This window comes from Cavia porcellus, unplaced genomic scaffold (genome assembly GCF_034190915.1).
Source record: "Cavia porcellus strain 051 isolate PalLab524CR breed Dunkin Hartley unplaced genomic scaffold, mCavPor4.1 scaffold_15, whole genome shotgun sequence".
Classification (NCBI taxonomy): Eukaryota; Metazoa; Chordata; class Mammalia; order Rodentia; family Caviidae; genus Cavia; species Cavia porcellus.
Genome location: NW_026947498.1, coordinates 73,237,905 through 73,309,993, shown reverse-complemented (window position 1 = coordinate 73,309,993; position 72,089 = coordinate 73,237,905). Strand labels below are relative to the sequence as shown.

General features: G+C 40.3%; 1 protein-coding gene across 2 annotated transcripts; it reads right to left on the bottom strand.

The window, feature by feature from the left end:
• Nucleotides 1-13,195: 13,195 nt before the first annotated feature.
• LOC100732806 (solute carrier family 22 member 13) lies at nt 13,196-24,710 on the bottom strand. 2 transcript variants are annotated; one of them, XM_063225185.1, is made up of 10 exons: nt 24,138-24,710; nt 17,773-17,876; nt 17,392-17,546; nt 17,011-17,179; nt 16,676-16,796; nt 16,493-16,587; nt 16,071-16,285; nt 15,781-15,889; nt 15,060-15,283; nt 13,196-14,976 (listed from the first exon to the last, which is right to left on the bottom strand). In XM_063225185.1, exons 1-10 carry the CDS (start codon nt 24,513-24,515, stop codon nt 14,930-14,932), a joined length of 1,617 nt encoding a protein of 538 aa, XP_063081255.1. In that variant the 5' UTR covers nt 24,516-24,710; the 3' UTR covers nt 13,196-14,929. The 2 variants fall into 2 exon arrangements, with proteins under 2 accessions (XP_063081255.1, XP_063081256.1); XM_063225186.1 differs by lacking the exon at nt 13,196-14,976 and having other exon boundaries at nt 15,145-15,283; nt 15,768-15,889.
• Between the last annotated feature and the right edge of the window lie 47,379 nt (nt 24,711-72,089).

The following is a 72,089-nucleotide window of genomic DNA, read 5'->3' as shown; positions in this document are numbered from 1 at the left end:
CAGCACGAAACAGGTCTCAGTGAGCGTATCATGTTTCAGTTCTCCACCTGCACTTTTCCTTCACTATCTAACTGTCTATAGTTTCTTACAAATAGTTGTCCCCATCCTCACCCACTTTATATACTTATTGCATATTATAGAACTAATCAAATCATTACAGGATGATGAAGTCTCTTTAGGTCCTCAAGTTCCAAATTAGGGAATACAATAGTAACTACCATCGCATCTCTCACTCTCTTTGTGATAGCCGTCCCCATCTCTACATATGCTGAAGTCGAACTCAAGAAACCAGTCCAATGTCACTCTAATCAGTGAACAATAGATTGCTAGAATTTATATTATAATGCTACAAAATAAGCCTCGGGTTTCTCAGCGTCTCTTCCTCAGAGTATCTGTTCCTTCCATCTTGCATTATATAATCTGTTCCCATAAATAATTTTTAAAAAAACCCATGTGTGAATTTCTACATATATATCTATCCTCTCTGTATTATAGGGAAAACCAAGTCATAGCAAGACAGCAAAACAATTTCCTAGAAAAACATGCAATGGATAAGATATATAAGACTACAATATAAATGATCTTCTGTAGCTACTATGTTTTCTCTTGTTATTTTCAATAGATTTGTCCACAACACTGGCTTATTATAGTTAAACATAGTATCACCTATTTTTATAAAAACTTAACTTTGACAGCATTGTATGATTTGAGAGCTGTTACTAATTAATACCAGTATGGATATCCTTTACAACTTGTCATGCTCAGAGTAGTTGCCTCTACTTTTAGGGTTGATGCTAACAAGCATACCAATTTCAAATAAAATCAGCCAAGGCCAACCAATAGTTTTATGATTCAGATTCAATTAAGATCAGTCATAGTAAGACAATGTAAGTAATACAGGATTTCAGTTTAAGTTAATAGGAAAGTAAGGATAGTTACCATGGTATAACCTGCTATTTTTGGTTCAAGAGGTCCGTGCCCTCAAATCTGACATGAGTGGAGAGACCAGAACAAATTAAATTCAAACTAAATATGGCACTAGGACTACTGTGTCTTTTAAATCATTATACACCATTAACAATGACCTCTGCTTTTTTTAAAATATAGTTTCAGAGCTGTCTATACTAAAGACTATAGCTTACCGTCTCTGCCTCATGTCTGCTACTCAACTTTTCTGCTATAATTTGTCCACCTTATTTCCTCATTCCATTGTCTGCCCCATTCACTGAGGCCTCTCTGCCACTGTTGCTGGAATCCTGGTATCTCTTCTTCTCTTTCTCTGTAATGTCCTTCAGCACTCTCTGTAGGGTTGGATTGGTGGCCACAAACTCCCACAGTTCCTCCTTGTCTTGAAAGTGTCTTATTTCTTCATTAATTTTGAGAGAGAGTTTTGATGGGTATATGAACTTTGGTTGCATATTTTTTTTTCTTTCAGGACTTGGAATATTTCTCCCCACTCCCTTCTTTACTTAAGAGTTTGTGTTGATAAGTCTGCTGTTATTTTGATAGTTTTCCTGGTGTAGGTAATCTGCATCTTTTCTCTGGCTGCTTTTAATATTCTATTCTTTTGGTGGATTTCTGGGATCTTGATTACTATATGTCTAGGCATAGATCTGTTTTGGTTGTAGGTAGCTGGTGTTCTGTATGCCTCTTTTATCTGGATATCATTTCTTTTTGCTATACATGGGAAATTTTGCTTTAATATATCTGTGAATATATTTTGTATTTCATTTTTGGTTGCTCCTGCTTCCTCACTCACATTCTTTATTCTTAAGTTATGTATCTTTTTGTCATCCTCCGGTTTTTGAATTGCTTCTTTCTGGTTCCTTGTTATTTTTAAGAGGCTTTTTCTTTCACGATCATATGCCATAAATCTCTCTTCAAGTTTCAAAAGGCTGTCTTTAGTTTCTGTCAAGGCATTTTGCCAGTGTTCAATGGAATTTTTAGTTTCCTGGTATTCTCTTTGGATCTGTTTCATGTATTCTAAGTTATGTTTAAATTCTTCTTCAGAAGTTTTTCTTTCTTTTCTGATTTCCTCAGTTCTTCCATCTGTGTTCTCTTGGGCGGGGCTTGTCATTTCTTTAGTTAATCTCTTTATATCTTGCCTCAATTGGATCAGGAGTACAGCTTTAAATTCCTCTATGAGATCATGTAGGTACTTTTTAATTTCGGCTGATGCTGTGTCAAGCAATGGATGGTTACTGTGCTTGTTCTCTTCAGTGTTTACTTCTCCTGGGCTTATTTTCTCATGTTGGGCAGCTGGAGATTTTTATTTATTTTTATCTCTTGTCATGTTTCTGGTTTCTTTCAGACTGTCCTGGGGTTCTCTGGCCCTCTCCAATTGCTTAGGGCCTTTTAGAAGCGTGCTGACTTGAGTTTTTGCTGTCCTCCCCAATTTGCTGTTATCTGGGGTAGGCTGGGATGCAGGGGCGGTACAGGCTAGTCTCTAGCCTCTTTCCAGTTAATCCATAAATTAGGCTGTACTTTCTGGATGTCACTGAGTTGTGACTATTTTATATCCGCTTATTGGGCCCCAAGCAGAGGCTTGGTTTAGCCCCAGTAGCTCCTGCCAGTTCTCTTTGTACCAGAAGCACCTGACTAATGTCACTATGCCACAGGGTTCTGCCCAAATCCCAGCTGTTCTCTTCCAGATCTCTCTGTGACAGGAGCACCAGAACAGCAGATCTGCCCAAATCCAAGATGTCTCCCACTAGATCTCTGTATGGAGCTGAAGCCAGCACATACTCAGGCTCTGCCAAATTTCAAGATGTCTTCCACCAGCCCTCCCTACAGGGGGACCTGGTGATGTCACCGAGCTGTAGTTTCTGCCCAACACTAAAATGTCTGCCACCAGACTCTGTGTTATTGATTTCCCCGTGGTGGCGGGCACTATCCAATTCCAAGATGTTCTCTGGCCAACCCCAGCAGCCGCGGGGTTCCCAGTACTCACCAGAGTCCGGCGCAGGTCCTCATTCCGGGTCCACTGCACACCAAGCTGCCCAGCTTTCCCGCACTCCCGGCACAGTGCAGAACAGTGCACAGCGTGCGCTCCAGGCACAGCATGGAAAGGTCAGATATCTGTGCACCATTTAGATTTGGAACTCCAAAGCCTTGTATGATCTCCTGTGGTGCAGCGGTGCAGTCCTGGCTGCTACTCGGAGTTCCGGGTCTCAGTTTCCCGCAGTCACCAAAAGCAACACAGCTTTTCCTGCTGGGTCCACAGGTCAGTTTGTTGATTTAAAGGCGCGGGATTTGCAGCCTCCCGTTATCAGCGTTCATGGTCTCAGCACGACTTTAAATCCTCCAGCTGCACTGTCTTGGTTAATAAGAATTGCTATCGATTTGTCTGGCCCTCTCCATGTTGTCATATTCTTGCTTCTAGTATGATTTCTCCGGAGAGACTCTTCGCTTGATCCCCTAGCAAGCCGCCATTTTGATCCACCTAGCAGGTTTGAATTTCTTTAAAGCTTCCTGGAGTTGCTTGTTAATTTCAGTAGCTATTGTGTCCGATATTTGAGGTGAATGGTATATATTTTCTTCTATATACATTGCTCCTAGGGTTTCTTGAGATGGGCTGGAGGCTTGAGGTTGTAATTTGGTCTTTCGTTTTGTCATTTTCCTATATTTCTGTGTTTCGAGTGTTATTTGAAAGCTTCCTCAGGATCTGTTGGAAATCCCCTTCTATGTTTGCAGCTACTGAGACTTGGGCACCATGCTGCCCCAAGCCACTGGGCCTGCAGAACCAATGGCCCTCATCTGCCTGCTCAGAACTCCACAGTTCCAGACAAGCTGGGCCTCAGGGACACTGTGCACCCACCTGCCCCTTGGAAGCTCCACAGCTCTCCAATCACAGCCGGGATGTGGAGGCAGATGTAGATGCCTCAAACCCACCTCTCCATTTCAGTGCACCTGGAAGCCTGGAGGGACCCAAACAGTCTGGGCTCTGGGCAGAGTGCGCTGAGCACTCACCACAGGCTGCAGGGCCTCCGGAACCCGCGATGCTCCACTGCCCGTGGAGATATCCACAGTCCTCCAGACACACGGGGAGGCCGATGCAGGCGCCCCAGTTCCGCCCAGCCCCTCCTCTGCACACCAATGGCTATGTGCGGGAGGCCCAAACAGGCTGGGCTCTGGGCATAGTGTGGGCCCGCCCACCCATTGGAAGCTCAGCAGTTCTCCAAGTGTAGCCGGGATGGGGAGGTGGATGTAGAGGCCTCAAACCCACTTCTCCACTTCACTGCACCCAGAAGCCTGGAGGGTCCGGAACAGTCTGGGATTTGGGCAGAGTGCACTGAGCACTCACCGCAGGCCACGGTGCCTCTGGAATCTGCGATCCCTCCCTGCTGGCTGAGATGTCCACAGTCCTCCAGACACACGGGGAGGCTTATGCAGGCGCCCCAGATCCACCCAGCCCCTCCTCTGCACACCTATGGCTAGGTGTGGGAGGCCCAAACAGGCTGGGCTCCAGGGATAGCATGGGCCTGCCCCTAAGTGGTTTTTCTTAAGAGTATCTAGACTGTCTTTTAGTATTCTTTGCAGTGTTGGCTTGGTGATCATGAATTTCTTCAGCTGTTCTTTGTTGTGGAAGTATCTTATTTCTCCATTGATTTTGAAGGACAATTTTGCAGGGTACATCAGTCTATGTTCGAAATCATTTTCCTTTAGGGTCCGAAATACTTCACTCCATGCTCTTCTTGCCTTTATTGCTTATGTTGAGAAGTCTGCTGTGATTCTGATAGGTTTTTCTTTATAGGTGATCTGTCTTTTCTCTTTGACAGTTATTAATATTCTATTCTTTTGTTCAATTTCTGGAATGGTGATTATTATATGTCTGGGTGTAGTTTTATTTTGGTTATGGATATTTGGAGTTCTATATGTCTCACTAATGCTGATATCAGTTTCCAATTTCATGTTTGGGAAGTTTTCAGCAATTACTTCTCTAAATATCCTCTTGACATCCTTTGTATTGTCTCCTTCTTTTTCATTTATTCCTATCAACCTCATGTTGTTTTTCTTTGCGTCATCTTGCAGGTGTTGAATTGTTATTTCTTGATTTCTTGTCATTTTTAAAAGATCTTTCCTTTCCTGTTCACTAGCTGCAATCTTGTCTTCGAGGTCTGAAATTCTATCTTCGCATTCATTCAGGCAGTTTTTACAACTTTCAATGGAGTTTTTGATTTCCTGTATATTTCTTTGCATTTGTTTTATGTATTCTGTTTGTTTCTTATATTGTTCATGCAGAGATTCTATCTTTATGTTTAGTTCCTCCAATTTTTTTAGCTGTGTCTTCTTTAGGTATGTTCAGCATCTCCTTCATTTCTTTTATTATTTCTTCTTTTACCTGATAGATTATTTCTAGCTTGAATTCCTTTGAAGCTTCCTGGAGCTGTTTCTTTATTTCAGTTACTATTGCTTCAGGTATTTCAGGTATATGGCATGTATTTTCTTCTATGTACATGGCTCCTAGGCTTTCTTGGGATGGGTTGGATGTTTGAGATTGCATTTTGGTCTTTCATTTTGTTATTTTCCTATATTACTGTGTTTCAAGTGTTGTTCCAGAGTTTCCCTTGGTCATGTTGTAAATTGACTCTTATGTCCTGGGCTCTTGGGACTCCTCTGGCAGTAGCTCCCTCCTTGGGCAGCAGAGCCCCTGGATTAAAAGAAGCTTGCCAGGCTTCTCTCAGGTAGACCTAAAGCCTCCTCAATTTGCACAGTTTCCCCTTCTGGTAGCAAAGCTCCCCTGAGGGATAGAAGGCCACCTGGTGTGGTCCAGGCAATCTCAAATCCTGTTAAGCCCAGTATAGTGTGGCTGCAAGCCCAGTGGGCCCCCAACCCACTAGAGCAAGGATCTCATAATCTCCCAGGGATTGGATGTTTTATAACAATCCAGCTCCTTTTATGGCAAAACTCCCCAGGCTTATAAAAGGTTCCCTTATGGCCTAAGTAGGCCTCAAACCTCCTCAGCAGGACTGCTCCTTCCTCCAGGCAGTGGCAGTAGTGCTGGTGCTCTCCAGATCCAAAGAAGGTCACAGGCAAGGTCAGAGCAGGTTTCTGCAGCTTGGCCCAGCTCCCTCCTTCCAGCCAGCAGCTGTGATGTGCTCCTTGGCCAGACAAGGCAGTGAGTGGACCTGAGTCCCCTCCGCTGGGCTGGGCCCTCTCCTTCTAGCTGGCAGCGGTGGTGGTGTGGTCCCTGGGCATGAGAGGTGGCAGGCAGGGCCAGACTGGAGTCCAAATGATAGTCTCTTAAATAAATGGTGCTGGAAAAACTAGTTTTCCACATGCTGAAAGAAAAAAACTAGACCCATGGTTTTCTGCATCTGCTAAACTAAAATTGAAATGGATTAAAGATCTAAATATTGAGCTCAGCAGGGCTTGGACCAGCCTGCACAAATTTCTGGTTTCCTGCTGTGCTCGGCCAGCTCCAGGGAACTGGGCCTGCCTGCCTGAGCCCTGAACTCTGGACTGGGTGGTCTGGGGTGAGTGTCATCTATACCATCCCGAACCCCTGGGAGGGAGTTTAAGATCTTAGCTCACACCAGCAAGAGAACTTTATGGCTTCCTGCCACACTAAACCAGCTCAGCAGGGCTTGGACCAGCCTGCACCAACTTTCGAATTTCCTGCCATGCTCGGCCACTCTGGGGAATTGGGCCTGCCTGCCTGGCCCTGAACTCTGGACTGGGCAACATGGCATGAGTGTACCCGCACCATCCCGAACCCCTGGGAGGGAGTTTAAGATCGTTGATCCTGTTGTCCAGGAAACTTTGCAGCTTCCTGCCATACTGGACCAGCACAGAAGGGCTTGGCCTTGCCAGCCCCACTCCCAGTGACCATTTCTCAATCTGGGGAACTGGGTGACCAGAGTCCCAGAAGCTGAGAGCATAGATGGGCATTTCCAACAGGCCCAGGAGAATCCTTGGAATAACATTTGAAACACAGAAATACAGGAAAATGACAAAACAAAGGACTAAAATACAATCTCAAGCCTCCAGTCCATCCCAAGAAACATTAGAAGCTATGTACATAGAAGAAAACATATGCCATATACCTGAAGTACCTGAAATAATAGTAACTGAAGTAAAGAAGCAACTCCAGGAAGCTTTAAAGGAATTCAAACTAGAAATAATCTATCGGGTAAAAGAAAAAATAATAAAAGAAATGAAAGAGATACTAAACATATCTAAAGAAGACACAATTAAAAAATTGGAGGAACTAAACAACAAGAGAAAATCCCTAAATGAATAATATAAGAAACAAACAGAATACATGAAGCAGATTCAAAGAGATACACAGGAAGTCAAAAATTCCATTGAAAGTTATAAAACCCATTGAAAGTTGTAAGTGAAGATAGAATGTCAGACCTCAAAGACAAGACTGCAGCTAGTGAACAGGAAAGGAAAGATCTTTCAAAAATAACAAGGAATCAGGAAATAACAATTCAACAGCTGCAAGATGATAAAAGAAAAACAACATAAGATTGATAGGGATAAATGAAAAGTAAGGGGACAACATAAAGAATGTCAAGGGGATTTTTAGAGAAGTAATAGCTGGAAATTTCCCAAACATGAGATCGGAAACCGACATCAGGATCAGTGAAGCATATAAAACTCCAAATATTCATAACCAAAATTAAAATACACCCAAACATATAATAATCACCATCCCAGAAATCCAACAGAAGCATAGAATATTGAAAAGTGTCAGAGAGAAAAGACAGTTCACCTATAAAGGAAAACCAATCAGAATCACAGCAGACTTCTCAGCACAAACAATAAAGTCAAAAGAGCATGGAGTGGAGTATTCCAGATCCTAAAGGAAAATGATTTCCAACCTGGTTTGATGTACCCTGCAAAATTGTCCTTCAAAACTGATGGAGAAATAAGATACTTCCATGACAAAGAACATGAAGTTTAAGCTGAATATCTTCATGATTACCATGCCAGCCCTGCAAAGAATACTGAAAGACAGTTTAGATACACTTAGGAAAAAACCACTAAGCAAAGCACACAATTAAACAGAACAGAAAGATAAAGATACAACAGCACAAAGATAACATATCAACAGTAGACCAATATATAACAGTTATAACCAGTAGTATAAATGATCTCAATGCACCAATTAAAAGAAACAGACTGGCCGAATGGATCAAGAAACAACATCCAACCATATGCTGCTTAGAAGAAACCAATCTAACCCAAAAGGATATTCAGAGCCTGAATGTCAAAGGATGGAAAACATTACTTCATGCAACATGAACCCATAAAAATCAGGGGTAGCTATTATGTTGGCAGACAATGTGAACTTCAAACCAAGAATGTTCAGAAGAGATAAAGATGGTCATTACATACTGGTTAGGGGAAAACTTCAAGAGGAAGAGATAACAATTTTAAATATATATGCACCAAATTCAAGCACACCCAGCTATACAGAGTAACAGAAATGAAAAACCAAATTAGCAATAACACAATTATAACAGGAGACCTTAACACACCATTGACACCAAGGAACAGATCAAACAGACAGAAAAATCAGCAAAGAAATAACTGAATCACACCTGTGAACAAATGGGCTTGATGGACATATACAGAGTGTTCCATCCAACAACATCAGAATACATGTTCTTCTCAGCAGCACATGAGACATTCTCTAAAATAGACCATATACTAGCCCACAGAACATATTTAAATAAATGCAAAAGAATTGAAATTATCCGATGCATGTTATCAGACCATAGGGCCATAAAACTAGAAATTAATGATACAAGATACTGCAAAATTCCCACAAACACGTGGAAACTGAATAACACACTCTAGAATAATTAGTGGGTCACAGGGAAAATTAAAGAAGAAATTAAAAAATACCTACAAGCAAACAAAAATACAAATACAACTTACCAGAATCTGTGGGAGGCAGTGAAAGCTGCCCTTGGAGGAAAATTTATTGCACTGAGTTCCCACATCAGGAAAACAGAATGAATACAAATTAGTAACCTGATGCTACAGCTCAAACATCTAGAAAAAGAAGAGCAAGTTGAGCCCAAAGCCAAAAGAAGAGAGGAAATTATAAAAATCAGAGCAGAAATTAATGCAACAGAGACTAAGAAAACAATCCAAAGGACCAATGAATCAAAGAGTTGGTTCTTTGAAAGAATAAATAAAATTGATAAGCCCCTACCCAACCTTATTTTTAAAAAAGGAAGAAAAAGCTTAAATTCATGCAATAAGGAATGAAAAAGGTAAAATCACTACAGACTCTGTAGAAATACATAAGATCATCAACTCCTATTTCGAAAACCTCTACTCTCCTAGGTTTGATAACACAGAAGAAATAGACAGATTCCTAGAAACATATGAAGTACCAAAGCTAGATCAAGAAGGTGTAAAACTGCTGAATAACCCAATTTCTATTAATGAAATTGAAAATGTAACTAAGTCCTTACCTACAAAGATGAGCCCAGGTCTGGTTGAATTCATTGCAGAATTCTACCAGAAATACAAATGCTGACACTCCTCAAACTGTTCAATGAAATTGAAAGGGAAGCAAGTAGTGAAAGATCTACATAGGGAAAATTATGATACACGGAAAAAAGAAATTGAAGTGGATCTCAGAAATTGGAAAGACATCCCTTGCTCATGGATAGGAAGAACAAATATTGTGAAAATGGCCATTCTCCCAAAATTGTTATACAGATTCAATACAATCCCAATCAAAATACCATCAACATACTTCATAGACCTAGAGAAATCACTCCAAAATTCATCTGGAACCAAAAGAGACCTAGAATAGCAAAGAGACCTAGAATAGCAGTTTTAAGCAGCAAAGACAAGGCAGGAGGCATCAAAATCCCTGACTTGATGTTATACTATAAAGCAACTGTAGTAAAATCAACATGGAATAAAAATAAAGCCGAAGATCAATGGAATAGATTAGAAGATACAGCCACAATTACAAACACACTCAACCACCTTATCTTTGATAAAGGTGCCAAACATGTTCACTGGAAGAACAACAGTCTCTTTAATAAATGGTGTTGGAAAAACTGGCTCTCCATATGTCAAAACTAAGACTATACCCATGCCTATCACCATGTACTAAATTAAAATCTAAATGGATCAAATATCTGAATATTGAAACAGAAACACTAAATCTATTGGAACACAAGTTGGATATAACCCTTGGTGACATAGGCATAGGTGGAGAGTTCATGAACAGGAATCAAACTGCACAGGAAATACTTCCCAGAATCAACAACTGGGATCATGTCTAATTAAAAGTTTCTGCATGTCAAAAGAAATCTCTAGCACAGTGAAAAGAAAACCCACAAACTGGGAAACAACCTTAGTGAACTGTCGCTCAGACAAAGGACTTCTGTCTAAAACATATAAAGTAAAAAAAATCAGACCCCCAAAATTTAAGGATCCAATCCAAAAATGGGCATCTGAAATGAACACGTAATTCTCAGATGAAGAAATACAAATGGCAAATAAATACATGAAAAAATGTTCATCATCATTGGTCATTAGAGAAATGCAAATTAAAACCACACTGAGATACCATCTCACTCCTGAAAGAATGGCCAGGATTAAGAAAACAACAACAACAACAAATGCTGGAGAGGCTGTGGGGAAAAAGGGACTCTCCTGCACTGTTGGTGGGAGTGTACACTGGAGCAGCCTTTGTGGAGGTCAGTCTGGAGATTTCTCAGAAAGCTGGGATTGGAAGTCCCACTTGTTCCAGCTATTCCACTTCCAGGTATATTGCTAGAAGAGCTGAAAACATCATACCACAGTGATATATGTGCACCCATGTTTATAGCAAGCGGCATAATTTGTAATAGCCAGATCTTGGAAACAACCTAAGTGTCCATCAACTGAGGAATGGATAAAAAAAAACTATGGTATTTTTATACAGTGGAGTACTACTCAGCTATAAAGAAAGATCACATTGAGATATTTATAAATAAGTGGATGCAGCTTGGGACCATACTCATAAGTGAAATAAATCAAACTCGCATATATAAATACCGAATAGTTTTCCTAGTGTAAGAAATGGTAAGAATACATAAAAGTGTGTGGTAACCATGATTCCCCATTATATTGCTTTGAAGCCTTATAATGTTTTCATTCATTAATTGAAATGTTTTTATTTGAGGTTGTTTAATTTTATTGTCTGTGATGGTATGAACAGCTATTTTGAAGAAAACAAGACATTGTAATAGCTAGTGATGATTTAATATCATCTTGTTTTGAAGTCCCACCAAGCTTTTGTTCTTCTGTCTCCATTGGTTTTATCATGTTGTATCTTATTGGCTTTTATTATATGTGATAGTATAAACAATATATTTTGTAGACAAGGAGATAATATAGTAACCTTTGTTCATTTTCTGTTAGTTGATTCTGACTACCCTGTAATACTTTCATTCTGTTGAATGGTTTTACATTGTCTTTTCATGTTTGATGCTATAGTACATGAAGGTATACTCAATTATTTCAATGAAAGAGACACTGTGGTAGCTACTGTTATGTTGGATTGTCTTGTGGTGAAACACTATGTTGCTTAAACTGTTCTGTTCTGAACTGTTTTGTTATGTCCTCTTTTATCTTAATCTTTTTTAAAATAAAATAATAAAAAATATCTAAATATTAAAACAGAAACACTAAATCTGATCGAAGATGAAATAAGTAGGACTCTTAAAGACACTGGCATAGACAAAGATTTTATGAATAACATCTCAATTGCACAAGAACTATCATAAAGAATCAATCACTGGGATCTCATATTACTTAAAAGCTTTTCTACAGCAAGAGAAATCGTCAACAGACTTAAGATACACCCCACGGTGTGAAAAAAAATGTTTGCCTGATATTCCTGACACAAAAGACTACATCTAGAATATATAAAGAACTAAAAAAATCATACATCCAAAATTTAAACACCCAGTCTAAAAATGGGCATCTGAAACAGACACTTTTCAGATGAAGAAGTACAAATGACAAATAAATATATGAAAAGTGTTCATCATCCCTGGTCCTTCAAGATATGCACATTAAAACAATGCTGAGGTTCCATCTCACTCCAGAAAAAATGACTATTGTCAAGAACTCAACCAATAATTGATGCCAGAGGGGATGAGGGAAAAAAGGAACCTTTTTCACTGTTAGTAGAAGTGTAGACCGGTGCAACCACTGTGGAAAGCAGTGGTGGAGATTCTTCAAAAATCTAGGATTGGAGGTCCGGTGGGATCCTGCTACCCTTTTCTTTGTACCTTCCCTAAAGAATTGACAGCATCATACCACAATGATACGTGCACACCTGTGTGTTATAGCGGCACAATTCATAATAACTAAGTCTTGGAAACAGCCTAAATGCTCATAAACCAATGAATGGATAATGAAGATGTGATTCTTTTATACAATAAAGTACTACTCAGCCGTAAAGAATATAATATTGAAACATTTCTAGGTAAATGAATGGACCTTGAGAACATGCTCTTAAGTGAAATAAATCAAAAACATATGTATAAATACCACATAGTTTCTCTGGTGTGAGAAACTAAACACATAAATAAGAGAAAAAATATATAATAGACCCTCTTGGTAAATGCCCCTGGCACCAGCCAGGAGGAGAATCAGTCAGCTGTTTGGGTGAGCCTATGGGGCCTGTGGGCTAAGAATCAAACATACATCCTCCCACCCCCCTAAGCAACTGGGGACAGAGTTCTGAGCATCTCTTGGGAGGATGACCATATGCAATATAGCACATAAGTGGGATTTCCTTCTATATTCTGTTTGAAGGCAAAGGTGATTTTCACTCTTGTTTTGTAATGATTGTTTTGCTCTATTCAATATTCTCCTTCAATTTGTTTTACACTGGTCTGTTATTGGTTTGATTTCACTATACCTAACTGACTGGACAACTATTGTGAAGATAATGAGATATACTCTAGTACCCATTATTCTACTTTGAAGTTCTGTTCCCATGTGACCACATTGTCTTGATTGGCTTTGTTTTATCTTGTTCTGTTGTATTTTTACTACATTCAAAATAAAATTTTAAAGAATTATATATGTATATAAAAATAGGAACGAAACGTCAAATAGGAAGCAGAACCAAGAAGGGGGGAGGGTAAAATGAAGAAAGAGTAAAACAAGAAAAGAGGAAAAAATGGAAACAAAGCTTTTATAAATAAAAGGACAAGAAGAGTTAAAAGAAGGGTGGGGACATGGAGAAAAAAGAATCAAGCTATGTCATTTACTGGTACAAATTCAACATGATGCATGTAGTCATTATGTGTACCTAAAAGGTACAAATAAATATAATTATAAAAAATAAATTTTAAATTGATAAAGTCTTGCAATATGAATGGCATGTGACACCAAACATCTGTGATCACAACTGAGCCAATGGTTTCTTGCTCTCTCATGCTGTGAGACTGTGGGTGATCGTCTGCCAACAGCTAGAGGTTATGCATGACACCTCGTCTGCTGAGGAGATCAGGTAGACGTGTAAAATGTAGGAAACTGCAAACTTCTGTAGTGAAGAACTACGCAAAGAATGCTAAGCACTGCATGTGATGAATCTGTTCAACGATGATATGATGTTGCTTTTCTGCAAAATCATCCACAGGAGACGAAAGTAAGGAGCATTGGATGGATTCCTTGTTAAAGGTGCAGGAGAGAAGCTGAGTTAACAGGCAGCAATGATTCTGTGATTTGAAAGTCCTCCTACAGTTTAACTCCTCACTCTGTCACAACAGCAATGAGGACTTCAAAGATGAGTGCAGCTTACTTTATTTTGCTTCATATTTGTATTTTATTTATTATTTTGTGTTACGTTAAAGGAATCGCAGCCATGGCCATCTGAATATTTTTGGGTTGTGGAACCAATCATCTGATTGTCCCTTATTTCTTATGGGAAAATTTGCTTCCATAGGGCACTAAATTGCAAGCCTATTTCTGGAATGAATTATACTCACAAACCTAGGATTTACATTTATTCTTGAGTAAGCTTTCATTATTTCTCTTCCAAGGAATTTATCCATTTCATCTAAGTTGTCGAATTCTTTGGTATAGAGTTGAATAGAGAAACAGAACTGATCTCCCTTTCCCCATGTTGGCCACTGAGCCACACCCAAGTTAGGTATAAGCAAAGTGTCAGGCAGCAGGTGAGTGATCTTCATGGAGAATGCAGGACTGTAGCTGTGAGGTTGACCAGTCTCTCAGATGAAATGTCTTCTGGGCCTAAACACCACACAGAGAAGGTTTGAGCCAATGCCTAGAATAAGCCATCACTTTCTCTTCTCTTGCCCAGCAATTTCTCCACCTGTCCGGGTACAACTCACAGCTCCAAACTTTGATTCCTCTCTGCTTGCTCCCACAACATTGGAAAGCCCTACGTGGAACTCTGCTCTGGGCTTCAGGCTGCTCACAGTGGAGCTACCCAGGTTGGGAGAATCAGGAAAAACAAATGATAAGAAAATGAGCAAAGCCAAGGGAATGCTAAAGACTCTGATGGAGGTTATTGGGGTTAAGTTCTGGGGACATCACAGGTGAGGGGTCGGGGCAGGGGAGGAACTGTTCCTGACACATCTGAATGGTACTCAGCAGTGGGTGGCTGAGGCTGGGGCTGTGGCCAGGTCATGGCATGCTGCCTGCATGACACATGCTGATTTTGGTGTCTGGCAACATCCAGAGAAGGAGTAGAGTGTTCCCTGCTGGTGATGATCTGCATCTTAGTGAACATGGTCAGAAGTATGACAAGGGCACAAAGGCCATCCTTAGGTTTGAAGAATTGTCTATGATCTCCTTTGTTTTGCTGAAGTCTCTGAATCCAAGGACCAGGACAGAGCAAAAATCTGTAACTGACGTTCAGAAATTGGTCCCATGGCCATATTCCTCACCACGCCACACCTTAAAGTAGGAGGGTTCTGTTTCAAAGCTTCACAGATGTCTGCGGATCCATGGAATCCATATTGGTTTCTAAGAAACAAGACACAAATAGTGAAGTGGAGGCCAGGGCCTCTGGATGGAGAGTAACCCATGTGAGTATCAGAACAAGCAACCTTTTTGTCCTGGGGGTTGCTGCTGATCCAGGTCCTGGATGGTGTCCTTCAGACTCTGGCCACGTGTCTCTGGCAGCAGGATACCAAGCACCCCTACCACAATGGGGATGATGCCAAAGAGGAGCATAGGGAGGGCCGCATAGTAGTCGCTCAGCAGGAGGATAAGTGGTGTGAGGATGCCCCCGATCCTTGAGAAGATGCTCACCAGCCCCATGCCCGTTTGCCTGGGGGAGATCAGCACAAGCTGAGCAGAGCTGGTCTTGCTCCAGGCCACAGATACCCTGCAACACCTCTATTGAGATCCAACAAGTCTTGCAAGCTTGCCATGCCCCGATGGTCCACCCAGCAATGAGTTTCTCTGCTCCTTTGTGCTTCTCTCACTCCAGGGCTCCCTGCCTGCTTCACTCCTGCACAACTGCCACATCTCAGACAAAGACTGCTCCTCACACTTTCCCTCTTCCCCAGTGAATGTCCCTTATTCTGGCCCTTCACTTTTACACGTACCCCACATTTGTGCCTGACAAGGTCATGGCATAGTGAACTTCTGTATCAGTCTTATACTCAACGGGAAAACTTAGGGACTGTGCTTGATTTCTGGTTGTTCCAGCCCCTACAGCCAGTTTCATTAGCTATTTGTAGACTGGTGCTAAGGACAGCATAGTGGCTGTCAAAATTCAGATACCAAGGTTAGAGGAGGAGTCGTCTTACCAGAAGCTCTTACCGGATGACTGTGGGGAAGAGCTCAGCAGTGTACACGTAGGAGACGGTATAGCTGGCAGCTAAGGCATTCTTTCCCACCACAGCCAGCACGGTGATCACCACAGGCTGATCTGGTGGAAGAGGCTGGTCAGTCATGCAGAGAGCTCATGGCTCACATCACTGGGCACCCAAGACCCTCAACTCTGCTGTACCCAAACCTTGGGAACCCTTAGTTGCACATGAGAGCAATGACCATTGGACTGGCCCCTGGCTGAGGTGGGTGGGGATGCATGGTAAACAGCCAGCCTGTACCTGAAGGGATGAAGGCAATGACCAAGCACATGACACCACCCAAAATCATCGTCCCAGACTGGCTCCACTTGCGGCCCAACCTCTCCATCAAGAAGATGCTGAAAAGGCGGGCAGGCACTTCAAATGCTCCAAATATCAGCTGTGTCAGGTAGATGTCCAGGCCAAATTCCCCCACTTGGAAGCTAAGGCCATAGTACACGAGGCTGTCCACAAACCTACAAGGGGCCCAAGGATCCACGTCAGTGCTGGGTGGTCAGCATCATTACACTCAGGTAAAGAGGCGACCTCAGTCAGAGTCACAACAGCACTGCTGTGATGACAATACTGGCCTGAAATCCACCATATCACCATGGCACTGACACCGGGAAGTGAGAGTCCTCTGACTTCATCCATGCCTAAGATCATGGGCCTTGGCCACTCACCAGACAAAGATGAGAATCAGAGTCACCTTCCGGAGATAGGGATGTTTAAAAAGATCTAAGACACTCCCTGAGGGGCCTTTCTCCTCTGGGGCCAGCTGGAAGGAGAGGCAGAGTAAAGGGTCCAGGGCCGATCTAGGAAGGACAGCTCTGGGGCAGGGCTGGGGCTGGGGCTGCTGCCAGTACCTGGTTCAAGAGCTCTGCAGAGAGCTCCCGCCTGTTGACCACAGCAGCCTTCTGGACCAGTTTTTTGGCCTTCTCCATCTTCCTGTAGATGAGGAGCCACCGTGGAGATTCTGGCAGAAGCCTGCAGACCAGGAAGAGCTGGAACTTTGGGGTCCAGAGTCCTAAGCATCCTTTCCAGCTATTCCAGGGAACACTGAGGCCCACACCCAGCCCTCCCAGGTTGCCTGTCCCACTGCAGCCTTTGACCACCTGGGAGATGTGCTGAAGGTGAGGGCTGGACTCCATCATCAGCAAGCTCACCAAGCACCACTTCCTCCCAGCAAGTGTCTCCTCACCAGAAGTAGAAGAAGAGCAGGAAGGTGGGAGCAGAGATAGCAATTTGCAAGTATCTCCAGTTTCGGATACCATAGGCAAGTCCAGCTAGAACCATCTGTCCGACGGCAGAGACGGCCTGCATCACTGCGATGGTGCGAGTCCTCCAGGAGGACCCAACCCACTCTGAAACTATGGGAAGAGAGGTTGAGCCTGAGGTGGGTGACATCTGACCGCTCTGTTTCTGTCTTGCCCATAGACGCCACCATGGTAGGGCTGGAGCCTCACTACAGCACAGGAAGCAATCCAGGTCTGGATTATATCCCCACAGGCATGTGGAGGCTGCAAATAGCTCCAGCCCCAGGACCGCACTGGAACTGAAGGCTCCCTGTCCAGATACTCACTCAGGGCAATAGTGCTTAACAAGCATCCTGCATTGGCAGCAGCCACAGCAAAGCGTAGCACCATGTAGAGCTCAAAACTGGGCATAAAGGCCGTGACCAGGCCCAGGATGCCAATCAGGAGCAGCTGCAGCAGGACACAGGTTCTACGGCCAATCCTGCGGTAACAAATTGGCAGGTGGGTACAGGGAGAGGCACTCCTGGAGAAGAAGCCCTGGGCACCCAGGGTCCACCCTGGGATCTGTGTCCAGCATGTGCCATGGCCCCTCCCCAGGAGTCCCAGATGAGTAGCAGGGAACAGGGCCTTATCCAGGGGACAGAGGGTCAGTGGCAACATGGGCCTGCACCAGGAGTGTGGTAGGTGAAGTTGGCCAACATACATACCAGTCACTGAGTGGCCCGAAGATGAGGGCCCCTGCAAGGAGTCCTGCCATGAACACTGATTGCGAGGTCTGTGTCAGCGGCTTCCGATCACACACCAGGTTGAACTGAGGCAGATAGAGGCCGATGTGACATAGGGGCACTGAGGACAAGTCCTTCACTGCCTTTGGGGCCCATGGTTCCCCAACTGTCTGCATGCTACCCAAAGTCCATTAGAAACCCATGGGGCACAAAGCCTAAGTATGGGCCGCACTGTTCACCATCTCTCTGCTTCACAGTCTGCTAGTCCAGAGCAGTCAGTGCACAGATCACACTGCCTTCCTGCCAGTCACATCAGTGTGTGTGAAGTCCCGTTCCTGGCAGGTGCTGTGAGGAAAAGCAACCCGCTGTGTGAGTCATGAGCAGGGGGACGTGTGGGTGGCAGCATTCCAGGACTGAGAAGGTGTCTGCTCAGGAGGGACAGACATCCTTACTAGGAAGGCATTGCGTACATTGCTGGGCAAACAATGACCAAAATGTGTTGTCTGAACTTCATCATTTGGCACTTAGGACATTTCTCCCGACCCGCTGAAAAGCTAAGCATGTATCACTGGGAAACTCTGACAAACTGCTTACTAATAATGGCTGCCTCCCAGTCACAGGCCCCCTCCCCACAACCCAGGCTCCCTGGGAAACACTTGGGACTCCCCAAGTTTGCCACTGGGCTGCAGAATCCCCAGGGTCCCATATAGGCAATCTGAATGCAAGCAAGTATCCTCCCTTCTGGTTAAGACAGAAGAACATACATACATGGGAAGAAGGCTACAGACAGAGGAGCACACAGACAGATTGAAGGAGAGACAGAGACACAGAGAGAGACAGTGAATGCATGTGGGTAAATCACGCCAACTCCCTTAAAGACTCACAGTCTGCCTGACCCACAGACTAGTGAACCAAGTGAACACAATATGCTGGTTGATGGAGCCCTGCACACTTCTGCACTGTGTGCACACATCTGGCCCCATGTGCTGGGTCCTGGGCCCTCAGGGGATTTCTATGTGCCAAGCGCTTGGTCCCAGCCTCTGCCCACATGGCTCCCTGCCATGAGGATGCTCACTGTGTGCAGGGTCCTATACTGACACTCTGCATGCACCACCTACATTGATCCTTGCCTCTGTGACATGGTGTTAGGGCTCCCTGAGGGAGGAGAGCTCTGCAGGAGGTGGTCAGTCTCACCTCTGATGGCAGCCACAGTAGGTGAGAAGCATCTGCTGAACACACGGAGCCAACCCCATTGGAGGAGAAGAGATTTGCTGAAGGTGAATAAAGGAACTCAGCCATATAAAGCTTTCTAGTCAATCAGCATCAGCTCAGCGATGTGGGCAAGAAATCACCAAGCCAGCGCTCAGCACTGAGCTCACACTTGCATTCACACACACAGTTTGTGAGGACCTGAACTGAACAGCTCATTGCCCTGGAAATGATGCAAGGCAGCACAGGAGACCTGACTGTTCATCCACCCAGTTTTCCATGGATTTGTTGTCTAGGAACTGCAGAATGCCCTTGTAAGAAGATACCACAGCAAGAAGTAAATAAAAATAGAAATGTTGGCTCCTACCAGACTTGAGTCAGAAATGAGCAGCTTTTCAAGACCTTAGCTACCCGTGTCTGCAAAACAGGGATAAAATGTGTTGTACAGCCTTGTCGGTTGGATTTAAGAGGATTCCCATTGGAAACTGCATTATACAGGGGAGTCTTCACAACCGGCTCCCTCTGTCGTAGCCAGGACTCATGTCCTCTTGGTTCCTGCCTGGCTGTCATAAATTCCGTACTCTGTCTCCTAATCATCCACTGTGCAGCTGCATTACCCCCAAGAACCTCCGCGGCTCCTTTTGCTCTCCACGTTGTTTCTAAGGACCCGTAAGAGCTGACTCCCTTCACTGCTTCGTTATGTCAGCTTTCCTCACATCTTCCAGGTACATTTTCATGCCTCCAGCATGCAACAGTAGCTGTTCTGGACGTCTTCTGCCTCCATCCTAACCTCCTGTTCGGTCCCAAGAGCGATCTCTCTGCTACTGCTGCTGCTATTCATCAGTGATCTGTTTCCCTTGCGCTTTAGGGGTCCGTTGGGACAGGACCAGGAAGTGCATTTTTCTTTGACCAGTGATGAGCATCAAGGAAAAGTCACACCAGTGGACTGAAAAGAAGAAGCATACTGTCTTCGAAGAGCACCTGGCCCACAAGGAAACGTGCTCTTTCCCCCTCATCGGAGTGCAGTTTGCATTTCAGGATGAAGGTGAAGCTACTAGGTCTGAGGCAGCTTGGTGTGCCTGCTCACAGAGGGGCCTGCGGTCAGTGTGCAGAGCCTCTCCTCCCAGGTAAGCAGCAGCGCAGATCTCACAGCGAGGGAGCCGCGGCCTGGACCAGAGCTTGGCATTTTCACTGGCACAGGACCCATCACACCCAAGATGTGCATTTCCTTGGCACAGTTGTAGAGATGAAGGGAATGTGATAAGCTAGGTGTGAGGTGCGTGCCTCCCATCCTGGCACCACAGGCCAGTTTGGTGACTGAGAATAAAGAAGGCTAGATACCCCCTGAGGGCTGTGAATGCCCTGTTGCAGATACTGAGGTCAACATCAAATCTGAAATCTTCCACATGGTTAAACACAAGTTCTGCAACGCAGACGGTTGGGTGTGTTTCTGTGAGCATCAGTGCCATTGGCCAAACCTGACCCTGATATCCAACACGGTGAATAAATCTCCATCTGATCATGCACTGATTTCAACACCTGTGTGTCACAGGATTGGGGGAGAGTTCCGAGAGTGGGTGGGACTATCCTCCTTTCTAAGGGGTGTTATATATGTGACTTATGGAAGGAAATTTGTTAGCTGTTTGCTGATCCATTTCTAATTTGTTTCATTAACAAATAAATAAAGGCATTACACCTTGTGAGAAATATACCCGGTTCACTGAATTCATCATTTATAAAACAGTGCTTCCTTGGGTCACCTGTCTAATATGCCCGTGCAGATTTGCAGCCTAGCAGTATACACCGTGCTGGAACCCAGTGAAAGGCCATGGAGAGAGGTTGGATGGGAGATCATGTGGAGGGTAGGTATATAGGGCAGCTAACTGTCCTGTTTCAGGCCAGGCGGAAGCAGGCTGATGAGCTAACTGCTGGCCGCTGTGGGCAGGGAGAAGACCCGGAAGTTTAGAACCCAGCTGTCGGCTTCCCGCAGGAGACACCCTTCGCACAGGCAGCTATCAAGGGCTCTGAACTGTCTCCGAAATTGTGTAAAGAGTCTCACACAGCCCCCTCACAAGTGTTGAAAGGAATTGTATCAGCTTATTTGGGTCACAGCTTCCAATTTTTAAAACTACCTAGTAAATTTTTTCTACCCTCACATCCTAATTCTCATGGATTCACTGGTGCTGAACAAACTTTTTTTTTCATGTCATTTCTTATGTATGCATTGTCTTCACCTATAGGAAACAGCTGAGCACAATGGAGCACACCTGTAAACCTAGAATTTGGGGAGTTGGAGGCAGGAGGATCTCAAGTTGGAGCCCAGCCCAGGCAACTTAGTGAGACCTTAATGAGACTCTATGTCAAAATAAAGGTGGACTGGAGAGAAGGCCCAGTATGAATGTCCTGGGTTCCATCCTCAACCCCAACCCAAATAGCAGTGTATGACAGAATTAATAGGTCACAGTCCCAAATTCTTGTAACGCCCCATCTGGGTCCCACACACTTCCCTACCCTCTGCCACTCACCAGGTGCCCAAGCTGCCGCACTGCCTGATTTCTGCTGCCAGCATGTTCCTTGGCCGTTCCCTGCCTATGAAGGACTCGCTCCTCCCTCTGACAGTTTTGGGTATTTCAATGTGCAACTCAAAGTCCACCCATTTCAGGAAGTAGCCTGCTTATTGCCTCTGCCTCTGAGTTCACCCAGACTTTATTTCTATGCTACTCAGAGCTTCCTGACAGTGGATCCTCAGATACAGGCAACATGGGCCCCTTCCTCTATCTGTTTCCTGCCGTTATCCTCAGTAGGCTTCAGCAGGATGGAGCAGTACAAGCAGTCCACTAACGCATCAGCAAATGGCCTGCAATGATGGATACAGAAGGCTCTGAACAATGGGCGCTGTTCTGTGGGCCCAAGGATGATATCTGGCAGGCGGATAAGAGGTTATAAGCATGTGTGGCCATCACAACTTTTGAGAGGCAGTGAAGCCTTGTACCCACCATGGACTGATGCTGAGTGATTACTCCAGTTCTGCTAAGGTGCATTACAGTAGGCTGCACTAGATCCAGAGACTGAGAAGGTTCCTGAGCTACTCAACGCTCTCATGAGAAGGTGGGAACAACTGGGCAGGTGGGAGAACAGAGGAGGCCACATCCTGAGGCTCCCAGGGTCGGAGCTCTAGGGCCACAATTAGAAAGTGAGTGTTCAGTCACAAGTGCTACTGCACACCTGTGCTCCCCCCTACTCAGCAGACAGAGGCAGGGAGATCACACTTCAGATAGACCCTGCTGCAAACTTAAAAATGAAAAGGAGCTCCAGTTGCTGAGATGCAGCCGAGCACTCAGCGGCTTCGCTTCAGCCCACTGGTTTCCCCAGGCCCCGCCCTGCCTACCTGCCTTCTTGCACTGCCTTCCACGGACCATTCCCACTGAGGAAGAGGAACCTGACAGCTTGGCCACGTTACTCCACACCTCTGCTGATAAAAGCAAGGTTTGCAGCCTGCCTGTGATAAACCAGAACGAGCCACACTCTCTGGTCTTGAAAACTGTCATTTTACTACAGGTCAAGCAGTAGGCATCTGGCAGTTTCCGGCCTGAAACAAACAAATAATCTTTCAGCCAAACCCAGAGGTCGAGATCTAGACGACCATGCCTCTCCCGAATCCTCTGGGCTCTCCCACTGCACAGTTCCTGACCTAAGAAAGTGGCCAAGCAAACACCTACTCAGTGACTGGGGAGAGGATGAGCAGAGCAGCAAGCGCAGCTACCACTAGGGGGAGCGCTCGGCAGCACAAATGAGCCCTGGGTCAGCCCCGCGGAACTCAGGGAGGGCAAGTGCGACCGGCCTCTCTCCTCTGCTTTAGACCAGAAAGCCTGCAGAAGAGGTGGTGAAAAACAGAAAGTGACGCAGCCCGCTCTTAGTCTAGCTTTGGCCAAGGAACATATGCATCAGTTTGTTTTCCATCATGTCTCTAGCTGCACAGCTTGCAAGCTCTGTCCAGCGCCACACGAAGCAATAAATCGTTTTCGGTTTGCTTTTTCCCGTCTCATTTTTTATGTCATATAATTTTCTTATAAAGTGCCCTTTAAATGAAAAATGTTCTCAAAAGAAATTTTACATTAAAATGCATTTTAAGGATTGGGGGCCTCAATGTGTGAAGTTCAATTTCTACAATAGGTTAACAAACCAAGAAACAAATAAATATGTCTGACTTTGATTAAAATATTGTGCTAGAAAGCTTCCAAAAAAGTGAATGTTTTTCAAAACTTTTAGTGCAAAAGAACAGTTACTGGTCTCCAAGTTTACGGCTATGCGGACAGCAACAGTTGAATTTGTCTGTGTCCCATCAGTGCTGTCTCTGGACTGGCACAACAGGGGTCCAGCATGCAGCCCAGCTCCACCGGGAGCTCTCCTAGATGCTCTGGCCAAGTTCTCTCCCCGCAGCCTCCATTGCTGGAGCACCAACAGCATCAGGTCTGATGCTGCAGGGGGCCCCTCTGCTCTGATGTGGTTGGAGGAGTAATCAGTCTGGCTACCTGCCTCTGTCTCTCCTAAGGAAGTGAGCCGGTCCCTTGCTGTGCACAGCACAGGTCCTGGAGTCACCAGTGCCCTCCAGCAACCCAGAGACAGCAGCCAGGCCGAGATGTAGAGAGGAGATGGACAGTTGGAGGTCCAAGTCCAGGAGCAGGAAGGAGGATGTGAGGGCAGGGAAGAAGGTGACCCGAGAGAGCAAGGACAACACAAGGGGACAGGTAACCAGACAGACACGAGGGCAGGATCATGGGAAGGAAAATGGACCGATGCAGATGTCAGGGAGAGGGAGAAAGTGCGGGAGGGAAGCACAAGGGGACAGGAACACAGGCAGACAGCAGAGCAGACGGGCAGCGTGACAAGCACAGAGAGGGCAACCACACACAGACAGGCGGCAGGCAGACCAGACAGACAAGGTGCATGAGAGAGAAGGGTCAGTGGGCAGAGCACAAGGAAAGCAGGATGAGTGGTGGACTGAAAAGCAGGCATAGAGACAGCCAGAGCTTCAAGAATGGGAAGGGAGAAGAGCAGCACAGGCAACCAAGGCACAGGTCAGGCAGAGGAAGCAACAGACTGCAGCAGACGGACAGACAGACCAAGGCCAGCCTCACCTCATTCAGTAGGGAGGGGGCTCTGTGCTCAGGATAGTCCCAGCCAGTCTCACAAGGCTGTGTCTCATTGAAGTGGTGGCTGAGGATGTCCTCCAGGCTGGCAGTGTCAGGGGGTGGCCGGAACATGAGGCAGGACTCGGGCTGGCCCTCCGCATCCAGAGGGACACTCAGATTCAGCTGCTCTTCAGCACTCAGGTTCAAAGTTTTGTTCTGGACCCAGGCCACCGAGCAGTGGTGGGGCTCATCCAGGACTATAAAAACCTGGCCAAATATATAGAAGGAATAGAGCAAGTGGGGAACACTCACCATGATCAGTAACCGTACCTGGAAGCGACCAAAGTCACCTATTTCAGAAAGAATCTGGCCAAACTGAGCCATGACTGCTAGTCACCACTCCTCAGCCTGGGAAAATCGCGGAGCTCTGTCTCAAGCTTTCTCCCATGGGTGATGGTTACAGCTACATTAATGTTTAATCCAGCCTTGCCCAACTCCACTTGCCACACATCAGCTCCCAAACTGAGGTCTGAGAAGGGTGGAGTGCGGTGCGAAAACAGTCTGCTCTAGCTTGCAGCATCTGGGGTGATTTCCCGAGAATGCAGGCCTCACAAGAGGTATCAGGAACACCTCCTGGAGCCACACCCCTTAACCAGTACAGTAGCTTACAGAGGTAACATCCTGAACTATTCACACCCCGTGCTAATACCTCCCAACACCAAGAACCCATATTCTGATCATAGTTAAAGCACTCTGAGGGACACTGAAGTCTCTTCTCTTCTGGGACACTGAAGTCTCTTCTACTAGGCAGGCAGAGTACACCAGGACAACAGCAAGAGCCCAGCCTGCATGTGTACTCTGCCAGCAGCCCAATCTGCCCTCTTTACTTGATGGTCTTGTTTTTCTGAGTGTCTGTTTGCACTGTGCTCATATTCAACACCAGGCAATCCCAGCAGGAAGCATGCAGGTCACAAGGCACAAACAAATGCCCTTTCCTTTCAGCACCAAATGGCTGACAGAGCGATTCCAGATGAGCCATAAGTTGCATTGAGCTCTCATCAAGGAGGTACAGTCATGTTCCCAAGATAACAATAAACAAGCTCCTGTGTAGCTTAGCCCCCCTCTGCAATCTCAATGATAGTCTGGACAAAGTCTCTCTCCACTGCATCCCACACACGTGCACACATACATGCATACATAGCTATTTATGCATGATAGGAAAGGCGTTTTCGGCTCTCAATTTTGAACCATTTTAAGAGCTGTACAGAGGAACAAAGTGGAAGGAACTCAAGGAGGCAAGGTTCTGCAGTGCGGCCTTGCAAGCAGCTGCCTCTGCAGCCACGTCACTGCTGAAGGCCGGGCAGACTGGAGGAGGGTTGTGGGTGTAGAGAAAAAGCCCTCCATGCGGATAAGGAAAGGACATTTCTCTCTGCTCCTCCCCAGACTCCCTGATTGTGCTCATTTCCGGGTTTTTCCCTGGTCCTTTTGTTTCCCTGTTTTCTTTGTGTTTGGCTTCATTTTGGCATATAACTAAGACCAAATAGGGGAACAACAAGAGTTTTCTAACGACCAGGCATCATTAAGTACAATAAATTTAGATCTATATCAAAGTGTCAGAAAAATCATCTGTGACCTCTGTCCATAAAGTGGAATAGAGGAAGAGACAGGTTATCCCATAATAAGCTACTAAAAGATAAATTTAGAAAACTAAACTTAGAGTTTATTTGCTCAGAGAAACAATAAATTGGGCAGCTCCCAAGACCTCCACCCAGCAATGTTGGCAGGAGACTTTATAGACCATAAAAATGTTTGCATATGGAAAGAGTCTAGTGACAGCTATGTATTTGCATTATTCTGACATATTTTGGCAACGTGCAGCTTGTGACTGGCTGGAAAATCAACTGCTATGACTTTTGTTTGAGACTTGGTTCTTTGTTTTAAAAAAAGTTTTATTTATGGCAGAAAGCCATTTTCATATTAGATTGCATTTTTCTATGTACAGCTCCTGGACAAATTTAACAATTCCCTGTAGAAATACACGAGATGGCTTCGCAGAGTTCTTCAAAATTGATATCAAGTATTCTGACAAATGAAATACTATAGCAGCATGTCTGATTCGTAGTTCGGCTTATAGGAGTGTATAATAATGTCACTTCTCTGTTAAGCAAAAAGCTAAACTGAAAACCACAGTGCATCTTAGCCCTGTCAGTGAGGTGAAGTTCCATGGTGAGTCACTGGCCCCAAGAGACAGGAGAGAGACAAGTGATATATATACTACATCTCAGCAGAAAGTCACAAAAAGAAACCTCCATGGAAACTAGGCTCAAACTACAATAATCTGGGCTGTAGTAAAAAAAACTGAGGACTGGCAATATAGCTCAGTGACATAATCACCTGCCTGGCAAGTGCAAGTTTGATTCCCAAGGCCAAAAAAAAAAAAAATGACAGAGGCCCAGTGTGACCTCTTAAAAATTACAGTGAAGGGGCTGCACACTTCTGTGAATGCTACCTCTGGAGGCTCTAGTGGCTCACACAGTAAGCAGCAGAGAAACAGTCCCCGATGTGGTTGGCAGGGAGCAGAGAAATGAGTTAGAGAGTTGTGCTTTTCCTTGCTTTTTTTAATTTTGAAAGTAGTACAAATACAACAGAACAAGACAGAACACAGTCAATCGAGACAATGCAGTGAAAGTGGTACAGGATTTCCATCAGGACACTAGGATAACAGTAATAGGTATCATAGTATATCTCGTTCTCTTCACAATAGTTGTCCAGCCAATCAGATACAACAAAATCAAATCAAAAACAAAATTACAAAGCCATTCAAAAGATAATATTGAATAGGGTAATACAATTAATCTTAATGAAAGAAAACAGTGAAAAAATTGCCTTCAAACAGAGGATGGAAGGAAATCCAACATATTTGCTATAATGCATACGGTCATCTTCTCAAGACGTGCTCAGGCTTCTGTCCCCAGTTGCTAATGGACAGAGATAGGTTGGGATGTTTAATTTCCAGCCCACGCACTAGTAGGTTCACAGATGCCGCTGACGGGGTCTCCTCCTGGTTCATGCCAGAGAAAAGCACTTACGAAGAGGGCAGGCAAGTCGCCTTCTTCTGCAGCTGCCTGGGTTCCACCATGGCTGATTCTCAGCAGCTGCTAACTCAAGTTCTGCTTCCCTTAAGAAGATCTTCATTCAAGGTAAACTGTGATGGGAAAAATAACTCCCAGTCCATCATATCCCAGATGTTGCCATTTTGTGTCTCTTGAATACCAAATTTTGAGGACCAAGGACGTTAAAATAGAAAAAAGTTTATTGAAATAAAGCATCTCAGGACAGGAGAGGCCCTGGAAGTGAGTCACTGTAGAGGCTCTTCCTCCAAGAATATTTTATGCAGCAAAATCACAACATGGGCACAACGTGGGTAAAACTGCAATCAACCAATAGGGGAACAAGTATAACTTCTTAGCTAACATTGATCCAACAGGGAAGCAAGGCACACAGCCAAGGTATATGGCAGACATCATTATCTTTAGCTTATTTGTAACTTATAGAAAGAACAAAGGCATTCATGGAAAGGGATGGGAGTGTGTGTGGGGGATGAGGTGTCACTTTGTAGGCCCAACCCCCTCTAACCTGCAATTTACAATAGCCGCCCTGGTATGCGAGAAGGAGGTAGAACGGGAATGCCCGTTCTCAGTGAGCCCTCACCCTCTGGAATCCATACTGTGAGCTGGCTTTGTTTTGCAGAAGTCTTGAGGAAGTGGCTGGCCACCCTTTGTGACACTAACAGCAGACAAATTAACAACATTCTTGAGCTAATGAATTTCTTCCTGGGCTAGAGAAGTTGTGAGAACTGGTTGTGATTATTTACTTCACTTAGATAGTTTTAGAATAAACATTGTAGTCTGTCACGTTGTAGCTTGCCACAAAGAATGCCTTTTCACTACTTAATTATCTGGGCTCTGTGAATTGATCGGGTTTACTATATATGAATCCTAAAATAAAGATTGTGCGTACAGTGCAGTGCAGTGCAGTGTAACGCGGTGCAGACAGCAAAGGTGTCTCTCCTGTCTTTCTTTTCCAAGCGCTGTACCCCCCGTGTCCCGACAAGGCGTGCGTGTTTACCTTGCCCGGAGTTCAGAGTGCTCTAGACACTCACGACAAGTGGCGCCCGAATTCAGGGACTCCGAAGGTCGCTTAGGAAGGTAAGTATAATTTTATTACGGGGAAATGGGACAATCTGCTTCCTCTCCTTTCTTAAAAATTCTTAAACATTTATTATCTATATATGGCATATCGCTCAGGTCAGCTGACTTGGATATGTGTATTGATACAATTAAAGAATATAATCCTTGGTTTCCAGATGAAGGAACTTTGGATGTAGAAGTATGGAGGAAGGCAAGGGTTAGTATAGAAAGGGCTATGCAACAGGAGGAAAAGATTCCTTTACGTTTTTGGGCTATTTGGTCGGTTGTGTACTCTTTATTAAAAGCTATGGAAGATGAACATATTGTAGAAAATCTTCAACTAGAAATTAAGCCAGTTATTCAGGAATTGCCCCTCACAGAGGAGGAGCAGAATGTAGTTCAAAATGACGCTATCGCTTTAAGTAGTGAAAAGGCGTCCAAACCAAAAGTAAAATCCGCTACAGCCGACTCAGCTTTAGCTGCCGCAGCAATATCAAATTATGACAATCGCCCAATTTTACAGGCTATACAGCATTTAACACAAGAGGTGAAACAACTCTCCGTTAAGCAGAACCCGCCTGTAGTTCCCTCTGCACCTCCTCCATCTAACCCTAATTGGAGTAAAGCCAAGCTAGCTTTGGCTGATTTACCAAAATTAGGGGATTCTGATGAGGAAAAGCCTGCCTTTGCTTTCCCTGTAATCAGGCCTCAGCCAATAGATGGAGAGGCAGTTCCCCCTAGATGGGAAGCATTTAATATGGATGATTTAGCAAAATTAAAAAAGGCTGTAACCCTTTATGGCCCTCAGGCTCATTACACTAGAGAATTAATAACATCGGTAGCAGATCACTATGGTAATCTTGCTCCTTATGATTGGAAAGCCTTGGCCAAAATTCTTTTAAAGGAGCCAGAATATTTACAGTGGCACATGTGGTTTATGGAAGGTTGTGCGGAAAAGGCAAGACAAAATGCTGACGATCGAGATCCGAATATTAGACTCCTTTCTTATCCCATGCTCTCTGGTACAGGTTTCTTTGATACTGTTGAGCATCAGGCAGGAGCTCCAAGAGAGATTCATACTCAATTAAAAGATATTGCTTTAAAAGCTTGGGATAAAATACGGCCTAAAGGATCAGAATATGGATCTTGGGCTAAAGTTCTGCAAGGAGCCAATGAACCGTATGTTGAGTTCGTTGCAAGACTTCAAAATGTTATAGAAAAAACAGTAGTGGGACAAGACTTACAAGAGCATCTCTTAAAAATGTTAGCTTTTGAAAATGCTAATGATGAATGCAAAAGGGCTTTAATTCCAATAAAAGATACTGGAACGATTGACAATTTTATAAAACAATGTAAAGATTTAAATTCAGAATCTAGGAAAATGCAACTGTTTGCTGAGACCATGGCAACCACGTGGACTAATTGGCAATCTAAAAAGGAACAGTCTTTAAAATGTTTTAATTGTGGTCAGATAGGACATGTAAAGAGGGCCTGTCCAAAACTTGTAGGCAATGATCAAAAAAAGAGATCTAGAGCTCCTGGCTTATGTCCAAAATGCAAGAAGGGAAATCATTGGGCTCGTGAATGCAGGAGTAAACAAGTTAATTCAGCTGAACAAAAGGGAAACGGGAGAACGGGCCCTACCCCGGGCCCCGGACAAATCAATGGGGTAACTCTACCGTATTCTCCCTACAGCCAGCCACCCAACACAGTGCCGCAGTGGACATACCAGCCTTAAAAGATGTAGAACTAAGAGGAGGACAATCTCCCGTGAGAATTCCTACAGGAATTTTTGGTCCTCTGCCTGCGGGAACTTTTGGCTTGCTCACGGGTAGATCTAGTTTAAATCAAAAAGGCATTACTGTTCACTTAGGAATTATAGATGCAGATTATACTGGAGAAATTCAGATTCTGATGTCCTCACTTACAGATTATAAATTATTAAAGGGAGAACGTATAGCTCAACTCATTTTACTGCCTTATATCCCAATAGGATCCTCTGTTGTTCAGCGAACAGGAGGGTTCGGCAGCACTAACCCTATTAATGTAATGTGGACAGCTAAATTATCTCAACAACAACCTCTTATTAATATTTTTATTGAGCATAAGAAAATTCAGGCTCTTATAGATACAGGCTCGGATATTACTATTGTTAAACCTACTGATTGGCCTTCTCATATTACTTATACTATTATTCCATGTAATATAAAAGGAGTAAGTAAAACTCCAGTAAATACAATTGGACAAGCCACAATGCATATACATATAAAAAATGAAGAGGGTCAAGTTGCTGTTATTAAACCTTATATCTTAGAGGTACCAGTTTCTATTTTAGGAAGAGATGTATTAGAACAATGGGGAGCTTATATACATTTTTAATATTTTGCATGTTTCTACAGCCTAGGGAAATGAATCCTTTAAAGCTTAATTGGAAAAATGATGACCCAATTTGGATAGATCAGTGGCCTATGACTACTCAAAAGTTACAGGCAGCGCAGGAATTGATTGATCAACAGCTTTTTCTACATCACATAGAACCATCCACATCTCCTTGGAATTCTCCAATATTTGTGATAAAAAAGAAATCAGGCAAGTGGAGACTTTTAACGGACTTACGTGCTGTAAATTCATCCTTAATTCAAATGGGAGCCCTTCAGCCCGGTATTCCTTTACCCTCAGCGCTCCCTGCTGGTTGGTTTGTATATGTTATAGACTTGCAAGATTGTTTTTTTAACATCCCATTACATCCAGAAGATAGAAAACGGTTTGCTTTTTCAATTCCTCAAACAAATTATCAAAGACCTTATCAAAGATATCAATGGAGGACTTTACCCCAAGGAATGAAAAATTCCCCAACTATATGTCAAATTTATGTTGATGCAGCATTAAAACCAGTGCGTGCACGATGGCCTCAGGTTTATACGGCTCATTTCATGGATGATATTTTATTCTCATATAGTGATAGAAATGTTTTAGAAGATATTTTAAAAACTTTACCTCAATATTTTTCTCCGTTTGGACTTGTAATAGCACAGGATAAAATTCAAAAGGAAGAAGTTAGTCATTATTTGGGATATATTCTTACTAGACAAAAGGTGATTCCACAAAAAATGTCTATTAGGAGAGATAAGTTATCCACTTTAAATGATTTTCAAAAATTATTAGGGGATATTAATTGGCTTCGTCCCACACTAGGTATTCCTACCCATGCATTACAGCATTTGTTTGCTACTCTACAGGGCTCTTCAGATCCATCCAGCCCTCGTTCTTTAACAGCAAAAGCCGAGCAAGAATTACAGTTTGTAGAACAACGAATTAAGGATGCATTTTTAATTAGGATTGATCCTAAATTGCCTCTAACTTTATATATTATTAATACTTTTCAATATCCCTCTGCAGTTTTAGGTCAAAATGCTATGCCAGTAGAATGGGTATTCACTAAAACTAAGCAATCTAAAAATGTTATGCCTTATATTGACATGGTTGCAGCTTTAATTATGAATGGTAGAGCTCGTTCTATAACTTTGATAGGAGAAGATATAAACAATATAGTTATCCCTTTAACTAAGGAACAATGGGAATATTTGTTGTCAATTACTGAAACCTTACAAATTGCTTTAGCAGATTTCATGGGAACTTTTTCATATCATTTTCCTAAAAGTAAATTATGGGATTTTTTTAGACGTCAACAATTTGTGGTTAATACCTTATTAGCTGTACAGCCAATTCCACAAGCTTTGACTATATTTACAGATGGATCTAAAAATAAAGCTGCATATTGGACTCAAAAATCTTACTGGGTACGTCAGACAAATTTTAATTCTGTACAACAAAATGAACTTTTTGCTATATTACAAGTGTTTTTAGATTTTCATAACCAACCTATTAATATTATAGCCGATTCGGCCTATTCTGTTGGAGTAGTGACAAATATCTATTCAGCTGTGTTATATTCTAATAAGCCTGCTTTATTGTCTTTATTTCAAAATTTACAAATACATGTTCAAAAAAGAAATCATTCTTATTTTATTACTCATTTACGTTCTCATTCTCAGTTACCCGGACCATTAGTATCAGGTAACAATGCAGTGGATTCCTTAGTTATGTTCACCACACCCGTTGAAGAACATCAATTTAATCATGCAAATGCAGGACATTTGCATCTTAAATATAAGATACCTTTTACAAAAGCTAAACAAATTGTAAAAGCCTGCCCTATTTGTAGACCATTACATTTAAGAATTATTCCCGCAGGTGTCAACCCTCGAGGAACTCAACCTAATGAATTATGGCAAATGGATATTACACATGTACCTTCTTTTGGTCGGCTTTCTTATGTACATGTAGTTATTGATACCTATTCTTCATTTCTATGGGCTACTGCTCAACAGGGAGAATCCACTAAAAATGTTATTGTACATTTATTGGAGACTTTTGCAGTTATGGGAATTCCTTCTAAAATCAAAACAGATAATGGACCTGCTTATACTAGCAGAACATTTAAACAATTTTGTGATCTCCATAATATTATTCATATTACAGGGATTGAATATAACCCCCAGGGTCAAGCTATTGTTGAAAGAGCACATGGCACTCTTAAGTTGCAAATTAAAAAATTAAAAAGGAGGAGTCAGGAGGATATTCAGATACCAATACTGTTTAAATTGCAAAACAGTCCAAAAACATTACTGCATCAAGCATTGTTTATTTTAAATTTTCTCAATTTACCACAAGGTGAAATATTAACAAGAGCTGAAAAACATTTTGAACAGCAACAACAGCCTTTTGTGATTAATGAACCTATTTGGACTAAAACAGCTCCAGAGGCTGAATGGGAGAGGGGCACATTGCTCTATAGGGGGAAAGGTTTTGGTTATATCTCCACAGAAAATGGAATTCAGCAGTGGGTCCCTGGACGATGGATCAGGACCCGCGTCTCCAGATCCTGTTCACCAGCCCCGGAGACAACTCCCCAAGGAACCGGAACCGTGCCTTCAGAAGCGAGCGCGAAACCAGCTAGAAGCTGAGGATGCTGAGTTTGTTCCTATCGCAGCCATGGCCAGATTACAGCTAAGAAAATCCCGCCGCTCACAGCGACCAAATTTAAATCCCCTCCCTACATGGGGACAATTAAAGAAATTGACCATAGAAGGGCAACGGCTTGTCCTTCAAGCAGGAAAGCCTTTAAACCCTGAAAACTTGTTTTTAGCTTTATGTGCCTTGCTCACCGTTGCATCGGGGACTGAGGTACCTCCGCATTCGTACTGGGCATATATTCCAAACCCCCCTTTATTAGAACCTGTAAAATGGGGAACTAGTGATATTTTACTTTATACCACACCTAGAGAAATTTTGTCAGCACCGTGGGCTGATTTAACCCCCCACAATCAAGATGATGGGACACTATTCAATTTTACTTATTATGGTAATCAAAGGCCTATTTGCATTGGGGAACCGCCTTGCATCCCTCTGGGATGGCAGTATTGGATTCAACATGGAATAAAAGCAGGCAACAAAAGGACAAGGCTTCAAGCCTTGGCTGCTCAAACCTTTAATGTTACCTGGAGAAATTTAACAGCACCTGATACAAATACATTTCCTGTATGCCCTGAATTTACTTATAAAAATATTTCTTATAATCCCATAATTTGGCAACTATGTATGGGAAAATTTGCTAAAAATATTGATGGGTATATTATTTGGGGACCATTTGGAAAATTCGTTAATGGATGTGCTGAATGGAATGAGACAAGATGTAATCTCTCTGTTGTGTATAGTCTTCCAGATCCAAAGAAAATAACTGACGGAGCTCCTATATTTCAACAAAAGACGGCTCTCTTGTGGTGGGGAGATGGTGGAATCGCTAACCCTGCTGTTGCAGCCGAAGAATACCCTCATCACCTTCAAAATCATATTTGGAAGATCCCAGCCGCTATGCAACCTGTAACCTTGTACAATGTTTCATATTCAGGGACTAGTCGATCTGTATCTACTACTTATAATTTTACTAGGTTTAAAATGTATAATATTACTGTTTGTGCACCTCTGCCTTATGTCTTTTTAGTGGGAACTTTTAATTTTACACATTTTTCTTGTACTTGTTTAAATTGTCAATTGTTTACATGCTTAAATAACACACTAAATTTCACTAAGCCTTATACAGTTATGCTGTTACAACAAAAAACTCATATTTGGTTGCCTGTAAATTTAACTCGACCTTGGTCTCAAGACCCGGTAATTTCTGTTACTACTGAATTTTTTAAACATCTGTTAAAACGTACAAAAAGATTTATTGGAATAGTGGTTGCTGTACTGTTAAGTCTGATAACTGTAGCCTCTCTAGCAGCAGTCTCAGGAGTAGCTTTACAAACCTCTTTGCAAGAAAAACATGTTGTCGAATTATGGCATGAGAATTCTCATGAACTTTGGTTAACTCAGTGGCAGATAAACGCCAGACTACAACAACAAATAGACCTCCTTAAACAAACAGTTGAATGGATGGGTAGAAAAATATTGGCTCTTCAGCATCAAGTGTTTTTAAAATGTGATTGGAATTCAACTACTTTCTGTATAACCCAACGACCTTATAATCAGACAGAACATGAATGGGAAATGATTAGAATGTATTTAAATGGAAACACCTCTGCCCAGGAGGAAATAGAATCTTTGCATAATCAAATTGACAAGGATTTTGCAAAGCAAAATGATGATGAATCTCTAGCACAATTCGCGCAATTGCTTGCTCAATCTTTGAAAGGATTAGATTCCAAAGGAATCTGGCAGAGCATTACCCACACTTTTAGTGGCATGGGACTTAGTTTAATTATAGTTCTCATTGCCATAGTTCTTGTGTATTTTTACTGCATAAGACGAAATGCTATTAATAACCTGATCTTATGGAAATTGTTGTTAAAAAATAAAAAGGAAGGAAGTGTGGGGGATGAGGTGTCACTTTGTAGGCCCAACCCCCTCTAACCTGCAATTTACAATAGCCGCCCTGGTATGCGAGAAGGAGGTAGAACGGGAATGCCCGTTCTCAGTGAGCCCTCACCCTCTGGAATCCATACTGTGAGCTGGCTTTGTTTTGCAGAAGTCTTGAGGAAGTGGCTGGCCACCCTTTGTGACACTAACAGCAGACAAATTAACAACATTCTTGAGCTAATGAATTTCTTCCTGGGCTAGAGAAGTTGTGAGAACTGGTTGTGATTATTTACTTCACTTAGATAGTTTTAGAATAAACATTGTAGTCTGTCACGTTGTAGCTTGCCACAAAGAATGCCTTTTCACTACTTAATTATCTGGGCTCTGTGAATTGATCGGGTTTACTATATATGAATCCTAAAATAAAGATTGTGCGTACAGTGCAGTGCAGTGCAGTGTAACGCGGTGCAGACAGCAAAGGTGTCTCTCCTGTCTTTCTTTTCCAAGCGCTGTACCCCCCGTGTCCCGACAAGGCGTGCGTGTTTACCTTGCCCGGAGTTCAGAGTGCTCTAGACACTCACGACAAGTGTGGATCCAGATGTCCAGATGTTCTGCTCACCCACCTATCTGATCTGCATCTGATGCCTACCTGAACTTACTGGACTGAGTGATGCTAAATTTTGCAGGCCTGGCTTTTGTGGCTCCAGTTTGAGATCTGGCCATCCTCAGATTCACCTTCAGCCAAATTTGATGTGTTGGCATCTTCTGCAGTGAATCATTCAATGATCTATTCTATGCCTGACTGCCTATCAATTTCTATCTAACTTAGCTGTCTGTAATATTATACCATCTTAGGAGACATTCTCAACTGCCATGACAGCACAAAGGGCAGACCTGCACTGGCTACTTTCAGCTGGAGGTGGTTTTAATTATGGTCTGCACTCAGATATACTCCTCAGAGAGTCTATCTAGAGGAACTGGATAGACCTTAGACATTTTCACCATGGATAGGTGGGTAGCTTTAAGTCTGGAGAAGGGAAAGCCAAGTAAACCATTAAGTATACACAGTTCAGATAATAACATGAACAAAACTAATATTAATATAGTTAACAAATGTTTCTATCAGGAAGGAGAGATAGCTTCCCAGAAAGAGGATGAGGAAAAGATCCAGAGAGCTCTGGAGTGTGACATAGCATTAGCCTGTCATATCATATTTTGAACAATCAATGAGATATTATTGGAAGGATCAGGAATGTACACAAAACATTCAGCCGATATTACACAGGTTTCCCCTTGTCCTGCAGTTAAAACATCTAAGACTATGTCATATTGGCGAACAGCTTGCTTGATTAATCTGATTTCTTCATTTAGAAAAGACATTCCAATTAAAGTGGCCATTTAAGGACCACTGAATTGCAAGACCTCAGTGTGGGTACAAAACCTCAATGTGGGACAGGACCTCTTCTAATCTCAGCGATGATACAAGGTCAGCAGCAAAATAATCGTATTGATGAACCACATGCCTAGCCATTGCTGTTTTAGATGTGGTAAATTTGCAGGTTGATCAAAATTTTTGACATTCCTGCTTTATAGCCACATAAATCCAAGCATGCATCTTCCTATCCATCCAAGGAATAGCCACAGCCTCAAATTGGCCCCCAGGACCAACAAGCACTGTTGGGAGCTTCTCATCTAATCCCAGGACAATTAAACCAATCTGTTACAAACCAGTCCTCAACTTCTAAAGTTATGATATGTATACATTATTCTGCAGGTGACATTCCAAGTGTTTAGTAGAATCAGGCTAAGGAGAGTAAGAATAATATCCTGTTCCCACTATAAGGGGCCCTTTCTACAATAGCATCATGCAGTGGGAGTCAACCATGGGCAGGCACTCCTTCTGTAAAAGCAGCTGTGTTGCTATGTATGGTTGTAGGTTGTTGTTATACATACCTCACTCTTAACAGGGATTCTACTGAAGCCCATAGAGAGGATTCAGCAGTATTTCAAAAAATATCTGATTATATCTGGGTTCACAAAAATGGAGTTTAAGCCACTTAGTTACCTTGTAATGATGGGCTATACTATGTGCTGCTGATGGAATCTGAAAGAAATTTCCTTATTTTGAAACCAGAAGGGAATCTAACCTGAGGCCCACATGTTTTCTGCAAGTAGAGCCTTTGCCTCCTATCTGCAAAGGTGCCCAAACCACAATCTATGTCCATCCATGAGACTTACCAAAACAAAATGCAGCTTTATCTTTAAACCTCTTCTTTGTACCTTGAAACTACAAGGAAGAACATTACGTACAATGTCCGAAGGGGTCTGCAGTAATTTTCAAGACACTGCTATTTTTTCCATAGTCTCTCAGATGTTTTTCTCCATATTCTCTAAGATACAACTTGAATGTCTTGGGACCCTGGCTTCCAGATCACTCCTCATTTAGCACTGTCTCCTCTCATCCCAGCCACTCTGTGTCGGATTTGTGAATGAAGTATTTTTGAACACTTACTCCAAGACGATTTGTAAAGAACATAATAGAATTTTTCTGCTCTAATACACTGATCAGATCCAATAGCAAAATCTTCTAAAGGAGTCATTCTCATTGTGACAGGAATTGGTATGGAGAGGATTCAACTTTGGATTAAAGTCTGATAGCATAAAACAATTTTTATAGTTAACCCTACTTCACATCCCACCAAGAGAACCACAGCCTACAGCAACAACACTGACAACCTTTCCAGCACATTTTTCTATGATGTTTTCATTATTATATTTTTATTCAATTTTTAGTTGAACGACTGACAGAAAGTTTTCTTGCAAAGAAAAACGAGTACAAAGCTCAACCTCGGTTCTCGTAGCTTTAGAATTGTTAGTTTTCACTACTCTGCAGCTATAGTTTACACACTGAAAGGGCAAATCTTCATCAGCTTGCTCATGTTTTTCGTTAGGAGTAAAGTCCTTCCTAGGGAAATCGTCATCCTTTTGTGAAAGAGTTGTCATATTGTCAAGCTGATCTGAAACTGGAATTTTATTGGCTTATGACATCTTCTGAGGGGGCATATAACCTTTGCTGAAACACTCTAGCAACCAATTTGTGCTCATTACATGAGGGCTGTGTGTTGATTCACACTCGGATTTTTTCTAGGTTTTTGAATGTAGATTTCAATTTGCAAATAAGAATTGAATTGCATGTTGATTTATTCATCCAACCTCTATTCATGTTAGAAACTTTGCTATCATTGGAAAAAGCACAGCTATGTTAATTTGACCAATGGGAGCTAGTTTTCCTTCCAGTATAGGTTCTGTCTTGTATGTGGATTCATGTTGACAGAAAATTTTCTCAGCATTAATGAAATCTACTGTGTGGTCACACAGGGTAAATTTCACCTTTTGGATTCTGACATTTATTCATTTTTGGCATTCTCACTAACTGATCTCCATGCTTACTTGTGAGTTCTTGAACTGGCTTCTTGTCCAAGCCCCACAAGCCAGTAACACTGATTGTATACAAGTGAGAAATTGCCCTGATACAACTATTCCTTTGTTGAGGAAAACGCCCAACCAAAATCACAGGGCAAACAAAAACTGTCCTGTTCTGAAACCTACTCTAAAATTAAAATGCATTTTCAATTCAAAATGTAAAGGTCATTAAGAGATTTAACCATAAGGAAATTAAAAAATTTACATTGTCAAAGTGATAGTCTTGGAAAAAAATATATATGTACACACACACACACACACACACACACACATATATGTATATATATATATTGTAGATCTCATAGTATACATTTTATATTTCACATATATATGATATGACTACATATATCACACTAAATAAGACAAAAATCAGTATCACGACAAATTAAAATATAATTGATTGGAGAATTATTTAGGAAGTATTTATGATAGGAATTTCCACTTTGACTTTTTACTCTGAACATTTTCAAATGGAAAAAAATTCCAAAGAATAATGAGAGGAATATCTCAGATGGCATTTTTCTTTGCTTTTAATATAATAGTTAAACATCTGAAACTGTGTCAGGAGCATGACTTTTCTGTCTTTACATTCAATAGTCAATGGGGAGCAAGTCCTATGCTGGTCACAGTATATCTAGGATCCGACCTCCACTGTCACTCTCTTGGCTTGCAGGAGTAGCTAACAGCTCCCAATAGCTCCTTCTGCTATTATTGATCCTTCAAGGACTTCTCAAAATAGTGCTACATTAGTGTTAGATTTCCACATATTTTCTGCCTATTTATCTTTTTTATTTGTGTTGAGAGTCAATCTCATGACCTTCCACTTAGCAGGCAAGCACTTGAGCCACTGAGCTAAATCCCCAGCCCCCTATTTTCTAATTCACCCATCATTTAGTGTATTCCATGAAGACAAGGGATTTGTTTTGCAGTGTCTATCACATATTATCTTTTTAAAATTTTTCTGAATCAAAAGCACATTCTTTAGGAGTAGGAAGACTTTATTGGGAGAAAGAAAACTTCTGTCTGAGAGAGGCAAATGGGGGCCTGGAAAGGGGGTCGCATGTCAGCCTTGCTTCTCAGGGATGAGTTGAGGGTGACTTAAGGTGGGAATTAATCAATAAGATTACAAGTATAGTCACTTAGGCAATAGTTATCCAATGTCAAATAGCAGGATGAATATGAGGTGGTACAAATTTATGGTCGCTCTATCAGTACACAACAAGAACTGCCATTTGGGCAATATTGATTAAATGGGGATCGAATGGGGAAATGGGCAAACACACGTGGACAGGACAAGGACGTTCCTGGGAGTGACGGGTAAAGGGCTTGATCCTTACCCTAGGTGATTCACGCCTACTTAGAATATTAATTGTGTTGTTCAACCCTAGCGGAAGTTTACAGGTGGGCATTTCTTTTCCATGAAGCCTGCCCTTCCATGAATGAACCGCCACAGTTGTCTTCCACATTGACCACTGGAAGACTCAACCGTGCTTGATCACCTACACACGATATTTCTGTGTAACTGAGCTCTCTATACTATTCCCCTCCTCTGAAAAAGTACTGCTATCTGCCATGAGGGTGCAAGGGGTGAAGATGGATCTGGCTACGGCAGCTAAAGAGGGTTGCAGTTGTGATTGGCTGTCAGAGAGATTCCAAAAGAGTGTACCTAAAGGCCCTAGAATGATGCTAGCTTTACTTGTCTTGGGTAGTCATACAGCTTTAAGTTTGGAGTAAACAAGACCACAGAAACATGCATGGGCCAAAAAATAAAACCAACGGGATAATCATGAATGTAGCCAACAAGGTTTTCCACCAGGAGGAACCAGTAATACTTTTCCATAAAGAGGATAATGAAAACATTCAGGGAATTTCAGAACCTGACACATCACCCGCTATTAACCTGTCATCTGATCTCTGGAGTAGCTATTGAGATATTAGCAGAAGAATAAGAAATACACACACAATGTTCAGTTTTCATAAATGCATGAGTACCCCCTTGGGCTACTGCAAATCTCTAATACCATTTTATTTTGGAGGACAGCTTGCCTCAGTAATTTTACTTCTTCATGCAGGAGAGAGAGATCAGCTACAGTGCCACTTAAGGCCCACTGGATTTGGTTAGTTGAGGCCTTGCAAGTTCGTCAATACTTTTGACACTTCTGTCTTGTAACCATACAAATCTCAGCGTGCATCTTCAAATCCATCCAAGGGGTAGTAAGGGCCACAAATTGGTTTCACAGGACCAACAAGTACCACTGGGGACTTCCCATCTAATTCTGGGTCAATTAAACTAGTTTGTTGCAAACTAACCTTCAGCCTATAAAGTTATTGCCTGTATACATTGTTGGGGGAGGGGATATGTCCTTCCTAAGTATTCAGTAGAGATAAGCATTAGGAGCAATTTTTCTGTTCCCAACATAATGGGGCCTTTCTACCAAAGTGTCCCAGCATGGGGTTAACCATATCTGAAAATAGCTATTTTGATGTTTTTGGTTGTTGGCCCTCAGAATAGGATCCTTCCCTTTGTTTAAAAGGGGTCTGATCAGAGCCTTTAATGAGGCTTCAGTGCTTTGTTAGAAAAAATGCTATTATGTCTAGGATCATTAAGAGTATAGTTTAGAGGCCACTTGGCTGCCTTGTAATGGTGGACTAAATGATGAACCATTGAACTCTTTCATAACTCATCAATACAGTCTTGCAGTTTATTCCAATCATCTTCTTAGAATGGGGGTACCACCAAGGAAGTCCAAGTGTACTGGACAAGGGGAGCAGGCCACATATCCAGCATGATGTTTGTTGCAATGATTCTGCATATTCTTGTGCCCCTGTTAGAAACTGTATTCTCCCTTAAATGGTAAAGTGATCAGTAAAAAAGCTAAGAGTAATATTTTAGATTACTTATCTGAAGACTTTGGGGTTCTTGTCTTGAATTAGAATCTTAAGTCTTCTCAGGTTTCACAGGAGTGTTCTTATGATGGCTGCTCATACTCAGCAACAGTTTCTGGTTCCCAGGGCATGAATCAGGGGTGCTACCCTGGAGTCCAGGCCTGCTTCCTTCCCAGCAGATGGATCGCACAGGAGCACAGTATATGGGTCTTCCCAAGTTGCTCCTAGGGAAAGAGATGATGAGAGAAGAGATGTCACCAGTACTAAGCCTCTCAGGTGGGATACGAGATTTTCCTTTTCTTAGACTGAGCTTTCCACCAGATGTTGAAGAGTCTGTTGGATTTTATCCAGTGATGTGACATCCTTCAGGACGGAGTCTGTTTCTCTACTAAAAAGAAGATCATTAGTGAGGAAAGGACATGAATTTCAATTGATTGTGGACTAGAATTTGAGGGATATTTCTTATTTTGATGAGAAATGAAGGCTGTAAGCCATTTAGTGAAGATGTCTCTTTTGTTTCTCTCATTCCTGATGATAGTGGCCTCCATGCACAATGGAGGTGGCAGAGAATGCCCAGCACTTTGAGGTGCCCTGTGGGACTGTTGCTTTACAAGAAAGCCCCTATCATTCTGTAAGCTCTTAAGGAGTCAAATCTGGGGATGATATCTGAAACTAAAACTTTTCAAACTCTTGTGCCTTTTCTGTTCTACTAGCAAAGTCTACAACCCAGTTTGTGAGGACAACTACTCAGACTGCTAAGTATTGAACTCCTTCATTCTTTGGAATGTGAGTGAAGTCAAGCTGTCAGTGAGTCCAGGAACTGTACTTAAAGAATTTAGTAGCAATTGTAAACCAGTGGCTATTAGAGTTCTCTGTTGATGGAGCCTGATATTTTATTTAAGTCACTCCCAGTTTTAGCTATAATTAGCTGCAAAATGTTTATGACTTATGAGAAACAAATAAGAGCATATCATTTTTAGCCACGGAAAAACTCATTTTATTATAGTCAAAAATACAATTGTATTTGTAAAACCAGTCTAAGATTCATTTTGAATACTTGGCAGACTGGTATATATATTATAGTATTTTGACAGGATAAAACATCTCTAACCCAGGATGGAATCTGGGCTTCAGGCATAACTCAAATAAATAGGTGAATAGAAAGTCACCCGAGTTGTAGCTTAAGTGAGTTATCTTCTATCTGGTAACTGCTTTTATTGAGCTATGATAGCTGGAAGGAAGACAAGGATTGAAAAGAAAGACAATGAGACATGGACCGATGTCCAGCAACAGGCTGGTTTCCTTCTCCATAGTGATGCTAACTCAGAGCCCTTCCTTGGAGATGACAGGTAGAGATGACCCTCCCAGCCAGAGGGAGAGGTGAGCGTGCCCCAGAGCCCTTTAGTCTTGCTAGACCAGCTGAAAGGTGAGTCTGAGTTCCTGGGCCTCTACCTCACAGTGCTTCTCACTTTGAGTGACTGCCTTTTCAGTCAGGGCACTGTGTGAGAGGCTCTGAAGGCAGTCCCTCGTAAGGTGGTCTGATTTTTGGCAGCCGTAGCAGGTGAAGTTGGTAATCATAGAACTCTTCTCGAAGTCAGATGTATTTTTATATACTTTTATGTATTTTTGAGGCCACAACAAAGGCAGCCACTTTTGTGTCTCTGTATGTTCTCTCCTTGGCTTCTTCCCAGTCTCAATTATAGAATACTAAGGATTAATACTAAGGATCAAATGAGCTATCTGGAGCAAAATCTATCTTTGTAAATTTTTCTTAATATCTGGAGATGATTGGGAAAAAAACATGTCTTTAAGTATAATCTATCCTGTTGAATTAGGGCTATGTTTTATCCATGCCTCTTAAAGGGAGGCAGAGGGATGCTCATTTTTCTCTTGATAAATAGCAGACAACTTAAAATAATTGAAGGGCTTAGTTCTCATTCTTCTTAGACTTTGAAGCATACATGTCTGATGATGTCTCCTGCTGCAGTCTCCTGCCTGGTTGATCAACCATGTGGGGTGTTGGGTAAGGAGTAGCAGAGCTCGGAACTGATTTTTCCTTTTCTCCTAGCTGCCTGTCTTCTGGCCTTCTAAAATTAATAACATCATATTCATTCCCAAATGTAATAGCAGCTTGTAATGCTGCTCGTCTCTCATTAGAAGTCAATGTTTCATTTAAAAGAACCATTATATCTTTCTATTCTACCTCATAGTTCTTACTAAATCCTCTAAAGATGTCAATGTCCTTATCAGAATCATCTGAAAATTTTCATAGATACAGCTTGATCTGTTTTGGGTCATTGAGAAAAATAAACAGGATCATGAGTAGCCTCATGTGGATTATAATTATACTGTAAGTGTAAATAATAACAATATGCAATACATTAACAGGTGTTAATTTCTGAGTATTTGTTTGAAATTCCATATCATTTCTATACTTTTTCTGTTTTGCTCTTTAAAATAAAAAGCACAGTTTTAATAAAATTAGGTCTCATTTTCTGTCTTTTTTACAGTATGATTCTAATTGGAAAATAGCACCGTAAGTGATGCATCCCATTTGGCTCTAGGGGGTAGACAGGGCTTGCACATGTACAGAAAATTACCAAACAGTTCTTCAACACATAAGGATTGAGCATCCTGTGGTGCTTAAGAATGCTTTCCAAAGGAGTAAGAACTTCAATATTGAGGTCTCTCCCATGTCTGACAGGCAAAAGAGAAATTGCGAAGCCCCTTTAATTTCAATTGGATTCCTATTTATACCCTAGGGGCATCCCCCAGTAGATTCCACACCAGGATATGTGAATGCTGTCTGGAGAGAGAACAGAAGACAAAATTTGATCAGCCAATCCACTCTCAAATTGGTGCACAATTTCATCTTCCCAAGGAGCCATTGAGCTCGCTCTTGTAGGACAGTTATAAGCACAAGTTACAATTGGTCTTAACTGTGAAGGTAATGTTTTAAAGAAGGAAGCATAATTTTTTAACTTTTGTTCTTTGTAAAAGGGCATATGCCAAAAAGTTGACAGTAGAACACTTTCTAGGTTGTGAAAGAGATTATCTCTAGAGATAGACAGATGCAACAATTGTCTGGAGAAATTCTGTGCTGGGCCCTGGGCAAAGAAGACGCCATCTAGTGTTATCCATCTTATGGCATACACAACCTTTCCTCTAAGCAGGATAAGGCTATGCTGTATTTAAATTTTCATGATTTTCAAAGCTTTCTGTGAGTTTGTGCCATGCACATGGCACCGGGGTGAAAACAAGCTGCCAGCTCTTTGCTGTGAATCTGTGCCGATAGCAGACTGCAGGGGAGGAGAACAAAAAGCCAGCAAAAATTCAAGCACTGCCTGCAAGTCAATGCTGTGCACGAGCCACTGCGGAGGAGAACCAGAGACCATGCTTTTCTTGTGCGTCAGCACCATTTGTGGACTACAGGGAAGGAGAGTAAGAAGCCATCAAGAAACCAAGCACTCCCTGCAGGTTGGCACCATGTGCAGGCCACCAGAGGAGAACCAGACACCAGCCTCTTCTGGCACACGGGCTGGAGACAAGAGCCAAATTCCCTGCCCCCACCCTGCCCCAAGTGACTGGCTGATGTGGAGAAACAGGCTGTGGTGATAGCTCTTGAGGTAAAATAGGAGTTAATGCTTTTAGTGTTTAGGGTTTTGCTGACTTTGCAGGCCCAAAGCTAGTGGTCTGATCATCTATTCAGAGGGTAACAATATACAATGTAACATCTTTGAGGGACCTCCTTGGATAGTGGTAGCCATTGTTAATTCCCTATTATTTATTTTGAGTTCTGTATCGTTTTCATTGTTTTGTTTGGTTCAGGTTTAGTCTGTTTTGTCTTGATTTCATTATACCTGATGGCATGGAGAGCTTTTTCAAAGATAATAAGATATATTATGGCAGCCATTTTGGATTTCCTGTTATCTTATTTTGAAATCCTTTATCACGTTTCTTGTTCTGTTTTTATTGGTTGTATTCTGTTCTATTTTATTTTATTTTCCCTATGTTTGAAAGTATGGGCAGCTATTTTGAGGACAACAAGAGGCAGTAGAGTAACCATGGTTGATTTCCTATTATCTTGTTTTGAAGTCCTGTAGCACTTACGCTGTTTTGTTTTGATTGGCTTTATTCTATTTTATTTTACTTGGTTTTATTCTCTTTAAAATAAAATTATGAAATACTTAGTAAAAAATGGATGACTTTGAAGTTCACAGGTTAAACTTCTATTTATAATCTAATAATCAAATTTCACATTGTAGTATAGATACATATTAGCCTTCAACACATTCATGAGAGAAAAGCCTGACAAATCTCTTTCTTAACTCTTAGCAGATGTAAGACATACATGTAAATCATTACCCTGATAATTGTTTTCCTCCAGGAAAGGCAAACAGTCCTTGCAAGTTGCCTCAGCCTGATTCCTGCAGGGAGGGATCGTCTAAGGACTAGGTGGTTTTAAGTTGGAGAAAAATTGGGTTTCTGACTTAGTACTAAAAGGAGAAAATGTGACAGACCAGTGGAGATTTTTCTTGATCAGGAGCCAGTTTCCACCAAGGGACATTTGGATATCCAGCAGAGAGCAGCCCTTATCATGACATCTCAATTGTTCTCAGTTTCTATTGGTTCAAGAAACCAGAGATTGGTCTCCAGAAAGGAATTCAGCTGTCTGTTTGGTCAACATTCCATGGGCCATGGTTTCAATGGTGACTCAGCAAAAGATGCTGAAGAAATCTGTCCCCTGCTTTAACAGTGTCAGCTTCTCTAAAAGCATTTAACTAGCTGCCAGAATAACCACTGTTAAAGTTTTATAAGGGGTAGGAAAATCTTGAGCAAAGCCAATGCCTAGTGTTTCATAAGTTTATAGTAGAGGTTTAAAGTCCATAATGTATTATCAAAGTGTATTCTGCTATGCACATAAATGATAACTAGACATAGAAGACCAAGAGGAAAGGTTGTGGATCTCCCTTAGGCTAATACGTTTTGATCCTATAAGTGTCTCCTTTTGGAGTAGCTCCCTCTGATTTCACCCAGAAGTTACTGCTTTCCCCTATGTCTCAGTTTCAACCTCCTGCGGTGAACTTTGCCAGAACCCTAAGCCAGAACATGTGTGTGTTCTCTTGGATGGGAAAAATTGCAAAGCTTCATCTGACTAGAGATGGCATGTATGTCCTCATCTTAGATGGCTTCCTTTTCTTGGCATTAGGAAGTGCTCATTTTTATGGACTTCACTTCATTGTTGAGTAAGAGGAAACGTTTGCAGCAGTTAAGAGTTGTCTTCTCTCTAATCTTACATGCCTCCAAAAAAAAGTACAACATGGCAGAAAAATATCAGAAGTAATCCCAGAGTAAGGAAGTCTTCTCTCCTTATGCTTGCAGTGAATTATGGAGAAAATTTGTCCCTGAGTCATCATTCTGAGCCTGAAAAGGTGAGAATAGAGAATCCCAAGAACTAAGATCACCTCCTCACCAGAAGAGGACAGGAGCAGAAAGGAAACTGAAGCAGAACAGACTCCATATTTCCTCTAGAGTGTACAGGAGGATCAGAGCCAGTCTGTCCCAGTGAAAGTTGTCCTCCAAGACTTAGGAACAGCCACAAACCTGTTGGCTTTTAATTGGTGGAAGGAATCTCTGGTATATTTTCTAAGAGTGACCTAGGTTCTATTTAAGAAGACCCATTTTATAGTGTCACAGAAAAGTTAAAAATCAAGCCTGATATTCTCTTAAAACTAGATGATGCTCAACTAGCCCACCACATAGTAAAACCATTTAGACTCAGCCTTGATTGACTACAACTTAGAGGTAGTTAAGCTTGACTCAATCTGACCACATTGACCTGGACTGCCTTTGCTATCTGACATATAAATATATTCTATTGCCAAGAACTGTTCACCCAAGACAAATTTGTCAAGGACTTATTTTCAACCACCCCTTCAACCCCCCTCACTCCCCATGTTCTTCCACCCTGTGATAAACAAGCCCTCTGATCAACCTGCTCAGAAGAAACCTGCCTGACAACATACATTTTCAATCATATAACCAATTATTTGGTAACGTGCTAGGTTTCTGTACTTGCTGCTCTCAAAATGGGTATAAATGTGTCTGTTTGACTCTCAGTCAGATCTGGTGATTTGAACTTGGTCCCATCAGCCCGGTAATGTAATGAACTGTTCCTTTCCGGGTTCTCTGTACATATGGTTTCCATTTGGTTTGATGTCAGATTTGTGCAACAATAGCCTTTTATGCTAAAGCCCACTGGGGATCCTCTAAAGTTAATCACTGCTAAGATAATAAGCCACAGCAATCAACTGAGTGAAACCAGGAACGCCAGGAAGTTCAGCAACTGAGTTCAATTGCGACACATACAAAACCAAGATAAACAGCCCCATTAAAGAAGCATTATAACCTTACAAACTTCCCATGTTTTCAACTTGAATTTATCATCATTTTAATAAAACTATGCAAGAGACAAAGGATAAGCAATGGGCAAAGAATAACATCATAAAAATTTTGAGTATCTATATGTGTCAGAATCCAGACTCTATGAAACAAAAGTAAACGCCTTCCCTGCCCAATTATCTCACTGTAACACCTCTAAATGGTATAAGGGAATCAAGCTCTCAACCGCTAGACTTCCAAAATGCTGAGCTCGTGTTCTCTAAAATCAAGGAATGAATTCTAGGAACAATGGGTGTTAAACGCAGCAGGAATTTACTGAAAGAAGGAAAGCTTCTGCCCTAGAAAGACAGAAAGGAACCTGAAAAATGAGCTGTTCCTAACATACTTTCTTAGCCATTAAAATTTGTGACTTTATGAAAACCTTCAAGCTAGAAATATATATAGGTCTAAAGATTTTTTTTCCATTTACTGCTGCTTTGAGAGAATCCCAGACAGAAATCTATGGAATGAGCCAGTCATCAAGTGGTAAGCATCCAGTTTTACAGTACACATCAGCTTTCCTGTTGTGTCACATACAACCCTTGACTCAGAGGCTTGGTTTATTGTTTTCACCTGCTGTCATAGTAGCTTATCCCCTGGTGGAAGTATTGCCCCTTTCTATAGGCACACCCTGATCAGGTCAGAGGTAGTACCTTCGTTCAGTCAAAGTCATTTTTAAGTAATATAATCACCTATCCCCTCCATGGATATTTTAAAGACTGAGAAGGCAAATTCCAGATTTATGGTCAGCCAGTGAAGACAGACATTCCAGTGGAGCCCAGCATTCTAGAAATGAAGCAACACAGTTGGAATTTTCCTCTGTAGAACACCTTTATAAACATCTCTTTGATCTCTACCTGGGAGTGCTCAATCTGTATCTATGTCTTGTAGGTGTGTTTTAAAATGAACCTGGTATTATCTATCAGCATGGAACATGTTACTTTTGCTCAGATTTTTCTATTATATAACAGGAAATAGAAATTCTCATTTCAGATAGTGATGCTGATATGCACTCCCAAAAACTGGTGTCTTTTCTTCTATTACATGGAAAAATTGACAATACCTTATCTCAAGGTGATATACTAAACTCTTCAGCCCTACCTTTCAATAATGCCTCAAATTTTCAACCCTGCCTCTTTAGTATAGTAGCAATTATGAGCACATGACTGTTTGAACCTATGATATTCAGGTATCCAGTAAAGCTTTTTAAAATATTCCACACTTTATGAATTTCATGAATATCATCTACTAATATCATTTTGGAACTGAGATCAAGATTACTGGGGAAAGATACTGAGAATATCTTGCTATAACTCTTGACATCCTAGAGACCCTCAGATTCATGTTTTGAAACAAATGTAAATATAAATCATTTAAAATTTTGCATATTTACATGAGATTACACTTGTTATATAAGATTTGAAATTCATAAGAATCTGTAGGATCCATAGCAACAAAGAGTTGTTCATATAGGTACAATTATGTTATGGCACTAAATACAGAAAATAGAAAATGGTTTCTGAAAGTCAGATTTCAGAGGTTAAATTAAGTATGTAACATCATCCCAGCCAGAGGCAAGTTCCAGATGGTGTCAAAATCAGGGTCATGTTCCACCTAGCCAGCTATGATCCAGAGGATTTTAACTCCGCCCAGCCATATTTAAGGCCCCAGCACCACACTCCAGAGATGTGTCCTTGCTAGTTTCACAGAGGATCCAAACTCTGCCTATCTGGTGATGCAGCACAGTCCATCAGGGGAAGACACAGCTAGCCTCACTGGTCAAAGAGGTACCAAGACCAGCCCTGCCCAGAGCCCTACCAATAAGGGAGTGATAACAATGGTAGGTCTTGGAGAATTTGAACTCTGCCTATCAGAGCACCAAGCCCCATCTCCATCATTCAGTGGTGCAGCCCAGCTAGTCATGTGGCATATCCTTGAGGTTCTGACCTCCACTCAGACAAGAGTAAGGCCTCAGCACTATATGCAGGGGATTGTTCTGGCTAGATGCACTCTCCGGAGTCTCTGAACTCCTCCCAGCCGGAGGCAAGGTCCATGTGATGCCATGTTTAGGATTATGCTCTGTCTAGCCCCTTGAGCCCTGGAAGTTTTGAACTCCACTTAGCCAGGTGCTAGGACATGGTAATACACTTGAGGTACATCCCTACTTCCACCTGGGTGCCAGAGGGTCTCAACTCTACTTAATCAGGTTCTACTTCATCAGGTCTTGCAGCTGAAAGACGATGCAAAGAGAAAAAAATACAAGATTGATAGGTGTCAATGAAAAAGCAGGAGTCAACACAAGTGACCTGAGAAGACTGTTTTCAGAAATAATAACAGAAAATTTTCCAAACATGGAAAGAGAGTCTAATATGCAGATAAGTGAGGAATAAAGAACCCCAATTAACCATAAATAAAATGAACCTTCATCCAGACATTTGATAATTAGGATATCAGAAATTCAGCACCAGAACAGAATACTAAAATCTGTCAGATAAAAGAAACAGATCACCTATGAAGCAAAGCCTATCAGAATCATGACATACTTCTCAACACAGATCTTCAAATCAAGAAGATCGAGGACTGAAGTGTTTCAGGTCCTGAAAGAAAACAACTTTCAAACTATATTCATGTACTCTGCAAGATTATTTTTCAAAATTTGTGGAGAAGTAAGATACTTCCATGACAAAGAACAACTGAAGAAATACATGGCCATCAACCTACTCTATAAAAATACTAAAAGGCACTCTAGAAAGAGACAAAGATGACTAAAATCCCAAGAACAACAACAGATGAAACCACTAAGCAGGGCAAGCAACTAAACAGTAAAAGTAGAAAACCGATGACAGATGATAACATGACAATGATGTCAGTACTTCTAGTTACATCCATGAGTATAAATGGTTTCAACACATCAATAAAAAGAAACAGACTGACAGAGTGGATTAAGAAACAAAATTTGACTATATGTACAAGAAACACATTTAACTCAAAAGGAAATTCAGAGGCTAAAAGCCAAAGGATGGAAAACAATACTTCATGCAACAAAAGCCTAGAAAAAATCAGGGATAGCTATTTTGTTTGCAGACAACATGAACTTCATACCAAGAATGATCAAAAGAGATAAACATTGTCACTTCATACTAGTTAGGAGAAAAATTTAAGTGGAAGACATTGCAATCATAAATATATATGCACCAAATAAATATGGGAGCACCCAATTATGTAAGACAAATTTTATTAGACATGAAAAACCAAATAATCAATACTACAATTATAACAGGGGAATTTAGCACCCCAACATCACATAGAGACAGATAAACCAAAAAAAAAATCAGCAAAGAAATAACAGAACTCAATCAAACTTTTGAAAAAATGGCCTAGTAGATGTGTACAGAGTGTTCCACCCAACAACATCAGAGTAGACATTCTTTTCAGCTGCACATGTATCATTCTCTAAAATATATCCTAACTCACTGAGCATGCTTAAATAAATGCAAAGGAATTGAAATAATATCATGCACATTATCTGACCATAGTGCAATAAAAAGGAAATTAAAAACAAAAACTCTCACAAGAACCCCATAAACACATGGAAACTAAACACTACTTCCCTAAACAACTAGTGGATCACAGAAGAAATTAAAAAATACCTATAATGGAACAAAAATGCCAGTATGACTTACTAGAATCTGTTGGACACAATGAAGGAAGTCCTCTGAGGAAATTGAGAGCCCTAAATTCCCACATTAGGAAAATGGAAATAATACACATAAACAACTTAATGCTGCACCTCAAACATCTAAAAAAAAAAGAACAAATCAAGCCCAAAGGCCAAGCTCAAAACCCAAAGTCCAAAGAAGGCAGGAAGTTATAAACATCATAGCAGAATTAATGCAATTGAAACTAAGAAAATAGTACAAAGAATTAATGAACCCAAGAGTTAGTTCTTTGAAAGAATAAATAAAATTGATAACCCCCTACCAACCTTATCAAAAAGAGGAAAGAAAAAATGTAAATTTGTGCAATAAGAAATCAAAAGTGTAAAATCACTACAGACCCTGCAGAAATGCAGAAGATCATCAATACCTACTTACAAAACCTTTACTCCTCTAAGTTTGATAACACAGAAGAAATGGACAGATTCCTAGAAACATAAGAATTACCAAAGCTGAATCAAGAAGATTTAAAACCACTGAATAATCCAATTTCAATCAATGAAATTGAAAATGTAATTAGAGCCCCATCAACAAAGAAAAACTCAGGTCCTGATGGATTCACAGCTGAATTCTACAAGAAATTCAAGGAATTCTTAATGACAACACTCCTCAAACACTTCAATGAAATTGAAATGGAAGCAATCCTCCCTAACTCATTCCTGGATACAAAACTGGAGAAAGACACAACCAAAAAAGGAGAAGAATACACCAATCTCAATAATGAACATTGGTACAAAGATTCTCAATAAAATAGTCACAAATAGAATGCAGCAAATCATAAAGAAGATTGCACATCGTGACCAATGGGATTTATCCCAGAAATGCGGGGATGGTTTCACATATGCAAATCAACAAATGTAATACACCACATCCACAGAGCCAAAGACAAAAACCACATGGTCACTTCAATAGACAAGAAAAGCTTTTGTTAAAGTTCAAGAGTTGTTCATGATAAAATCTCTACAAAAACTCAGAATAGATGGTATCTACTTCAATCTAATAAAGGCCATCTTATTCTCTTATTCTCTTGTTCAAAATAGTTTGGGAAATATTAACCAGAGCAATCAGCCAAGAGAGAAAAATAAAAGAAACAATGATAGGGAAAAAAGATAAATTATCACTATTTGCAGATGACGTGATTCTGCATATTGAAAATTCCAAACACTCCACCAAAAGACTCCTAGAGTTAATAAACCAATTTAGCAGTGTAGCTGAATACAAAATTAACACTCAAAAATTAATAGCATTCCTGCACACAAAAAAAACAAACTCACTGAGAGATAAATTATGGAAATAATTCCCTTCACTATAGCATACAAATAAATGAAATACTTAGGAATCAATCTAACCAAGAACATAAAAGAACTATATCATGAAAATAATGCTGCTATAAAAAAGAAGATTGAAGAGGATATTAGAAAATGGAAAGATATCCCTTGCTCTTGGTTAGAAAGAACCAACATTGTGAAAATGGCCAAACTGATCGGTTCCAAGGCTGGGCAGCCTGGCATAAGTGCCCTGCACACTTTCCCCCGAGTCCAGCTAGTTTGGGACCCTCGCTCAGCCCTGGAGAGGGAACTTTGTGGCTTCCCAGTGTGCCAGATCAGTGCAGTGCTTTCTGGTCATCCTGAGTGGGCCCACAGTGGCCTCCCCTCTCCTGACAGTGCTTGGGAGACTCTGTAGTTCTGAGCAGGCAAGCGGGCATCAATCGTTCCGAGGCTGGGCAGACTGGTGTAAGTGCCGGGTGCACCTTCCTCTGAGTCCAGCTAGTTCGGGGCCCTTGGTCAGCCCTGCAAGGGAACTTGGTGGCTTCCTGCTGCACTGGACCAGTGCAGTGGGTGCTAGGTGGGCCTGCAGCAGCCTCCCCACTTCCGGCTGTGTTTGGAGGACTCTGGAGTACTGGGTGAACAGGGGGCATCAGTTCCGGGGGGTTGGGCTTGGGCTGGCCTGCTCCACCCCCAGTGACCCTCTCTCAATCCAGGAAGCTGGGTGGCCAGAGTCCCAGGAGCTGAGCGCATAGAAGAGGATCTTCAGCAGACCCTGGGGAAGCCTTGAAATAACACTTGAAACACAGAAATATAGGAAAATGACAGAATGAAAGACCAAATTACAATCTCAAACTCCAGCCCATCCCAAGAAATCTTAGGAGCGATGTACATAGAAGAAAATATATGCCATACACCTGAAATATCAGACATAACAGTAACTGAAATAAAGAAGCAACTCTAGGAAGCTTTAAAGGAATTCAAACTAGAAATAATCTCCCAGGTAAAAGAAGAAATGATAAAAGAAATGAAGGAGATGCTGAACAGATCTAAAGAAGACACAGTAAAAAATTGGAGGAACTAAAGAAAAATACAGAATCCCTGAATGAGCAATGAAAGAAACAAACAGAATACATAGAGCAGATGCACACAGATACACAGGAAATCAAAAATTCCATTGAAAGCTGTAAAAACTGCCTCACTGAAAGTAAAGATAGAATTTCAGGCCTTGAAGACAAGATTGTAGCTAGTGAACAGGAAAGGAAATATCTTTTTTTTTTAATTTTATTTTGAAAGTATACAACAGAACAAGACAGAATAAAGCCAACTAAGATTGTACAGTGAAATTGGTACAGAACCTCACAGCAGGTTACCGGGATAATGTTAATAGGTATCACAGTATATTTTGTTATATTTATAATAGTTGCTCTTTCAATTTCATATATCAAAATGAGATGAAATATAGAACACTATAGAACTTATCAAAACAGAATATTGAATAGAGCAATACCATTAATCAGAAAAGAGCAAAACAGTAATAAAAAATATTTGCCTTCAAAGAGATGGTAGAAGGAAGTTCCCCTTATTTGCTATGGTCAACCTCCCAAGAGATGCTCAGATTTCTGGTTCCCATATGCTATCTGGTGCCGGGGTGGGGGAGGGTTGGGGAAGTGGGATGTTTGACTCTAGGCCATGCATCAGTAGGTTCACTATTGCTTAGCAGGGAGGCAGGCTGGTTGTTTGGTTTCACAGTGTCCTAAGTTCCAACATGGCACGGATCTCAGGAGCTGCTGCTGGTTCTCCCCCTGGAAGGGCAGCAGTTTGCCAGACTGCCACTGCTTACCAGGGAGGAGAGGTGCTTGCTTGGCTTCCAACATCCTAAGTTCCAGCATGGTGCAGATATCAGGAGATGTTGCTGGTTCTCCCCCTGGAAGGGCCGCAGTCTGCCACACTGCCACCACTTATCAGGGAGGAGAGGTGCTTGCTTGGCTTGGCAGTGTCCTAAGTTCCAACATGGCGTGGATCTCAGGAGCTGCTGCTGGTTCTTCCCCTGGAAGGACCGCAGTCTTTGAGACCACCACCGCTTACCAGGAGGGGAGGTGCTTGCTTGGCTACCCAGTGTCCTAAGTTCCAACATGGTGCAAATCTCAGAAGCTACTGCTGGTTCTCCCCCTGGAAGGGCTGCACACTGCCACTGCTTACCAGGGAGGGGAGTTTCTTCCATGGCTACCTAGTGTCCTAAGTTCCAACATGGCACAGGTCTTAGGAGCTGCTGCTGGTTCTCAAAAGATCTTTTAAAAATATCCAGGAATCAGGAAATAACAATTCAACAACTGCAAGATGATGCAAAGAAATACAAAATAAGATTGATAGGGATTAATGAAAAAGAGAGGGACAACATAAAGGACATCAAGAGGATATTTAGAGAAGTAATAGCTGAAAATTTCCCAAACAGAAGATTAGAAACCAACATCAGGATCAGTGAAACATATAAAACTCCAAATATTCATAACCAAAATTAAAATACACCCAGACATATAATAATCACCATCCCAGAAATCAAAATAAGAATAGAATATTAAAAGCTGTCAGAGAGAGAAGACAGATCACTTATAAAGGAAAATCTAACAGAATCATAGCAGACTTCTCAGGACAAACAATAAAGTAAAGAAGAGCATGGAGTGAAGTATTTCAGATCCTAAAGGAAAATGATTTCCAACCTAGACTGATGTACCCTGCAAAACTATGCTTCAAAATCAATGTAGAAATAAGATACTTCCATGACAAAGAGCATTTGAAGGACTTCATGATCACCAGGCCAACCCTGCAAAGAATACTGAAAGGCAGATTAGATACACTTAGGAAAAAACCACCAAGAAAAGCAAACAATTAAACAGAATGGAAAGATAAAGATCCATCAGCAGCAAGATAACATCTTAACAATAAACCAACATATAAGTTATAACCATTAATGTAAATGGTCTAAATGTGCCAATTAAAAGAAACAGACTGTCAGAATGGATCAAGAAACAAAATTCAAACATATGCTGTCTACAAGAAATCCATCTAACCCAAAAGGATGCTCACAGACTGAAAATCAAAGGATGGAAAGCAATACTTCATGCAACAGGAAACCCCCAAAAGGTGGAAGTAGCCATTCTGTTTGCAGGCAATGTGAACCTTAAACCAATAATGATCAGAAGAAAAAAAGAAAGTCACTACATACTGGTTAGGGGAAAACTTCAAGAGTAAGAGATACCTATCTTAAATATATATTCATCAAATTCCAGAGCACCAAATTATATAAAACAAGTATTAACAGAAATGAAAAATCTAATTATCAGTAACACAATTATAACAAGAGACCTTAACACACCCTTGACAGCAAGGGACAGATCAACCGGAAAGAAAATCAGCACAGAAATAATAGAACTGATCACACCTGTGAACAAATAGACTTGATAGACATATATAGAGTGTTCCATCCAACAACATCAGAGTACACATTCTTCTCAGCAGTACATGGGTCATTATCTAAAATAGACCATATATTAGCTCACAGAATATATTTAAATACAAGAATATATTTAAATGCAAAAGAGTTAAAATTTTCCTTGCATGTTATAGGATCATAGCGCTATGAAATTAGAAATTAATGATAAAAGATACTTCAAAAATCCCACAAACACATGGAAACAGAATAACACACTCTTGCATAATCAGTAACTCACAGGGGAAATTGAAGAAGAAATTAAATAATACCTACAAGCAAACAAAAATACAAATACAGCTTACCAGTATCTGTGTGATGCAATGAAAGCCATCCTCAGAGGAAAATATATTACACTGAGTTCCCACATGATGAAAACAGAATGAATACAAATAAATAACCTAGTGTTACAACCTCATACATCTAGAAAAAGAAGAGCAAGTCAAGACCCAGGGCAAAAGAAGAGAAGAAATTATAAAAATCAGAGCAGAAATCAATGCAATAGAGACTAAGAAAACAATCCAAACAGTCAATGAATCAGAGTTGGTTCTTTGAAAGAATAGATAAAACTGATAAGCCCCTAGCCAACCTTATTTTTTAAAAGGGAAGAAAAAAATCAAATTCATGCAGTAAGAAATGAAAAAGGCAAAATCACTACAGACCCAATAGAAATACAGAAGATCATCAACACCTATTTCAAAAACTTATGCTCTCAAAGGTTTGATAACACAGAAAACCTAGACATATTCCTAGAAACATATGAAGTACCAAAGCAAGGTCAAGAAGATGTAAAACTGCTGAATAACCCAATTTCTATTAATGAAATTGAGAATGTAATTAAGTCCTTACCTATAAAGAAGAGCCCAGGCCCAGATAGATTCACTGTGAATTTCTACAAGAAGTACAAAGAAGCTTAATACCAACAACTCTTCAAACTCTTCAGTGAAATCAAAAAGGACATAATGCTTCCTAAGTCATTCCTGGAAGGAAATATTACTTTAGTAACAAAACTTGAGAAAGACGCAACTAAAAAAGAGAACTACAGACCAATCTTGCTAATGAACACAGACAGATGCAAAGTTCTTCAATAAAATATTGGCAAATAGGATGCAGCAAATCATCAAGAAGATTATACACCATGACCGAGTAGGATTCAACCCAGGCATGCAGGGATGATTCAACATAGGTAAATCAATACATGTAATCCACCATATCAATAAAGCTAAAAGAATCACATGATCACTTCTATAGATGCAGAAAAAGCCTTGGATAAGGTCAAACATTCATTTATGGTAAGAACTTTACAGAAAATTGGAATAGATGGTCTTTACCTCAATATAATAAAGGCCATTTATGACAAAACCAACAGCCAGTATCATACTAAATGGCCAAAAATTGAAGGCCTTTACTTTAAAATCTGGCTCAAGACAAGGATGTCCCATATCACCGCTCCTATTTAATATAGTATTGGAAATACTAGCGAGAGCAATTAGAAAAGAGAGAGAAATAAAAGGAGTAAAGATAGGAAAAGATGAAGTTAAATTATCATTGTTTGCAGTTTACATGGTATTCTATATAGAAGACCCTCAAAACTCCATTGAAAGACTCTTAGATATAATGAATAAATTCAGTAACATAGCTGTGTACAAAATCAATACTCAAAAATCAATAGCATTCCTATACACTAACAACAAAATCACTGACAGAGAAATAAGAGTAGCTACACCCTTTACACTAGCAACCAAAAAAACTGAAATATTCAAGAATTACTCTCATGAAAGAAATGAAAGAATTATACAGGGAACATTACAATATACTGAAAAGTGAAATTGAAGAGGATCTCAGAAAATGGAAAGACATCCTTTGCTCACGGATAGGAAGAATAAATAATGTGAAAATGGCCATTCTCCCAAAACTGTTATACAGATTCAATGCAATCTCAACAAAAATGCCATCAACATACCTCATAGATCTCAAGAAATCACTCCTAAAATTCATCTGGAGTGAGAAGAGACCTAGAATAGCAAAGATAGTTCTAAGCAGCAAAGGCAAGGCAGGAGGCATCACAATCCCTGACTTGAAGTTATACTACAAGACAACTGTAGTAAACTCAACATGGTACTGGAACCAAAACAGAGCTTAAGATCAGTGGAATAGATTAGAAGATAGAACCACAACTACAAACACATTCAACTACCTTATCTTTGATAAAGGAGCCAAACAGGTTCACTGGAAGAATGACAGTCTCTTTAAAATATGGTGTTGGAAAAACTGGTTGTCTGTATGCTGAACACTAAACCTAGATCCATGCCTATCACCATGTACTAAATTAAAATCTAAATGGATCAAAGATCTGAATATTAAAACAGAAACACTAAATCTATTGGAAGACAAATTAGGTCAAAACCTTGAAGACATAGGAGTATGTACAGAATTCATGAATGGGACTCTAGCCGCATGGGAAATACTTCCCAGAATCAATAACTGGGCTCATGTCTTATTAAAAATTTTCTGCATGTCAAAAGAAATCTCCAGGATAGTCAAAAGAAAACCCACAAACTGGGAAAATATCTTAGTGAACCGTCCCTCAGACAAAGGACTTCTGTCTAAAACATATAAAGAATTAAAAAGAATCAGATCCCCTAAATTCACAAAGATCAAATCCAAAAATGGGCATCTGAGTTGAATACACAATTCTCAGATGAAGGAATACAAATGGCAAATAAATACATGAAAAAATGTCCATCATCATTATCCATTAAAGAAATGCAAATTAAAACCATGCTGAGATTCCATATCACTCCTGAAAGAATGGCAAGTATCAAGAAAACCATCAACAACAAATGCTGGAGAGGCTGTGGAGAAAAAGGAACTCTCCTTCACTGTTGGGAGTGTAGACTGGTGCAACCTTTGTAGAAGTCAGTCTGGGGATTTCTCAAAAAGCACAGATTGGAAGTCCCACCTGTTCCAGCTATTGCACTTCTAGACATATTCCCAGAAGAACTGAAAACATCATACCACAGTGATATGTGTGCACCTATGTTTATAGCAGCACAATTTGTAATCGCCAGATCTTGGAAACAACCTAAGTGTCCATCAACTGAGGAATGGGTAAAAAAAGTTGTGGTATTTTTATACAATGGAATACTACTCAGCTATAAAGAAAGATCACATTGAGATATTTATAAATAAATAGGCACAGCTTGAGACTATACTCATAAGTGAAATAAATCAAACTCACATATATGAATACCGAATAGTTTTCCTAGTGTAAGAAATGATACAAATACATAAAATTATCTGGTAATCATGATTCCCCATTATATTGATTTGGGGGCTTATAAAGTTTTCACTAATTAATTTGAATGTTTTTATTCTGGGCTTTTTCATATTATTGTCTGTGATGTTATGAGCAGCTATTTTGAAGAAAACAAGACATCATAATAGATTGTGCTGATTTAATATCATCTTGTTTTGAAGTCCCATCAAACTGTTATTCTTCTGTCTCCATTGCTTTTATCATGTCGTATCTTATTGGATTGTATTATATGTGGCAGTGTAAACAAAAATTTTTTATAGACAAAGAGATAATATAGAAACCATTGTTGGTTTTCTGTTAGCTGGTTCTAAAAACCTTATAATACTTTTATCCTCTTAAATGGTTTCATACTGCCTTGATATGTTTGATGCTATACTATACGAAGTTATACTCAAATATTTCAAGGAAAGACACTATGGTAACTGCTATAAAGTCGGGTTATCTTGTGGTGAAACACTATGTTGCTTAAATTGTTCTGTCATGATCTGTATTGTTATGTTGTTATGTCCTCTTTTATCTCAATCCCCCCCCTTTTTTTTTTAAATTTTAATTTACTTATTTTTTTAAATTAAGGGAAATTTTTTTTAAATTAGTAGAATATTTTATAGTAACTTTTTTGATTTCCTATTAACTCAATTTGAAGACCTGTATTGCTCTCACCATCTTGTTTTGACTGATTTTACTCTATTCTCTTTTGTTTGATAGTGTCAAGTCTGAGGGTATAGGCAACTACTTTCAAGGTGATAAGATTCACTATGATGCCCATTCTTGTTTGACTTCATCTTCTTTTGAATTTCAGTAATGTCTCAAATGTTTAGGTTTTTTTTGGTTTTGTTCTGTACTTCAATTTTATTATATGTTCAATTTTATTATACCTGATGATATAAGCAAGTCCTTTTAAGGTAGCAAGAGGCATTATGGTAACCATTGTTCATTACCTTGTATTCTGTTTTTACATCGTGTACTATGTCCTTTGTTTTGACTGACTGCTTTTTTTTGGTCACATTTGGTTTTATTCTCTTCCAAAAAAAAGTAATAACTGTGGGAGTAGTAAAATCCAAAATGAGTAAATGTTATTGTAAAAAAGAGAGGAAAAGGAAGTGCTTTAAAAGACACAACTACAAGTGTGTTTAGGTGTGTAAGACTGATGACTATATTACTAAGTTTTTGTTGGATCACTGAATACAACTGTTTGCAGACCCACTGTTTCAATGTCCACTTGGTATGCTTAATTTTGTAACTTGATCAACTATATCTAACATGATAATGTGTAACCTATTAACTAGTTATTTCTTACTGCTTTTTTGAAATTCTGCATTACTTTACTCTATTAATGTTTGTTTTGTTTTTCTTTAATTTTTTTTAAAAAAAGAAAATGGCCAAACTCCTAAAATTTTTATGCAAATTTAATGCAACGCCAATGAAAATATTATTGATATACCTTACAGATCTAGAGAAAATACTCCTAAAATTTATTTGAAAACAGCAGAATGGGGGCCTTGGATTTAGCTCAGTGGCATAAGTGCCTGCCTGGCACGTGCAAGGTCATGAGTTCAATCCCTAGCATTCCCCCCCCCACCAATAGGAAAGAAAACAGAAGAAACCTAGAATGCAAAGGCAATTCTGAACAACAAAGTCAAGGTGGGAGGCATCTTAATTCCTGACTTGAAATTATACTACAAAACTATAGTGATAAAATCACCATGGTACTGACTAAGAAATAGACCTGAAGATCAATGGAATGGGCTAAAAGATATAAAAACAACTACAAAGACACTCAGCCACCTTATGTTTGACAAAGGGGCTAATCACATTCACTGGAAGAATGATAGCCTATTTGAAAAATGCTGCTGGGAAAATCGGGTTGCCACAAGCCAAATATTGAAACTAGACCAATGTTTGTCACTATGCAGTAAACTGCAGTGAAATTGGATAAAAGATCTAAATATTAAAACAGAAGCACTAAAGCCACTGGAAGTCAAGATAGGCAGAAATCTGGGAGTCCTAAGAGTAAACAAAGCATTCATGAACAAAAGGCAGTCCTCATGGGAAATACTTTAAAAATCAGCAACTGGGATCTCAGATTATTAAAAAGTGTTTGCACTCCAAAAGAAATCACCAACAAAGCGAAAAGAACACCTACTGAATGGGAACAAATTTTAGTTAGGAGTCCCTCAAAGGACTCATATCCAGAACCTATAAAGAACTGAAAAACATCAAGCCCCCTAAATTCAAAGACCCACTTCAAGAATGGTCATTTGAGATTAATGTATGTTTCTCAGATGCAGATATACAACTGGTAAATAAATGCAGGAAGAAATGTTCACCATCACTGATCATTCAAGATGGAAATTAAAACAATGCTGAGATTCCATCTCACTACAGAAAGAATGACTGCTATCAAGAAACCAACTGATAACAAATGTTGGTGGTCCTGAGGGGAAAAAGAAACACTTCACCACTGTTGTTGGGAGTGTAGACTGCTGCGACTACTGTGGAAATAAATATGGAGATTGCTAAAATCTAGGATTGGAAGTTTCATTCAATCCAGCTACTCTCCTCCTGAGTATTTTCCCAGAAAAATTGAAAAGGCCATGTCACAGCTATATATATATATATATATATATATATATATATATATATATATATATCCATGTTGATAACAGAGCAACTTTTAATAGTTAAATCTTAGAAACAACCAAGATGCCCATCAACCACAGAATGGATGAAAAAGATGTGGTATTTTTATTCAATGGAGTACTACTCAGCTGTAAAGAAAAATTGCATCAAGGCGTTCACAAATAAATGGACACGACTTGAGACCACACTCATAAGTGAAATAAATCAAACTCATATTCTAAATACCATTTTGTCTCCCTAGTATAAGAATCTGAAAAGCTATATATGTTCCTAAATCTACAATGAAAACTGTGTAAGGTTAAGAAAAGTGTTCAAAGAGGAAATGTAATTAGAATAAGGAAAAGGAGAAAAGAAGGAAGACAAAAGAAAAAGACAATTTTGTCTGTGTGTGTAAACACATATACATATATATGTGATAGCTAAACTGACTATACCACTAATTGCATTAGTCATTGGAAAAGAATAATTAATACTCATATGTTTATTTATTTATTTTTAATCTTTAAATTTTATTTTAAAGAGATTAAGACAAAAGGACAGAACAAAGCAGATCAGAACAGAACAATTTTAGTAACACAGCACTTCACTACAAGACAACCAGATATAACAGTAGCTACCATAATGTCTCTTTCTTTGAAATAGTTGAACATATCTTCACATACAATAGTATCAAACATAACAAAATAGTATAAAGCCACTCAAGAGAATGAAAGTGTTACAGGCTATTCAGAACCAAATAACAGGAAAAAATGACTACTATCTTATCTCATTTTCCATAAAAAATTTGTTTATATTATCACACATGTTAAAATCCAGTAAGACACCACATGCTAGAACCAAAGGAAACAAATGATGATAAGCAAGATGATAGTAAATCAGCAATAGCTGCCATAATGTCTTATTTTCTTCAAAATAGCTGTTGATATCATCACACATAATAAAATCAAACAAAACAAAATAAAGCCATTCCAACTAATGAATGAAAACATTATAAGGCTTCAAGACATGTAATGGGGGATCATGATTACCATAAAATCTTATGTACTCTTACCATTTCTTGCCCTAGGGAGAATATATGTTATTCATACATGTGAATTTCACTTATTTTGCTTATGAGTATGGTTTCAAGTTGCATCCATTTATTTCCAAATATTTCAATGTGATCATTCTTTATAGCTGAGTAGTACTCCATTGTATAAAATACCACAACCTTTTTATCCATTCCTCAGTTGAAGAACACTTAGGTTGTTTCCAAGATCTGGCTATTACAAATTGTGCTGCTATAAACATGAGTGAACATATATCACTGTGGTATGATGTTGTCAGTTCTTCTGGGAATATGCCTAGAAGTGGAACAGCTGGGTCAAATGGGACTTCCAATCCCAGCTTTTTGAGGAATCTTCAGACTGACCTCCACAGTGGTTGCACCAGTCTAAACACCCACCAACTGTGCAGGAGAGTTTCTTTTTCCCCACAGCCTCTCCAGCATTTGTTGTTCATAGTTTTCTTTATCCTGGCCATTCTTTATGGAGTTAGATGGAATCTCAGTGTTGTTTCAATTTGAATTTCTCTAATGAGTAATGATGGTGAACATTTTTTCCATGTATTTATTTGCCATTTGTATTTCTTCATTTGAGAACTGTGTACTCATCTCAGATGCCCATTTTTGGACTGGATCTTTGACTTTCAGGTGTCTGATTTTTTAAAAATTCTTGATACATTTTGGAGCAAAGATGGCAGATAGATAACAACTAGCTACAGAGTCTTCCTGAGATAGTCAACTTAGAATTCAACATAATACAGAATGGGAGCCCCAAAGACAGGGAGATGAATTCTCTCATCCCAAGAAAAAATTAAGGCAACTTGTTGACCATCTGAGGTCCTGCTGCAACTTGCCAAGGTCCTGCGGTGAGCCAGAAGGAGAGCTGATTTGGCAGGGTTCTTACATCGACCTATGGTGAATGATGGGAGTGGAACCATTCCATAAATAGGGGGGGCTCTGGCAGATGACATTCTGGGACTGGGCAGGACTGGCAAGTACAAGGGGAAGCAGTGACTTCAGTCAATTGTTTCCTTCCTGAAAGGGATTGATGGAGTGAGCTAGGCCTGGGTCACATGACCTGGCTTAGACCCAATATGTTATATGAAATCAAGTCCATACAGCATTGGTGCACACTAACCACACTAACCCAGTGAAGCCTCAGAAGTTTGACCGATCCAGACGGGAGGTGACACAAAGTAATACAGTGCAGGCGACAGCATCTTGACTGACCCAGAGGGGAAAAGGCACAAAGAAATACAGTGCAGGCCACAGTAGCTTGACTGATCTGGAGGGGAGGGGCCAGCATGTGCTGTCCCTGTCTGCAACTCGGCACACGGCAGTGTGAAGGGTCATGTAGCCAGTACGCTTCCAAAGAATTGCAACCAACAAAGAAAGAAACTGAGGCCTCCTGGAAGAAGCAAAAAAGATGGGAAGAGGAGGCAACAACAAAAAGTCCCCAGGTCCCAACCCTGAGAACACTGACCCAGGACAGGTAAATACAAAGGAGAATGAGAACAGCAAACATGCAATATCAGACACAGTCCCAGTGGACATAAAGAGATATGACCTCATAGACGAGTTCAAAAGTGAAATATTTACCCAAATGAAGAAAGATATAAGAAGATTAATAAAAGAGATACCACACACCCCTCAAGCAGACACAGACAGAAGAAGGGAGGACCTCAAACAAAGGAGAGAAGCATTTGATGAACAATAAAAAAATAGAATACATGAAGCAGATTCAAAGAGATCACCAGGAAATTAAAAACTATGGATAGATGGAAAATCTGTTTCAAAGAAACTAAGGGAAGATTATCTAAACTGGAGGACAATTTTGCAATGTGGGAGTATGAAAGGGAAAACTTCTTAAAAATAACAAGGAAACAAGTAGTAACAATACAAAGGCTAGAAGATGACAAAAGGATCTATAACTTGAGAATAAAGAACGTGAATGAAGAAGCCGGGGTACAAGCAAAGGAACTACAAAGGTTATCCACAGAAATAATTAAGGAATACTTCCCAACCATAGGAAAAAGAAATGATATTCAGATGTATGAAGCATACTGAACTCCAGCCACCTACCACCAAAACAGAGCTACACCCAGGCATATAATAATCAAGATCCCAGAAATTCAGTATAAGAACAGAATATTAAAAGTTGTTAGAGACAAGGAACAGATAACCTATAAAGGAAAGCCCATCAGAATAATGGCAGACTTCTCGACATAATCAAGCCAAGAAGAGCCTGGAATGAAATATTACAAGCCCTGAAAAAAATAACCTCCAGCCCAGATTGATATACCCTGCAAAACCATCTCTAGAAATTAATGGAGAAACAATAAGTTTCCAAGACAAAGAGGAACTTGGGAAATTTGCGACCACCAATGCAACTCTACAGAGAATACTGCAGGACATTCTAGAGAGAGAGAGAAAAGTACTAGGATTCCAGGAACAGTGGCAGAGAGGCCTCAATGAATGGAGCAGAACACAGAATGAAGAAGATAAGCAGACAACTGATGGAAAAAAAACCCAGCATGACAGAAATGAGGCAGAGAAGATTTTATTTAAAATTGATATGATTGATAGTATCAAGTCTGAGAGTATAGGCAACTACACTGAAGATGACAAGACTCTATTATACACATTCTGGCTTGATAACTGTCAGTTTTTGAAGTCCTATACTATATACAAAGTTGTGTATTTATTAACACTGTTATGTACTGATATATTCAATAATACTATGTCTGATGATATAGCCAATTCTATTGGAGATAACAAGAGACAACACAGGAACCATGGTAGAACTCTTTGTACAATGGTCTTATATGTTTATTTCACTTCATGATTTTATAGGAATATGTTTTATTTTGTCTTGCTTTGTTTTGTTTCTCTCTCTAATATAGAAAGGATAGAAATACATGTTAACACTCATGCATGCATCGAATCTATAAACAGTTAATGAGAATTGATATTATAACACATGATGAAGTGAACAGATACTTTGAAGAAAAAGAGACACTAAAATACCTAGTGCTGATACTGGAGTGTCATAATGTGAAACCCAGCAATAGTATTGTTGTTTGTTGAGAGTGACATTAACTTGCCTGGGTTTATTCAATCTCAACATAATTGAAGATATAGATAACTGACTGTATGTTTAAGTGTATAGGATTGATAAACATATTTCTAAGTTTTCCTTGGATAGTTGAACATAACTGGTTGCAGTCTCACTGTTTGAATCCCTACTTTATATGTTCCACTTTGGTATCTTGAATAACTTTGTAAGAAGACAATCTGTAATCATTAACTAGAGATTTCTTACTGGTTTTTTTGTTTGTAATTATGCATTATTTCTACCCATTTTTTTTGTTTTGTTTAGTCTTTCTTTAAATTAAATTTAAATGAAAAGACACTACAGTACCCAGTGCTGATCATGGAGTGTCATGATGTGAAATCCAGCAATACTATTATTCTTTGTTCAGAATGGTTTTAAGCTGCTTTACTTTATTTACTCTAACCATAAATGAAGCTATGGATAACTGCATGTATGTTTAAGTGTATAGGATTGACAACCATGTTCCTAAGTTTTTGTTGGACAGTTTAACAGAACTGTTTGCAGTCTCAGTGTTTGAATTCCCACTTTACATGTACCATTTTTGAACCTAGAAGAAGTATTTGTAAATTGACAATAGGTAAAGATCAGCTAGTGATTTCTTACACTTTTTTTTCTCTGAACGTATGTATTATTTCTACCTATTTTCTGTTTTGTTTAGTGTTTCTTTAAATAAAATTTTTAAAAATTCTTGATATGTTTCAGACAGAAGTCCTTTGTCTGAGGGAAAGTTCACTAAGATTTTTTCCCAGTTTATGGGTTTTCTTTTCACTATACTAGAGATTTCTTTTGATATGCAGAAACTCTTTAATGAGACATGATCCCAGGTATTGATTATGGGAAGTAGTTTCCATGAGGTTTGGTTCCTGTTCATGAATTCCTGATTTATCTTCCAACATATTTAATATTTCTGTTTAAGTATTTGGATCTTTGATCCATTTTGATTTTACTTTAGTACATAATGATAGGCATGGGTATAGTTTTAGTTTTCAGCATAAGGAGAGCCAGTTTTTCCAGCACCATTTATTAAAGAGACTATCATTCTTCCAGTGACTATGTTTTGTCCCTTTATCATAGATAAGGTTAAGTGTCTTTGTAGCTGTGCTTGTATCTTCTAATCTATTCTATTGATCTTCAGATCTGTTTTTATTCCAGTACCATGTTGATTTTATTACAGTAGCTTTGTAATATAACTTCAAGTCAGGAATTGTGATGCCTCCTGCTTTGCTTTGCAGCTAAGAATTGCTTTTGTTGTTCTAGGTCTCTTCTGGTTCCAAATGAATTTTAGGAGAGATTTCTCTAGATCTATGAGGTATGTTGATGGTATTTTCAATGGGATTGCATTGAATCTGTATAACAGTTTTAGGAGAATGGCCATTTTCATAATATTTATTCTTCCTATTCATGAACAGAGTATGTCTTTCCATTTTCTAAGATATTCTTTGATTTCTTTTTCAGGGCATTATACTTTTCCCTGTATAGATCTTTTACTTCTTTCATGAGAATAATTCCTAAGTATTTCATTTTTTGGATGCTAGTATGAAGGGTGGGGTTCTCTTATTTATCTCTCAGTGATTTTGTTGTTAGTGTATAGGAATGCTATTGATTTTTGAGTACTGACTTTGTATCCAGTTACATTGCTGAATTTACTTATTACTTCTAGGAGTCTTTCAATCGAGTTTTGCGGTCTTCTATGTAGAGTATCATGTTATCTGCAAATAATGATAATTTAACTTCTTTTCCTATCTTTACTCCTTTTATTTCTCTCTCTTAACTAATTCCTCTGGCTACTATTTCCAGTACTATGTTCAATAGCAGCAGTGATAAGGGACATCCTTGTATTGTGCTGGATTTTAAACTAAAGCCTTTCAGTTTTTGGCCATTTAATATGATGCTGGCTGTTGGTTTGTCAGAGATGGCCTTTATCATGTTGAGGTAAAAACCATCTATTCCAATTTTCTGTAAGGTTCTTATCATGAATGAGTGTTGGACCTTATCAAAAGGTTTTTCTGCATCTATAGAAATGATCAAGTGGTTCTTCTGGTTCTATTGATATGGTGGATTACATTGATTGATTTACATATGTTGAACCATCCCTGCATGCCTGGGATGAATCTCACTTGGTTGTGGTGTATAATATTCTTGATAATTTGCTGCATCCTTTTTGCTAATATTGTATGTAAAATTTTTGCATCTATATTCATTAGGGAGATTGGCCTGTAGTTCTCTTTTTGAGTTGGGTCTTTCTCAAGTTTTGGTACTAGAGTAATATTTGCTTCCAGGAATGACTTAGGAAGCATTGTCTCCCTTTTGATTTCACTGAAGAGTTTGAAGAGTGTTGGCATTAATCTTCTTTGTACTTCTTGTAGAACACCACAGTGAATCCATCTGGGCCTGGACTCTTCTTTGTTGGTACAGACTTAGATTTTCAATTTCATTAATAGAAATTGGGTTATTCAACAGTTTTACACCTTGACCCAGCTTGGGTAGTTCATATGTTTCTAGGAAACTGCATTTTTTCTGTGTTATCAACCCTATGAGAGTAGGAATTTTTAAAGTAGGTGTTGATGAGCTTCTGTATTTCCATAGAGTCTGTATTGATTTCAGCTTCTTCATTACTTATTGCAAGACTTTGAGTTTTTTCTTTCCTTTTTTAATAGGGCTGACTAGGGGCTTATCAATTTTATTTATTGTTTCAAAGAATCCTCTCTTTGATATATTGATTCTTTGGATTCTTTTTCTTAGTCTGTATTGCATTAATTTCTGCTCTGAATTTTATAAATTTTTCCCTTCTCTTGGCTTTGGGCTTTACTTCCTCTTCTTTTTCTTGATGTTTGACATGTAGCATCAGGTTGTTTAGTTGTGTTCATTCTGTTTTCCTGACGTGGGAACTCAGTGCAGTAAATTTTCCTCTGAGGACCACTTTCATTGCATCCCACAGATCCTGGTAAGTTGTATTTATATTTTCATTTGCTTGTAGGTATTTTTAATTTCTCCTTTAATTTTCCCTGTGACACACTGATTGCTCAAGAGCGTATTATTCAATTTCCATGTGTTTTTAGGGTTCTTGCAGTTTCTTTTATCACTGATTTCTAGTTTCGTGGGCTATGATCTGATAACACACATGTGACAATTTCAATTCTTTTGTATTTGATTAAATATGTTCTGTGGGCTAGTATATCATCTATTTTAGAGAATGTCCCATGTGCTGCTGAGAAGAATGTATATTCTGATGTTATTGGATAGAACACTCTGTAAAAGTCTATCAAGACCATTTGTTCACAGGTGTGATTCAGTTCTGTTATTTCTTTGCTGATTTTCCATCTGATTGATCTGTCCCTTAGTGTCAATGATATGTTAAGGTCTTCTGTTATAATTGTGTTATTGATTATTTGATTTTTCATTTCTATTAGTACTTGTTCTGTATACCTGAGTGATCTGGAATTTGGTGCATATATATTTAAGATTGTTATATTTCCCTCTTGAAGTTTTCCCCTAGTATGTAGTGACTTTCTTTCTGTCTTCAGGTCATTGGTGATTTGAAGTTCACATTGTCTGCAATAGACTAGCTACTCCCAGTTTTTTATGGGTTCCTGTTGCATGAAGCATTGTTTTCCTTCTTTGAATTTCAGTCTATGAGTTTCCTTTTGGGTTAGATAGATTTCTTGTAGACAGCATATGGTTGGATGTTGTTTCTTAATCCATTCTGCCAGTCTGTTTCTTTTAATTGGTGAATTGAGACCATTTACCTTAATGGTTATGACTGTTATATAGTGGTTTATTGTTGATATGTCATCTTTCTTCCATTGTAACTTTACCTTTGCATTCTTTTTAATTGTCTGCCTTGCCTAGTGGTTTTTTTCCTATGTATATCTAGAATGTCTTTCAGTATTCTTTGCAGGATTGATTTGGTGATCATGAAGTTTTTCAGCTGTTCTTTGTCATGGATGTATCTTAATTCTCCATCCACTTTTTAGGACAGTTTTGCAGGGTGCATGAGTCTCTGTTGGAAATTGTTTTCCTTTAGGATCTGAAATACTTTACTCTATGCTCTTGGCTTCATTGTTTATGCTGAGAAGTCTGCTGTGATTCTGATAGGTTTTACTTTATAGGTGATCTGTCTTTTCTCTCTAATAGCTTTTAGTATTCTGTTCTTATGTTGGTTTTCTGAGATGGTGATTATTATATGTCTGGGTGTAGTTTTATTTTGGTACCTGGGGTTCTATATGATTCACTAATCCTAATGTCAGTTTCCATTCTCATGTTTGGGAAATTTTCTGCTATTCCTTCTATAAATAGCCTCTTCATGTCTTTTGTGTTGTTCCTTCTTTTTGGCTTATCCATATGTTGTTTTTCTTTGCATCATCTTGCAGCTATTGAATTGTTATTTCCTGATTCCTTGTTATTTTTAAAAGATCTTTCCTTTCCTGTTCACTAGCTGCAATGTTGTCTTTGAGGTCTGAAATTCTATCTTCACTTGTGTTGAGGCACTTTTGCCAAATTTCAATGGAATTTTTGATTTCAAAAATTTTTGTATATCTCCTTGAATTCCACATTTTTGTTATCTCTTTGAATCTGCTTCATGTCTTCTCTTTGTTTCTTATATTGTTCATCTGGCAATTCTATCCTTTTGCATCATTGCTCTAATTTTTTAATTCTGTCTTCTTTAGATGTGTTCAGCATTTCTTTCATTACTTTTATCATTTCTTCTTTTACCTGGGACATTATTTGTACTTTGAGTTCCTTCATAGCTTCCTGGAGTTGCTTCTTCATTTCAGCTTGTATCATTTTCAGGCATTTCAGGTGTATGGCTTATATTTTTTTCTGTGTACATGGCTCTTGGGATGAGCTGGAGGTTTGAGATTGCATTTTGGTCTTTGTCTTGTTATTTTCCTAAATTTCTGTGTTTCTATCAATGTTCCAAAGCTTCCCCTGGGCATGTTGGAAATTGTTTCTGGCCCTCAGCTCCTGGGACTGAATGAAAGTTGCTGAGCCTGGCCCAGTCAGGCCAGCAGCCCACCTCCTATGCCACCTCTGGTATTCCAGGAAGCTGGTGGGCTACTAACCACTGTGGTTGATGGTCCAAAGCTCTCCCTGAGCTAACACTGATGTCCTGGAACTCACTTTGCATGCCCTCATTCCCCAGATTGAACAAAGGTCCCTGGTCTTGGTCTAGTCAGGCCAGAGAAACCTGCTGAGCCTATTCCACTGCCTGGAAGCTGGGCGGGCACTTAACCACTGGTAGCAATGGTCTTAAACTCTCCCTAGGCCCATGCCAGTACATTGAAACTCACCTTGTACGGCCTCAGCTCCCAGATTGAAAGAACTTTGCTGGGCATGGTCCAGTTAGGCCCACAAAACCTGCCAAACCTAGTCCAGTGTGTGTGGAAACTGGGTGAGCACTTAACCCCTGGGAGTGATGGTCTCAAACTCTCCCTGGGGTGCAGTAGAAC

Bases quoted from the DNA above. Each gene is read 5' to 3' on its own strand.
- LOC100732806 (XM_063225185.1), bottom strand. From the start codon at position 24,515: ATGGCTCAGTTTGGCCAGATTCTTTCTGAAATAGGTGACTTTGGTCGC. The intron at 17,877-24,137 runs GTGAGGCTGGCC...TATCTGCCTCAG, and splicing joins CCCCCTCCCTACTGAATGAG to TTCAACCTGGTGTGTGATCG. The intron at 17,547-17,772 runs GTATGTATGTTG...TTGTTACCGCAG, and splicing joins TTCGGGCCACTCAGTGACTG to GATTGGCCGTAGAACCTGTG.